Source organism: Mercenaria mercenaria, chromosome 16 (genome assembly GCF_021730395.1).
Source record: "Mercenaria mercenaria strain notata chromosome 16, MADL_Memer_1, whole genome shotgun sequence".
Lineage (NCBI taxonomy): Eukaryota > Metazoa > Mollusca > Bivalvia > Venerida > Veneridae > Mercenaria > Mercenaria mercenaria.
This window is the reverse complement of record NC_069376.1, coordinates 59,882,277-59,954,365: the sequence shown is the minus strand read 5'-3', so window position 1 is coordinate 59,954,365 and position 72,089 is coordinate 59,882,277. Positions and strand designations below refer to the sequence as shown.

At 35.2% G+C, this 72,089-nt stretch overlaps 1 protein-coding gene across 2 annotated transcripts; it reads right to left on the bottom strand.

Annotated features, from left to right (window-relative positions):
• Nucleotides 1-40,737: 40,737 nt before the first annotated feature.
• Nucleotides 40,738-71,575, bottom strand: LOC123541222 (uncharacterized). Of its 2 annotated transcripts, none has more exons than XM_053527203.1 (13): nt 71,513-71,575; nt 65,538-65,629; nt 61,781-61,823; nt 61,314-61,409; nt 59,699-59,799; nt 56,321-56,372; nt 53,805-54,039; nt 51,152-53,111; nt 49,739-49,873; nt 48,875-48,932; nt 47,825-47,927; nt 46,872-47,019; nt 40,738-45,794 (listed from the first exon to the last, which is right to left on the bottom strand). In XM_053527203.1, exons 2-13 carry the CDS (start codon nt 65,620-65,622, stop codon nt 45,670-45,672), a joined length of 3,141 nt encoding a protein of 1,046 aa, XP_053383178.1. In that variant the 5' UTR covers nt 65,623-65,629; nt 71,513-71,575; the 3' UTR covers nt 40,738-45,669. The 2 variants fall into 2 exon arrangements, with proteins under 2 accessions (XP_053383178.1, XP_045182574.2); XM_045326639.2 differs by having other exon boundaries at nt 71,449-71,564.
• Nucleotides 71,576-72,089: the final 514 nt, after the last annotated feature.

Genomic DNA, 72,089 nt, shown 5'->3' with positions numbered 1-72,089 from the left:
GCATCTTTTTGGTAAGTATCCCATTTGACAGTTAATGGTACTGTCCAAATTGAAAGAAGGACAAGTTCATTATAGGAATTTAGCATGGTAAGGGTTAAGCAAAGTTAGATATAACAGAAATGTGCCGGTATATAATCCGTCATGTGACATCAATTGCAGAATATATCCTAAAACAAGCTTCAATTTTAAAAATAGCAGGAATGGGTATGCATATAAAACACAATTATGGCGGAACATAGTTTCTATAATGAATAATTTAAGAAAAGTTCAGCTTTGCATAAGTGACAATGGCGTATGCAAAATTAAGAATGAACTAACTAAATCATATACATACATAATTATCAATTAGAAGAAACAAACCAAATATAAACAACAGTTTTTGTTGTGGGAAAAAAGTGCTGCTGTAAAACTCCTTATTGATCTCTTGCATTTCCGAACTCATCTTGAAACATTGCTTTAAAACGGCATAAACAAATCACATAGCATGGATCAAATAAACATATGCGAGTTAAGCAACGCCTATGTTTGCAATCCTGATTACCATGTGCAAATGATATTGTAAACCTAATACAAGCATACACATCATACGAAAAACAGAAATCAGTCGTATAATATCACTATCAGCTTGAACTCAAACTTAAATAAGTTTTGCTACTCATTGGTAAAAACATTATTTAAAAAGTAAATAAGCGAATGAACTTATGTTACTAATATTCTTTTTAATCTCTTGCGCGGCTAGTCAGTACCGTATAGAGTTGTCTAGCTGAGCTTGACTCATGTACGGTTAGAATTGTTGACAAACCGTACTGTAAAAAGAACTGGGGATTTTTTTCTGTCCTTGTGCAGGGCATCTCGTTTTCAATATAGGTATATCTAATGCCTGTACTGTTTGTTTAACAATGCTTACGTGAAAAACGTGTTGCGACGCAATATTATAGCAATCTTTATGACAAAGTGAACAATTAAGTTTACAGTTACAATTTCCAAGCTAATTATAACAAGTTATATTGGTCATTGTGTATTCCTTAGCTGTCAATATATAATCATAGAATAAAGTCAATCAGCCAGTTATAATCTTTTTTTTCAACCTAACCAAATATTGAGTTGATCTCTACTACAAATTCAAAACATACATTAATAATTAGATGAAACATACCAATAGCTACAAGTCATTTCGTCAGAATTATCTAGGCAGTCATTTTCTCTATCACAAACCCACGATTTTGGAATACAATGTCCATTACTACAAGTAAAATAGTTATGAGTTTTACAAAACATTGCTGCCATACGTGGTGTCGCGTGAATGATTCCACGTGTTGAGGAAGGCGTTGGATCTACTGCACGGGTGGATGGATATATCACAGGCGCGTGCGTATATGTTATAGGGGCGAATGTAGGTAAATAAGGCGCAGATGTTGATGCTTCTTTCGCACTTGCGTATGATTTTGTGCTATGTACACTGTATGGCGCTGCCGATGTTGTTTCCTTTCCATTTACGTATGATTTAGATGTGGGTGTTTGTTTTGCATTTTCGTATGAATGTTTTGCAGCATCTTCATACGGCGCATACGTGGGCTTATCTTTTACATTTCTGTATGTATCTTTAGCAGGTATTTCATATTGCGTTCTCGTCTTTGTTTGTTTACCATTTATGTCTGAATCTTTCGCAGGTACTTTATATGGCGCTGATGTGGATATTTCCCTTGAATGTACGTATGAATCAGCAACAGGTCTTTCATATTGTGCAGACTTTGGTGATTTATAGGGCGCCTTCGTCATTTTTTGTTTTTCGTTAACATATGAATCTTTCGCAAGAGCTTCATATGGTGCAGACGTCGTTGCTTGTTTATATGAAACTTTCGCAGGTACTTTATACGGCTTAGATGTCGGTGATTGTTTCCCATTTACGTACGGACCAGTCGTATGTACTTCATATGGCTCTGACGTAGTCTTTTGCTTTGCATTTACATATAAAACTGCAACAGGTTTTTCATAATGCGCAGACTTTGGTGATTCATATGGCAAAGACGTTATACCTTGCTTTGCATTTCCATATGAATCTTTCGACGGCACTTCATATTGCGCTTTCGTCTTTTCTTGTTTTCTGTTTACATACAAATCTTTCGCAGGTACATTATTTCGCGCTGATGTGGATGTTTGCTTTGAATGCACATATGAATCTGCTACAAGTTTTACAGAGTGTGCAGACTTTGGGGGTTCAGTTATGATTCTGCGTAAAATAAATTTAGCAACTGGTAATGTTAAGTAAATACCGCGAGTTCTCTTACTGAGTCATAATCATGTAACTGTTGAAGAGAGTGACGTGCCTGTTTGCATGCCCGTGCATTATTATTTCTCTGAAAAAACGCTGACAAAACCAAAGCAAAGAGTAATTAGACATAATCAAATGTTAAGATTTTAGTTATATAGTAGTCATGGTCCTCCTCATGTTATCACAGCATGTTCTTTTTCTTGTCCACATTCTATATCACTCTCATTCGCAATATATAGAAGAAAAGAAACTCATTTTAATACATATAGTTACTACATATAGTTAATATATTTGTTTTGTTTTTGCGGCGTTACGGGCCACGTCCAGTGATAAAAAATTTTGCTGGCGTGCCCGGTATTATTTAGTCAAATTGTTTTTCGGCGACGCCGTCTAAATTGGTTTTCGTTACCTATGCCACGTGACTTCAGTTTGCAAATCAAACTACTTGATAACGCATTATAGATAATTTATCAAAATGGAAGATTTATGTAACACTCTGCCTGATTGGACGAGAGTGTCAATTTCTTTCACTCTGTTGATTGTGCTACGCTGAGTGAAATGTAGACAAAGCGTTTATCCTAAACGACGCTGTTCACAGTTTTAAAGCTAACTTTGGCTCAGTATATTTAGCAAGAATATTGATATATCTCAAAATGATAAGTAAGTTTAATAAATATGATAAAAACCTGTTCAAATACCAACATATATCAAATTAAAGAAAGAGCTGAATACGGTCTGCGTATCACATGAATAAGGGTGTGATTAAGAGTCTTTTATGTAGATAAGTGCTTTTTAAAAGATTTTCCTTGTTACAATTGTCGTCTGTATATGAAAAGGTTTCTTGCTTTTGTGACTTATTCAGATTGCATATTAAAATGAGTGCTTGTTTGCTTTGATATATTTGTTATAAATTATTTAACTGATTTATTATATATGAATATTTTTCTTTGGTATGGTATGCAAATATTGAACTCAGTTGAAATCTGTTTTATTATATATATGCTATATAAAGACTGAATCTCATTACACTGAAATGAAGGTACGCTGCATACAGTTTATCTATGTGATATGACTACGGTCAAACTTTGCTTATGAAACAGAAATATTGAAATAGTTTTGCTTGACCTTCACTTTTTTATAGGTGTGACGGCATTGTCCAAAGATTCATGAATAGCGAATATGCATTTGTTAAAGCGGGATCAGTTGGCCTATTTTAGAAATAAATAAAAATAATAAATAAAAAAAACCTTTAATTGATTTTTTCTCATGTATTCTAATCAAACTTGACTTGTAGCATCTTTATTAGGCCCGCAGCCAACTTTGTTCAGCTGGGACATTTAAGGTAGTAGAAGTGTAATAGAGTACCTCCTTTTTGAAGAGTATTCAATTCCTAACATAAACCCACTTTTACTGCAATTCTCAGGGGGCGTAGGTTCAAGCCCTACTGGGACCAATTTTTTTTTCTCTTATTTTCCATTTTTTCTGGTAAGTTTTTACTTCTTTCAAGACTTATGATTGATTTATTGTACAAAAATGGAAAAAAAGTAATTTGATAAGCGATTTCTTGCTGTTCAAATTGAATTTACTACTTAAAGAGAAGGGGTAGAGTTACACATCTTTAAAAATATTGAGTTACATGTGGTAAAAGTTCTCTATTTTGCTTTCACTCTTTAGATTACATATTGTGGAAGAAATTTAGGTAGGTTTTACGTCTGTCCCAAGGTCATTTTTGAATGAAGTAAGCAAAATTCAAAACAGAAACACAGGATTCGACCTTATTTTTTCTATGTTGAAGTTAGAATTCTGTATCATTAAGTCCGTGTACTTGAGGAACCCTAGATAAAATGATATTCATATTTTTAATTTGTGTTTTATAATTGTTTACCAATAGTTTGATGATTCTTTTATTAAAATTAATGGTAAAATGAGTTCTTTGCGAACGTTTTGTAAAGTGGTCATCACTTTGAAATTTGTCTCTACTTGAGCTAGAGGAGATACCATAAGTTATACAAAATTTTGAAAAAAGGGCATGGTAAATGTTGTTAAAAAATTGCAAAGCAGTGCGAAACACGGTCATCTTTAAGAATATACCAAGCAAATGCCATTTTGTAAACATTGTTATTACACCTCTACTACCTTAACCCCTTTTGGGGGCTGCTAGAGCTAAAACTAGAAATGCCTTTATACAGCGTCTCATGAACAGCTTGGTGGATCTTTGTCATACTTTGTCTGGAGCATCATTAGGTCCTCTTCCAAATTTATTTATATAGGAACTTGGGCCCTATTAGGGACCACTATAGCTAAAAGTAGATATGCCTTTCTTCGCATTAACCACTAAAATGTAATGGATTTTTATCAAACTCGATGTGTAACAATATCGTAAGGTCTCCTGCTATTTTGTTACAAATGGGATAGGGACCAATTTAGCTAAAAATATAAACACGTTTAATGAACTCTTCTCATGAACCGCTTCATGAATCTTCATCAAACTACTGCTGTAATTATTCGTCTAAGGATAAACGAAACAAAATTGCAACCCTACGAAACCTTTGCGAAAAATTAAAAGAGAACCATTTAAATTGTTAAAGTGCGGTGTTTAGTTTTGCAATTTGAAAAATGTTAGATGAAAGATGAATGTTAGATGAAAAATTCATAGACTTCTTTCCTTATTACAATTCGCCGACCATCATTTTTAAAGATATTTCTTGTTTGAACTCTATCGATACGTTAAAGATAACATGAATACGTACTTACAGTATTACAGTAGTGCATTTTGTTGCGTTGCTGTAACCAGTTGCTTAGAAATAGAACATTAACAGTAAAACAATTTTTTGCATTAATTTCATCCATTTGTATCCTTATTTCTTAACTGTTTTGTTTTAATGAAGCAACACTGGTTATCTAAGATAATTTGAAGTCAATGACGTTTTTCTGATAAATTTTCAAAACATCTCTTGTTTGAAGACTCTTTCTTCATTGTAAAGTATAAATCCAATATTTACTAATCACCAAAAACTAGGATATAGTTCACTCGTACATTGTTTGGAATTTCCTGGAAGGTAAAATTTCTAATAGTTTGTGCTAGTTTCATTTAAACTGCACAACTTCCGCTGTTCCGATATGTTCAATTTCTGTTCTACATGCATTGTACGCGGTGCGTTTGTTTGTACATAAAAGGAAAATATAATATCAAATATTTCATTGTTGACATACCAGATATTTGCTGCACTTCAAACGAGTGTCTCGTGAATACATTAAAAGTGATCTCCATTTTTCACAGAAAGAAACCTTCGTAAGTATGCAGCATGCTAAGACACCAATGTGGTTAATAAATTAATCGATTGATAAATTGAGTTTAAACATATTTCATTACCAATATATACATATATAATTGAGTGGGGTGAATATAGTAATATCTTTCCTGTTACATATAAATCAATCATGAAATAGCTTATATTCTATCCAAAACATAAAAGGTGCTTACGCTAATGCGACATAACAAAACATGTTATTTCGTTTTGGCACGTGCGCCAATACGCCAAAACAAAATCTTCGCAAATGGTGCGCACGCCAAACGCGAAAGAAAATGCTTCGTTCTGTCGCGTTCTATATTTCACAATATCGCGTTATTTGCTGTGTTTGGTCGCGCGCCAAAACGACACACAAAACTTTCAAAATTCTATTATGGTGCGTTAGCATTTGCTACAAAAGCCGCTCGCGCCAACGTGACGTAACGAATTGTCCTAAAATAGCAGCTTTATTTTTATTCTTTTTGAGATATAGAACTAGAGATCTATCATTAACACAAATGATAATCCTAGTTGGCATTTACCCATGCACCCGTATGACATCAGTTAAAAGGAACAATGAGCTAACTGTATGGTTAAAAACTTGGAGTTTTGTTCTTGATTTTATGTATGATGTTTGATATGGTACATAAATTTCAGCTTAAAAATGGATATGAAATTTTTTCATTACACTTAAAACATTTTCTGATGTCATACAATATCCATGTATTTGACAACTATTTCACTGTCAGACAAGTTATTCCCGCAGTAATCCAATTATAATTGGGGACTAAATGATAGGTAGGACTATCTGCAAGAGAGGCTACATGGAAATTAAATAAGAAGTTTCAGACAAGTTTAAACAACCCGCTTACAATTTATCAAATTAAGACTTCAATATTATATCTAAATAGTTTGTTTATATATTTAGCGCCGTTTTCTACAGTATTTCATTTGTGCTATGGCATGTAGTTAACCTAACCAGTATATCTGCATTTTGTACTGTTCTCCGCAAGTAGCTGCCAACTTCTCAACATTAACCGGAGGTGGAGGATGAATTATTTTAGACACAATATCTTTGATCAATCGTCACGGAGAACATGCGCCTCGCCCTGAGATCAATCCTACTGAGCTAACCGGGCGGACCAATAAAACTTCAATTGAATATTAGGAAAGTTCCATAAACTTAATGATTTATTATTTTTATATACATTTTCATTAATAGCACATTAACACACATGTCATACTTCGTGAAGCAAAAAGCTCATTCTTAATATTGAATAATATGGATGGGACTTAAATAGCGCTACGAACTATGGATAAAACAACATGGAACCTTTCATCGGAATTATCTTTGCAGTCATTCTCACCATCACAAACCAAGTATTCCGAAATGCATCTGCCATTATCATATGACAAATAGCCGACTTCACAAGGTCTCGCTGAAATAGGTAATTATGTTGTTTGCAGAAGAAACAAGAGTGGCAGAATGTCACAATATACGCCCGTCATAGCAAATATGCACTAGCACCTGTATTTGCAAATGGAATTTTAATTCTGTGGTTGTGTAGTAATTATTGTAATTCTTTTGTTTTTCTAAGGCCACAAAAAAACTCCTTACCGGGTACAGATACCTTAAAATACACCTAAAATTTGAAAGTAACATCTATGTTGTACCACAGAGAAGTGGTCTTCATTTTTCCCTATGGTCAATTATAAAAAATGTTACAATAAGTTATAAATAGTAACCATTAAAGTTAATCTTCTTTAAAAAAAAAATTATTTCTAAGTCCACAAAAAAATCCTTACCAGGTAGAGATAGGTAAAAAAATACCTCACAATTGGATGTAGCATGCATGTTTTACTACAGAAAAGTGGTCTCGAATTTTCCCTACGACCAGTAATAAAAAAGTTTCAATATAAGCTATTTATAGTAACAACAAAGGGAAGTAATTCTAAATTAGGGACATGCTTCTTGCGCTTGACACTCCGTCTCATGATGGTGTACAATTGTGCCAAGTTACATCAAAATCCCTCCATGCATTCATGCATAAAGAAGAAATGCTCCGGACAAAGTCATTCTTGTATGTGACCTTAGGCCTCGAAGTGTGACCTTGACCTTAGACCTAGGGACCTGGTTCTTGTGCATGACACTCCGTCTCATAATGGTGAACAATTGTGCCAAATAACATAAAAATCCCTCCATGCATGAAGAAGAAATGCTCCGGACAAAGTTTTCATTCTTGTATCCTTTGACCTCTAAGTGTGACCTTGACCTTAGACCTAGGTACCTGGTTCTTGCACATGACACTCCGTCTCATGATGGTAAACAATTGTGCCAAGTTACATCAAAATCGCTTCATGCATGAAGAAGTTATTCTCCGGACAGTCATACTTGAATTTGACCTTTGACATCTAAGCGTGACTTTGACCTTAGACCTAGGGACCTGGTTCTTGCGCAAGACATTCCGACTCATGATGGCGAACAATTGTGCCAAGTTACATTAAAATCCCTCCATGCATGAAGAAGATATGCTCCGGACAAAGTCTGTGGACGCCGCCCGTCGGCCAGCCCGGTCGCCCGCCAGGGGCGTTTCCATAATACGTCCCGTTTTTCAAACGGGCGTATAAAAAGGTAATAAAGTTTGTTGTTGTTTTGTCTAGGGTGACGCCAGTGTGTATATGACGACCACAACTGTACTGGCGGCGACAATGTTAATGAACACGATAGAAACGACAACGTTTTTACACGATATGAACGCCGACACCGGTGATCATCTACTGAAACAGTGACACTATACCGACGAAGGCAGCACCAACAGCAACGGTGATACTGACGGCACCTCTGACTAAGTGCAAAAAATGATGACAACAGATCAAGGGAATATCTCTGAGCCAAGTCCAAGTAAGGGCGTACAAATGTCCTTATTAAGAGATAAAAGTCCTGATTAGGAGATACTTCTTACTAGTTAAGACTAAATTAATGTCTTCTGATTAGGAGTTACTAAGTCATATTCAGGAGACGCGAAACCCTAATTAGGAAAAACTAACTCCATTTCATTTCACGCATGTGTCAATAGAACTCTTCCATTCTAACATGGCGCAATTTGATTGCCAGTTAAACAAAGAATAAGTTCAACCTCTGTATATTCTGCGAAAAACAATGGTTGACGCGCAGACCGGTATGAGAGCATTATGACGTCAATTAAGATGTGAAATTGCCGCATGATGTCCGATTCATTACTACTCTGATGAATGAAGCCCACCGTAATTTTTATCTAAATATGTCAATGAACATGTAAGAATAAAAACAATTAAGGTTTTCTTGTGGTTTGTCATCTAATGTACCATTATATGCAAAGGAGGATAATAAGAACGTTTCAGACAAGCATTTCTAATGAATTCTAAATATATAATTATTAATGCAAATGTATTACAAATATAATACAACATATTTTTCCTTAGAGAGAGTATGAAAAAAAATCTAACTTGTATTAAGGTAGTTCTGCACGTTTGGATCGAAATGTTTTCTAAAATGTAGAATTTGATTAAACTCTGATTTTTCAAAACTTTGGACTGTACTAAGAGAATACATCAATAAAAAAAATTAAGGTCGTGTGCTTAATTTTTTGCTAGACTAATATGAAAAGTTCGGACCTCACGCAATTTTTTATAATGGGAGTCTACGGGAAAATCGCAACTTCAATTACATGTTCGCGAATAGAAATTTTTCTACAATGTAGATTTTGATGAAACTTCTCACAGTCGTAAATAAACATATGTACTATAATATGATGAAATAAAATGTATAGGTCCATGAGCTTATTTTTGAGATAGTTGGCCATGATTAAAGTGAACCGCCTATTTCAAGCTAATTTTAAGACATTATTTTGAATTATTTAACGTGTCAGATGTTTTAATATCATATTTTAACTTTAGAAAGATAGTAACAGTGCCATTTTAATAAATGTATTCACGGGTTGCCATTAACTGATTTTCAATCCAGGCTTCTCTTTCGTACCTCATCTGCATATGTTACACGACCATGTTGCTAACGCATCTTTATACTTGTGTAAATATTATTAATGGAGAAGAATTCATATAAGTTTTTGTAAATTTGTTTTCTAATCCATTCATGTACAAATTCATGTATATTGTTATATGTGCAGTTTTCTAAATAAATACTGTTTAAACCAATCCAGGCTTTATTCTACGTTTTCCGGATAAATGACGTAACGCCATCACTTCCGGTTTATCAAACGTGCAGAACTACCTTCAGGATGACTACCCGTAATAAGCCTCAATTTCACCAAAGGCGTACATACAACTTGATAATGTAAGCTTTGAAAATGTCAACGATAGAAATAAGGTGCATATTAACAAGTTATATAGTGACAGAAGTTCTCAAAAATTTCCTTTAGATAACCTCCCCTTATAATTTTGGTTTTTCATGAGTTATCTCCCCTGAAAATCAGAAAAATATTTTTCTCCTTTTCCCTATGGGGAATTTTAGATTTCTTTTTGATATTTGTATCAGAATCATATAATGCAGCTATCTACCACAAAATTTTCTCGAAACTCAAGCTCAGATTCTCATAATCAAAGAAATTATATATTTCCCATAGGCATCAATGTTAACTTCAATACCGATTATCTCCCCTAAAAATGATAAAATTCGAAAAATCTCTCGGTGAAACGTTTTTAATTTTGAATGTCTTTAAAGTGACCAAATTTCATTTAAATATTACCATCCAGTTACAAGATATGGAATATGGCTATTACACCATGTTATCCTTAAGCGCTAATTGAACACAAGTGGTCATATGTATGCATACAGACACGGAAACTGATATGACTGATTTAAAATTCAATAAACATTCTGCAAATAAATGGGCGACATTCCTCTTTGTGCAACACTGTACCACTATAATTATTATCATTATTATATTTTTGTTCTTATCCTCCTCCTGCCCTACATTATCATCATTATCGCCTTCGTCATCATCATCATCATCAACATCTACATCATCATTATTATTGCTGTTATTCTTATTATTATCAATAATATCACAACTATTATTTTCATAATGATAATGGTTACCTTAATTATTATTATTATTATCATTACTCTTTTTTATGATTATTACTTCTGTTGCTGTCGAAGCGCAACCTCTGCCGAGCAACATTACTTAACAGTTGTGGAACTGAAAATGTTTAATAGAGCCTGTAGGTTTGATAAAAGAAACTGATACAGTGCATAAAAATCTGTCCGAGATAATGTAAAATGGTATTGTGATCACAATGATGATGGTGATGGTGATGGTGATGATGATGATGATGATGACGATCATAATTCTTGGGACGGATGACGTGGTGAGGACGATTAAGAATTACCACATAGAATTATTATCATATCATAAAATGGTGAAACTGAAAAAAAAAACAATCTTTACCAGTGCAATTATGAAATCTACATTTACAGGTACAATGAAGAAAAAGATCATGTGCAATTCAGAAATCAGTATTTACTGATGCAATGCAAATACAATGTACCAATATTAACCTGTTATTGCTAAATCAATATTAACCTGTCAAATTCAAAAGTCAATATTTACCGGAGCAACTCAATCAGTATTTTAAACTGTTGCATTTCAAATATTAAGATATGCCGGTGTAATGAAGTATTTCGACCCCCATAGAATAATGACCCCCCGGTCATTATTCTATAGAAAAAGTGACCCTCGGTCATAGTATTATGACCTCCAGACCATAGTACTATGACTCCCCCACGTGAAGTAAACTTAACCTCACGAAGAATATTGACTCCCATAAAAATACGACCCTCGGTCATTTGGTCAAATTTAGTGATAACTCATGTATCTAAGGCCTAATTGCTGCATTTTATGCCCCCACTCGGGGGAGGGGTCATATAGATTTGCCCTTGTCCGTCCGTCCGTCCGTCCGTCCTTCCGTTTGACCATTAGCCCCAGATACCATCACTTGACACAGAAATCAGAGTATTCCGCAACGGGAAAAGGGATTCTATTTCTAGACGCTGTATCTTGGTGTATACATTTTTTCAGGAAAATAACAATTCACAATACGTTCACAAAATACACCAGTGTCAATAATCCCTGCAAACTTCGGTATGAAGTAATTCTTCAGAAGAAAACTGCACAAGAAACTGCTAGCATAGAACTTAGTATTAATAGAAGTTGCAATACTTAGCAGTGGCAGTAAAGTACGGTAGCGGCAACAATAGAAAGTAGTAGTAGTAGTAGTTGTAGTAGTAGTAGTAGTAGTAGTAGCGGCAGTGGTAGTGGCAGTTGCAGTAGCAGCAGCAGCAGCAGCAGCAGCAGAGGAATAAGTGACAGCAACAACGGCAGCAGGAGAAGAAGAGGTAGATGTACAAGACGTATCAGTGGAAGCAGGTAAAGTAGTATCAGTAGTAGCAGTTGTAGTAGTAGTAATAGAAGTAGTAGTAGTAGTAGAAGAAGAAGAAGAAGTACATGTAGTAACAGCAACAGAAGTAGCGACACCAGTAGTAGTAGTACAATCAAAATGTTAACTTTTGGCAATGGAGGGTATTAGAGTTGTAGATCTAGTAAAATTGTCCGTTAGGTTTGGTGGGGATCACTTTTTAATAGATATTATCGTCGAAAGTCTTTTTAGGAGCCGGTGTTTTACACGAAAGAGTAACTTTTTTAAATAGAATAATGTCCGGGAATCGATATTGTATGAGAGTTCGAATGTAGTAATTTCGGCAGTGAGTATTTTACATGGAAGGAGTCACTTTTTCTATAGAATAATAACCGGGGTCGTTATTCTATGAGATTCGAAGGGAATCATCTTTAGGGAGTCAGTATTTTACTTGGAAGGGTCAGTTTTTCTAAAGAATAATGACCGGGGTCGTTATTTTATGGAGTTTTCAAAGGGAGTCAGTTTTTTTATAAGGGGAGTCAATATTTTACAGGAAAGGAGTCACATTTTCTATAGGATAATGACCGGGGGCGTCGTTATTCTATGGGGGTCGAAATACTTCATTACACCGGCGCAATTCAAAAATCAGTATTTACCAGTGCAATTCACTTCGTCAGAATGGTCATGACAGTCGTTGACTCCATCACAAACCCAAAGGTCTGGGATACACTCGTTATCTTTGCACTTGAACTGGTTGCTCCAACATGTCTTAGCTGTTAAGAGAATTTTTTTTTTACCATATTGACTGCTAATTTTGATGCTTATGATGATGATGATGATGATAATAATAATAATAATAATAATAATAATAATAGACATATCCAAATATATCAAATAAATATCCAAAGGGATTGTTTTTCATAGCTTTTATTATCACTCTTTGCGACAACGTTTCGGGATCAAGTCACATGCACAAGTCTTAGATTGCATATTCTGCAATTCTTCTGGCTAACAAATACATAAGATATCTTAAAGAAAAGAATTGCAGAATATGTAATCTAAGACTTGTACATGTGACTTGATAAAGGCCTTGGGCCGAAACGTTGTCGCAAAGAGTGATAATAAAAGCTAAAATAGACATTTCATTGTCATTAAGTAAGATCGATATGAAGATTTATCCTACCAATGAATAATTTTATAGAATATACTTATCTGCCAGATAAACGTTTGCTTCGTCCTGTACTTTATATCTGGCGGACTTCTTTTAAAGTACATATGCAGCAGGCATTGTACTCACTCTGGGTTTTAAATTGAGTTAAGAGTATAAAAAATGTGATAATCTTTCAAACATTTTATCTTGCAACCACAATGACAAATGCCACGGTAAAAATGTATACTAATACACCTTAACACGGAGCGCTACGAAATTATGTGTATTGGTAGACATATTTTTCTAACATGTCTTAATCAGTCATTTTTTGCAATTGTTGATTTTAAGCCATTCATTGCGGAAAGACTTTCACTGAATTCACATGGATGTTCTGGAATTAAATTAAGTCGAAAGAGCGGGCATTTGTTTCCGACTGAAGCGTCGCTTTCGGCTGTTTCTGTTTTTGTCCTAGCCAAAGCGTCTTTACTTGTTTGGTAAATATGTGCCTATGGTTTATATCACACAGAAGTCAAACATTGAGGTAAAACAAAATTTCTCATATTTGTTAATATCTGAAACTTATCCAGTTGAATAGTATATTGAATTTATAAATTTTGAAAATTAAGCAGTTTTAAAAGTTTAATTGTAATTCAAGCCAATAAATAAATATTATTAGAAACAAGCAATGGGCATAGGAATTTACAGATTTTATTATTTGCTTTATTATAGGCAAAGACGTACACTAATTTCAGTGCACAGCATACTAGTAATGCAGTAGTAAAATAAAATTCCGATAGAAATACATTATTGTCGCTATCTCGAATTCCAATAGATCGAACATTTTACTTCGAGATAGCCGATATTGGACTTAAAATGATATATTGTACACGTGTTGTCAGGACGATACTTGAAATGTCTTCGAGACAGCCGGAATTTTGGGATAGTGAGTTTGAGAAATCGAGTTTTAACTGTATTTAACTATTATTTCATTAACACACTGACCTCATGTGATGTACGTGATGTCACGTGTACTAACTTGCATAAACATTCAAAAGATATACATATATTTTGTTTAATTTTACATGTAAGATTAAATTATCTTCATTCATGAACACCAAAATATACATTTGCACTCTTGGCAAAGCCACTCATGAAAATATTGCATCTTGGGTTAATTCGGTGAAATGTATTTCGATCTTACACTGAAACAAAAATATATTCTCCATGTATAACATTCTTCTTGCATATCATTGTGCGTAGCATATATAAAGCAAAGAAAATGATGACGTAAAACAATAAAAAATAAACGTCTTACCATGGCCCACAGACTTAGTCGTTGTTGGTACACCGTTTATGAACAAAGCAATATAGTCGGCTCCTGGCTGGTTACCTTCGTACTGAATCGTGTTCTTAAATATATCATATAACGTACCTCCGTTTGTATTTTTGCAAAACACTAAAGCAACAAGTACGAAAGAAATTACCTCCCTTTCAGACATTGGAGTTTTCTAATTATTTAACTTTATGTATTATATTAACCTGTCAGGATATTACAGTCATAAGATTTGTCTTCGATTGTGCAAATCATTTCCGCGTTAGCAGTCTTATACTGTGTGCTTCGAAAATAGGGCATAAACACGATTGAAATACAACACCCTACAAAAATGTGTTATTAACTGTAAATGACTGCCCCCTAACATGCACAACTATAACTCATGTATTAATTGACATCCACACATTTCAATTCTTAATTTAGTCAGTATTATTATACTGCAAAGGCATGATTTGTATGATTTTAATGATTTACGTTTTTTTGTATTGATGACCCATTGTTGTGTATGCATGAGTGTAGGGTTAACATTAAAAGACTGAAAATAGCATTTATGTTAAGTTGTGGTTTTATTGTGTACTGTTTATCGATGTTATGTAAAGGAGAAAAGCCGAAAACTGTCCATTATGTGAAAGAATGGACAAATCGAGGCGAAACGCGCCGAGATTGTCCATTCTTTTACATAATGGATAGTTTGAGGCTTTTCTCTGACTTAAAACACGGTCCTCACGAAAAAAATCAAGATTGTCGTGATATTATATAATGTCTCTGATATCCTCTTTGAGGCAAAGTCAATTCATTGATTTGTGTCTCTGTGCTAAATAAAAATACCAAGTCAAATGGAGTTTAAATTTGATTGCATATAAATATTTATTGCAATTAAAAGTTTTTTAAACACTAATGATATTCAGTGCTGATTCTTAGGAAAGTTTCGAACATATCTCGTTTTGTCATATTTATGAATGATTTGAAGTACCTTTACAAAAGGTAAAATTAAACTTGGCCTTATGATGTATATATTAATAGTTGCCCATGCTTTGTTCGTGCCAAGTTTGCAGTTTTATATAAATCAAGTAATTTAGTAAATGACGGGTCCAGGTGAAGACATTCTAAAATGTATGTATATGTATTTTATATCGGTTTTAGAAAACAATCGTTCTTATCTCGTAATTACGAGATATTCTTTCAATTTTATTAAAAGAAAATTACCCGTATCACAAGCTAGAGATCTTTACTCGTTATGACTCATATGTCGTTTTTACGAGAAAATATTTTGTTGTTACAATAAATAGCATCGTTACTGCAAGACAATTGTATTCAAGTTCAATTAAGATCATTACGGCCGAATTTTCTGATAATACCGAAACTTGCAGTAAAACTTTAGGGAAATTGACGTTGTTTTTGTCTTTGTAGCAGAAAGGTGAAATTGCACATTTCTGGGTAGGACTGCAACAAATGTCAGTTAAGGCACAAATTTAACCAATTTTACACGAAACTGCATGAGAAAGATAGGTCTGCAGCATTTGAAAAAGACAGGAAAATTATGTGTTTTAGCTCGACCAGTCAAAGAATAGGTGGAGCTATTGGACTCCAGTTTGTTTAATTCTGTCCACCGTTTTCTCGTTTAGGGCACAGCCATTATTTTATCTGGGGACTATACGCCGCTTTTCATGGATTTGCACTCCGTGCATCATTGAAGGTTCCATGTGCACCGTCGTATGAATACATCTGCGGATGTCTCTTAATTACATTCTGGTACTTATAACATGTGTAAATGTTGAGTTCTGCTCAACTCGGGGCTAGAGGGCGTGGACGGTAGCTTTCACTTCCACTACCGTCCATGAACAGGCTCAATCAAACCGAGCCTGTAACATTTTCGGTTATGTCGTGTTAGGCGACCTGTGGCTTTCCACTTTTTTATTTCATCCATGCGTCGATGTCCGCGTCGGCGTCCCGATTTTGTTAAGTTTTTGTATGTAAGCTAGTATCTCAGTAACCACTTGTGGGAATGGATTGAAACTTCACACACTTATTCACTGTGATAAATTGACTTACACTGCATAGGTTCCATAACTCTATTTTGTATAACTTTTTATTAAGGTTTTATATGTAAGCTGATATTTCAGTACCTACTAATGAAAATGGATTGAAACGTCACACATTTGTTCATTGTGATAATTTGACATGTAGTGCTCATGTTCCATAACTCTACTTTGCACTTTTACAAAAGTATGCCTTTTTTTTTGACTAAACAGTTGTTGGTTAAATTTTTGTATGCAAGCTGGTATCTCAGTACCCACTAATGGAAATGGATTGAAACTTGCACATTTGTCCATTGTCATGAGCTGATATGCATTGTACAGGTTCAATAACCCTTTTTGCAGTTTTACAAAATTATGCTCCCTTTTCGACTTAAATATTCATTCAGTTGACAAGGCTGTTGAATAGTCGAGCGTTGCTGTACTCCGACAGCTCTTGTTTTTACATAACGTTGCCTATTTTCATCTATTTTTGACTGAAAATGCCATACCAGGTGTATATCTGCGATACTTTTCTATTGCGGTTTAGGAGTGCACAAAGAGGACTTTATTACTTTCTAACGGTTGAAGATTTAAACTAACATTCTGTAATTACTATTGGCACATTGTTTTATTTTAATTTGACTGATAATTTGTGGGGCGATTTGGGTTAAAGTCATACGTTCCTCTTCAGTTTTATTTATTGCAGTTACAAGTTCTATAAAACGTTGCTTAGGTTAATGTACTCACACCCCTCAACGTACAAGGTTGTTACTATTCCTGTCCATTATTAACCTGTACCTGTCCATTCTTAAAGTATCCATTATTTTAAGAATGGACAGTTACATGTTAATAATGGACAGGTAAAGTAAAATAAGTAATAGAAAGAGCATTATAACTCGAGGGTAAACGATTTGTACGAGGGGACGTAGCCCCCGAGTATAAATCGTTTACCCGAGAGTTTTAATGTTCTTTCTGTTTTGTATCATAGCCATCCAAATATGGCACTGTAGGCGTTCCACATTGCCATATACAGCAGTTCAGTGAGTACTTAAAATCCTTGCTTTACAAATGTGTAAAGCCCAGGTAAAATAAACCAATGCGAGAGCAGAAAATCAATAAAGTACACTTCACTGTCTACTATTCCAAACACGCTGGCATACTTTCCTGTCCAACAGTACGGTAACTAGCGTGCGGGTATTAAATACCTGCACACTTTTAGTTACCGCACCCTGTACTCAGTGTATACGATTTACCTGCACCAAATTTGTTAAGAAAAAACACCGAGCTATGATATAATCGTGTGTATAGAACGGTGTCGGTACAATAACCTACGTAATAGACAAAACTAACAAAGGATTACATCACAACCGTGTTTTAAAGCTGTGTTAATCCATCATTTAACAAACAGAATAAAGATAGTATTATTGACATGTCATGAAATAAACTTTAATTCCTTTCAGTAACAAATACAATCTTATTTCTTTACCTAAGGTTTTATTTTGGCCATTTGATTAACCGTTCCAGTAATTTATAATCATTTCAAAATACAACATTTCCTTAAATAGAATGCAGCTATATAAATATATAAAAGGTTGCAATCAATGTAAGGTTAAAGCAACAATTACCTATTCATAACACGTTACTGCAGGGACAATAAGGAAATAATTTCAAAAGTAAGTACAAAACTGAGAAATATGCATATCATAGAATAAATAAGTTCCTACCCAGAAATCTAAGTCAATTTGCTGGCTTATTGACGAAATTGTCTCCCTTGAAATCAACTTATCGAGTGTATCGATTAGCCAGTATCGGTCAATTTACGCCTATAGAAATATAGAAGGGAAAAAACTTTAACACGTCAAATGACATCAAAAGCATTATCTGACAATATTTATTAAGTTATTGAAGTAATCTGTAATATTTGCACTTTCTTTCAATATAATTTTTAATAAAATAAAATATGATCTTCTTGCTTCCCTAAGCGTTTGAAATAAGTAACTATTTTTGATCCCGAGTCCGATTGATTTCTGTAGGAAATGACAGGTTTTAAGCTTTCCATGGTCTTTTTAAATGATATATTCTCATATTTATACTCATCTCACAACATTTATTAAGTGATTGAAGTAAACTGGAAAAGTTATTTTTTCTTTCAATGAGTTTATTTTTAAGTTATTTTTATGTCCTCTTGCTTCCCTAAATGTACGAATATCACTGATTTTACTAATTTGGAAAATTTTGCCCGTCTCAGTATACACTTGTACTGATGACACCGGATAAACAGGTGCAAGTCTCTAAATTAGATATCTAATTCCGTGTTTAATGTCATTACTTTGTGAGATTAAATAAAAAAAATGTTATTTTGAATAACATGTTTAAATATAAAATATTTTATTTCTAATCAATTTAAATACTAGTTTTCACTAACTCTACTAAAATTATTCATTGCATTAAAACGTAACATTCATAGCATGAAGCTGATTAGCATACAGAACTACATGTTCATAGTTAAACTTGAATATTGTACGTGTAAAAAGAACACATGGACATTAAAAGTAATTTTTAGTTTAAAACAAACATTTGCAGTTTACTCTTTTTTTCTAGTTACCTCTTTTTCACATACTTCATTTAAAGTAATGAGGAAATATGAAAACATATTATTCGGCAGCAGTTATTGTAATTATTGCATATCTGTACATGATAAAATCCAATCAAGCATCACTTTCGCATTGTCATAATTATAAAATGCTGACATCTCGTATTTCTATATATTACGGTAATTATAATTGGATTAGTGTCTGATAGTCTGATATGCCCCGCGGCTAGGGACAATTATCACGGCTCTTGTCTAAACGCTTTTAACTTAAAATCTAAACTATGGATATGAAGTTATGAATTTTGATAAATCATAGTACCGTTCAAAATCGAAATTTACATCAGTGTAAAGTAAAATGCATTTATGAGCCACGGATCCATGATATTAAAAAACTTTTTAAATTGAAAAAGACACTTTTTTCAAGGAGACCCGAAATACACACATATTTTGCCCTATATGAAAAATACATATTTAGAAAATACGCTGTGTAATGGGAATAACATGCTCCCCGACAATTTTTCAACAAAGAGCTATAAATTGTATTTGATACTTTTTGGTTTTAAACAAATACCACATTATCACTCAAAATCACCGTTTTGAAGAAATTTCAAATATTATGCATATCAGATATATACATGTGCGTCGATCTAATTCCGTGTTTGTAAAATTAAATAAAATTTTTTTTTTTAAATTACATGTTTGAAGGGACAATAAGGAAATAATATCAAAAGTAAGTACAAAACTGAGAAATATGCATATCATAGAATAAGTAAGTTCAGTGAATTAACATCTAGATAATCAAAACATTTAATAATGATTATTTTACTTTTAAATTAAAGGTCAATAATGCTTTAATTTTTTGTCTTAAAGAACCCAGATGAAACAGCTTTTCAAACAGATGTTATGCGCACTTGCATGACAGTACTTATTGAGTACACGAGCCCTACTGACTTTGGGGTCACCAGGTCAAAGGTCAAGGTCACCAGGTCAAAGGTCAAGGCGCTGCGGGGGCATTTGTCGCCATTAGTGATAGCTCTTGTTTACCTTTATGAGACCGTAGTATCATACTTTTTAGGGAAAACACTGAATGGTTTAATAAGTACAAGAAGAGGTACATTATTTGAAATAGATATATGTAATCAATTAATAATCCAGTATATAAATAGTAGAGTACGAATCTTATGGCAAGATACACTGAACCGCCGGTAATCGTTAATTATATCTATTAATTTTGTATGACATGTTTGTATTAATTACTATTATAAGGTTTAGTTTAGTGGACGTTGTGTCCTTCGAACATATGTGTTTGTGTGTGCGTGTGTGTATGTGTGCGTGCGTGCGTGTGTGTGTGTGTGTGATCGGGTTTAACGTCTTTTTCATCATTTTTTCAGTCATATAAACGACGGCGAACATATATGGCTATCCCTTTTAGATATTTCGTGCTGCGAAGCGAAAGAGGTCTAAATGCTATACATAAATAGGCATTTAGACATTTTCCCCATTTATCCCTCCATTTCTCTAATTCAAAACATTTTGCCAGAGAGAACTTAAAGCAGCATGCCTCAAGATTTGGCTGAAAAAAAAATCTTTCAAATTGAAGTTTGGTCTTATTTTGAACATTAGAATATGAATTTTTGTTTCTAAAATATTTTAAAAGTTCCAAATCAAGAAAAAAAGATGACCGTGACGGGAATCGAACCCCGGACCGCCGCGGCATTAAAGACATTTTCCCGTCGTCGTAACCAATAGTGCTATAGCTGAATAATGACTTCAAAATATAGATATTTATAATTGAGACAGTTTACATGGAGTAAAAGCGTGACAAACACTTTTCAATTTTCATCGTAAAAAGTAGTAAAAACAACAAATTTTCATGTGTTTCCGTTACATAAAGTTTGCCAGTAATTAAGTTTTTAAAACCTTCTTAAGAAATATAGCATTTATTTCAAGATATCTATTTTTTTTTTGTCGAACGATCTGGAGGTTTGCTGCTTTAACTTTTCGTCCGTCTTTTTTCAAGTCTCTGCCTGTGTACAGACGTGACCTCATCATTTCTTCTATAAAAATGTACAAATTTATTTCATTGAGCTATATCTAATGTCATAACTTGTATTTTTCGACATTATCTCGATAAGGACGGATGCATTATATGACATCCAACTGTTAAAAAGTCACACGTTTCACTTTTATTTTGGCGACCTAGTTAATATACAAGGGCACGAAGATGGACTTTTGTTAGTCCAACTCGTGGCGTAATTATCACTCTGATTTCATTTCAGTCTGATATCTGTGGACGGACCGTCAGGGGAGGTAACTAGAGTCACGGATTGGGACTAGATTTTTGTATGCTTCCCCGATTTTGGTAATTGACCGGCATTTTATTTAACTTTTTAAAGCTAAAAAGAAGGTCAATATGAGCAAAGTTACGGCTTAGATTTCTCTAAGTTAGGTTTTTATTATTTAGTCAGACCGTCTGCCTAGGCCGGTTTCGTTCTAAGCTTCGAAAGGATCTTTTCAAAATGTTTGTCGCATGATGACACAATCAACAAAATCGTTGTTGTTATTTGCGATGATAGTGATGGTGATTATATGGAAAAATCATCAAATCCACCATTTAACAAATGTGAATGACAGAAGACAAATCGTTTAAAATTAATTATTCAGTTCATTATTTCACTGAAAATCAACTCTATGACCTGAACGGCCATTTTTATTTCTCATGTTTATTTCCTTTTTTTGTACATCTTGCGACTTCAGCTATTACAGTATCACAGTAGTATTAAATAGCAGTCAATCATTCTTTTCAGGCTAGTCAGACAACGGTAGAAATAATAAAGTTCTGACCTTTCAAAGTAAGTGTTGCTATCTGAAACTTGGTTTTTGTTCGTAACGTTTCATATGCTATACTATATTACTATACCACTATTTTATGACCCCATTCTACATACCCCATCCCCGTTTTACCCTTATTCCCTTCCCTCATTTGTTTGTTTATCGTTTTCACATAACTGAAATATAAAAAATGCTTCCCCTCTGACTTCTCCGGTTGCTTAAACTCTGTTGATAGTTTGGAGCTTCATATCTGTGTGATTGGGCCTCATAAAGTCTTTGTTGGTGGGCTACATTCAATCTGTGTGGGTGGGCTTCATAAGTATGTTGAACGCAAATGTACTTTGATCCCATTAGTTTTAATTGGATATGAACGTTTTTAATGCTTTCGGATAATTACTGAGATATTAGTGAAAATTATTTTTTTGATAATTTCACTGTGGAAAATATTATATTTTTCACTTTACTCATTTGGGACTACTTTTAATAATTACCCTTAGGATTCCTTAATTCCAAAATTCTAGTCTCCTCCCCAACCAATCCTAGTCTCCTCCCCAGCCAATGCTAGCCTCCTCCCCAACCAATCTTAGTCTCCTCCCCAACCAATTCTAGCGTCCTCCCCAGCCAATCCTAGCCTCCTCCCCTACCAATCCTAGTATCCTCCCCAACCAATGCTAGCCTCCTCCCCAACCAATCCTATCCTTCTCCCCAAGCAATTCTAGTCTCCTCCCCAACCAATCATAGCCTCCTCCCCAACCAATGCTAGCCTCCTCCCCAACTAATCCTAGTCCCCTCCCCAACCAATTCTACCCTCCTCCCCAACCAATCCTAGTCTCCTCCCCCAACCAATCCTAGCCTCCTCCTCACCAACCAATCCTAGCCTCCTCCCTAACAAATATTAGCCTCCTCCCCAACCAATCCTAGTCTCTTTCTCAACCAATCCTAGCCTCCTCCTCAATCAATACTAGCCTCCTCCCCAACCAATACTAGCCTCCTCCCCAACCACTATTTGTTTTACCTTCACTTCATTGTCTTAATGCTGTATCTTGATATCCCTTAGGCATATGACTCACCATTTAAGTCCCTGTGTTTTTGTTTTACTTTCAGGTAAGTTTCTACCATCCCTCATCGTCCCAAAACAAATGCCCCTATCCCTCTCTCTGCCCCTGGAATTTATATATGTATTTACATTCCCACAAACACCCTCCCCCACCCCTCCTCATCCCTGCGAGTCATTTTTCATTGCCCTGTGGAGGCAGTAAACAGTTTTCTGAGCTTCTCGGCATAGAGTCGCCTACCTAACTTTCAAAACCTCACACAAAAGTCTGTAACCACACACCTGAAATAAAGATATTGCAACATTAACATCACTGTATGTCTATCGTTACAAACCATCTGCAATACATCTCTAATATCTAGTTTTCTGTTTACAAGACTGAATTTGTGCTCTCCCGGTCGCGGAAACTGATGACGAAAAAAGCTAAATTTGCCAATTTTTAAATCGCTCCCAGAAAATTCCCTGCAAATGATGCCCCAATTGCTACACTGTTCCATACTCCAGTAACACTGCAAATCTGAAATAAGCTAAAATATATGTGCCATCCGTACCGTTGTTCACTATTCCAGTTTTCCTGGGGGCCCCCTGCTAAGATGACAACCCCACTTTAAGCTAGCCAGAGGAAGCATGTTACGCTCTGCAAGTCATTACGTCATACTATAAGATCAAGGCTACTAAACTGTTTTTCTTAAATAAGTGAAAACTGAATTCAAGCCGCTGAAACTTCAATTCTAGCAATTTTTATTATTTAGAAGTTCAAATATGCACTTCATTCCGTAAATTGCCTCTTATTTGTAAATTTGACCCTGGCCAATTCGACACTAACAGCTGAAAACTGTTTACTGCCTCCTGTCCCAGTCTGCTTGCAAACGGGCGTACTGTGCCCCGTTAGGTGGAGCTCTTGTTTCAGTAAAGAAATTGTTACATTTGTCTTTGTCTCTTATAGGTGATGAAAGGAGATATGTCTATGTATCAGAAAAACTACTATCATGTAATAAAGAGCCACGCATTTTTTTTTCAATTCGTTTAAGAATTTCCCCGTGAAAAGAAACTAATTTAATATCTTCTATATATCAAATTTGTCTAATTTTTAATGATTGTTATTCAATCTTATACCATAACAGTTACAAACTAGCCTCGTAAAAACAACTTATAACTAACATAATGTTATGTACTAATTTCCAGATATACAGAAAGACAATACAAGTGTTAGATTTAAATAAATGGTTGTATAACATTTACCTTTTATAAAACAGCCGTAAAACGCACAGACAACCAGCCCAAAATATCTCACAGCCTTCATTGTATTTCATAAACTTCCAACAGAAACTTAGAAAGTGCACGTATACATGGTAAAAGATTAAAGTTGAATGAAACAGATAAAATTTCATTCCACATTTCTTTCCTACGGTGCCCCTAAAGTGACATGTTACACACTTTTTTTCCAATTAGGTAATGTGACACTTTTTTATTTCGTTTAAACGAAATGATTTAAACGAAATAAGTTATTTCGTTTAAACGAAATGATTTCGTTTAAACGAAATAAAAATGTGTCACGTTACCTAATTGGAAAAAAAGTGTGTAACATGTCACTTTAGGGGCACCGTACTTTCCCTAGTTGACGTACATTTCAATGTAATTCAGGATGGCCTTTATCGCAAATGTCCGATAATTTGACATTTACGAATTAAGTCAACGTGACGTGGACTGTGAACACCTAAGACGATCGATTTTTCAAGGGAACCGTCTTAACATGAAAATTTTTAATTTATGTGTGTAGGAAAACATTCCAATAACGTTTAGTAAGGTCTGGCTTATTATTTTACCGCACAGGATAAGATATGGATTTGTCGTCCGTCTGTCTGTTCGCCCAGAGGGGGTTTTTTGTTATGCATATCGCAAAAAAGATTTGATCTAGCGTCATAACATTTTCCCCGAAAGGTTCTTCAATTTTATAAGTTGCGAAATCTGCGACAAATTTGAAAAGATGAGCTTATCTATTCGCAATGTAAACCGTATTCCATCGTCGTCGTCGTCCGAAATGAAAATAAATCTTAACTGGGTTAGCTGGGATCAAAGTAGGTCAGCAGATAAAAACATTGTGAAAACTGTGAAAACGTAATATCTTGCGTCTCCATTTCCTTTGTTGTTATTATACGCCCGAAAAAACGGATTTTGGTGTTCGTCTGACGTCTGTCTGTCTGTGTGTCCGTTTTTAGGGGTCAAAGGTCATATAAATTTGGGTTTTGAGTGCGATGTGTAAAATCTTAAACTGCTTGGGAAAAATTTAAAAAAAACTTGGCACGAATGTTCACCACATTGAGACGACGTGCAGAGCACATAGCTCGCTTCAAGGTAAAGGTCACACTTAGAGGTTAAAGGTCACATGACTTTGTTTGTGTTTATGTTGCTTGCATTGCGGTGCTCTTGTTTTTATTTGCAGATTCTTTATTTTTGTTCACTTAGAATATTTTTTTTGAATTACTTCCGTTTATGCTACTAGAAATAGGTATTTAGTAACTGTTTTATATTAGCCGTAGGTAAAAACCGAGACCGCTTTTCTTTGGTACAACATGGATGGTACCTGCAAAGTTAAGGTGTATTTTGACACATTGTACCCGTTAATAATTTTAGTGGACTAAGAGTTTTTTCGGGGAATTTTTTCCCTTTGTTGTCCTATTCCTTAGGACTTCAACCCGTAAAGGTTTTTAAATTTTGCTCCCCTCCTCGATATTTGACTTTATCAAAAACCCTTTTTGGGGGCCCCCGTGGCCGAGTGGTTAAGGTTGCTGACTTCAAATCACTTGCCCCTCATCGATGTGGTTTCGAGCCTTACTCGGGGCGTTGAATTCTTCATGTGAGGAAGCCATCCGCTGGCTTACGGAAGGTCGGTGGTTCTACCCAGGTGCCCGCTCGTGATGAAATAATGCAGGGAAGGGCACCTGGGTTCTTCCTCCACCATTAAACCTGGAAAGTCGCCATATGACCTATCATGTGTCGGTGCGACGTTAAATCAAAAATAAAAATTAACAAAAACTTTTACCAAAAATTCTAAGTTAACAAGAGCTGTCCGTAAGACAGCACGTTCGACTTTTCTCAGTGCTTGACTCTGAATTAGAGTTTTGCCAGTAAAAATATCCAAGTTAAAAAGGGACATAACTCTGTCAAAATTATAATCAGAGTTATGGGAATTGTGTCTCCTGGTGTACACTTTGATAGTAAATAACTATTCTGAGTTTCAAGTCAAAAGCCTTAATAGTAACAGAAATATTTGACTTTTAACAAAAAATTCTAAGTTAAAAAGGGACATGATTCTGTCAAAATTCAAATCAGAGTTATGGGGACTGGTTCTTCTGGTGTAGACTTTAATGGTAAATAAGTATTTTAAGTTTCAAGTCAATAGCTTTGATAGTAACAGAGATATTTGACTTTATAAAAAAAACTTTAACCAAAAATTCTAAGTTAAAAAAGGGCATAATTCTGTCAAAATTCAAATCAGAGTTATTGGGATTGTTTCTCCTGTTGTAGACTTTGATAGTAAATAACTATTTTAAGTTTCAAGTCAATAGCTTTGATAGTAACAGAGATATTTGACTTTATCAAAAACTTTAACCAACGGCGACGCCGACGCCGACGCCGGGCGAGTACAATAGCTCTACTTTTTCTTCGAAAAGTCGAGCTAACATTAAGTTTCAAAGATATGCCTTTAAATGATAGCCATATGTACTTGCATGCAAAACTTTAACTAAGGTGTGTCGCCGATGCCGATGCCGACGCCAGGGTGAGTAGAATAGCTAGACTATTCGAAGCTAGACTATTCTTCGAATAGTCGGGCTAAAAACGTCAAAGCTTTATTTCACTATTGCAATACCAAATATTATGAAATGGATTTATCTCACTCCAGCGACGTCAAACATTTGATGAAACCTGGTATTTAATTTTCTTTACTTACATGCTCTGATCGACACGTATGGGCATTTCTTCACAAGACCTTTATCTATCAATCAATGTTTGAAGACGTAGACTGGTACTGTCTTAGGTCCGACTACGCTGCAATAACACAAGACAAACAGATTAGTTATCCGTCGTTAAAAATTTATTTTTCGAATTCCGTAACAAAAGTGTAATAGTATAGTTGTTTAATGTCAATCTTAAGACAATTGGCACTGCGTGAATTTATCGTGTGCAACTTTTCGTTTGTATGTCCCTTTCGCAAAACTAAGACCCATTCTATTGCTGGCTCAGTAGGAGAGTGTAAATTGTACTACAAGCCTGAAGGTCCAAGATTTGAACTTTGTAAGGAGCTTGATTTGACGAAGGCAATCATCTACGAAAGATTATTTGTTAAAAACTTGGGCATCTGTTACAAAAATATACCCAGCTCTGATATGAACGTGTCAAAAATCGTGTTTCTATTTATTTTTTCATCGAAGTTTAGCACAAAATGTTTACAGTTAAAAGTTCCAATCAAAGACAATCGTGGACAAAATCACAGCTTAAAAAATTTACATTTTGTTGTGTAATGAGTTACAGCATAAACATCGTGAAGAACATTTTTCATATTTTGTATGTTTTAATAGCCAAAGGGGAGTGTGTCATAAAATACGGTTTAAAGCTACATTACCTCCGCAGCTCTTGCACAACTCAGTCACAACTGGTAGCCTTGCTAGTCCTTTCCTTTCCCAATCTGTCTTTACTCGATACTGGTTAAAACCGTGACGCCATCTTTAAAGGTTCAATTAGTCTACATAAAAAACTTGTACATGACTTGTTTTATAATTTAGCGTACCATAGTATACATTTTTTAGGAATGCCTTGCCAGTCAGTAGTAAAAACTATTGCCCGATGTCCGACAGAAGACATGAAAAATTAGAGTTTTCAAATTTTGACTGTAGCCTTGTTAACGGGTCATACAGCATAAACTATGAACCGATGTATTATAGAGAAAATCATGTAATCATACATAGTTATCGCAATAATTAATTGCATAACATCTGAAATATCTCAGTATTGAGAGTGCATATCTATGGATCTCATGTTCTCCTTGGTGATTTTTTAAAGATACGTCGTGTCTGAATGTAGAAATTGGCAGTTACTTGTGCTAGTACAGATTCCAGGGACACTGGTTAGGCTACTTGTACCGAATACTGTTTAAAAACAGCTCCGAGTACATTTTTCCTCAAAGGGTTTTAAGGTTTAAACATCTTAAAATAATTTTTCAATTTTGGGATGTTTTAATAAACCAAGAGAAGTGTGTCATAAAATACGGTTTTAAAGCTACAATACCTCCGCAGCTCTTGCACAACTCATTCACAACTGGTACGCCTTGCTAGTCCTTTTCTTACCCAATCTGTCTTTACTCGATACTGGTTAAAACCGCTGACGCCATCTGAAAGGTTCAAAATTTGTCTACATAAATAACTTTACCCTGACTTTGTTTTATAAATCAAGTACCATAGTATACATTTACAGGAATGCCTTGCCAGTCAGTAGTAAAAACTATTGCCCCATGTTCGACAGAAGACATGAGAAATTAGAATTTTGACTGTAGCCTGTTAACCGGTCATATAGCATAAACTATGGACCGATGCTTTATAGAGAAAATCATGTAATCATACATAGTTACTTAATGTTTTACCGGTCAATAATTGTTTAATTGCACAACATCGGAAATATCCCAGAGACAGTGCAGATCTAAGGATCTCCTGTTCCCCGTGGTGATGTTTTAAAGATACGTCGTGTCTGAATGTAGAAATTGGCAGTTACTTGTGCTATTACAGATTCTAGGGGCACTGGTTAAGCTTTTTGTACTGAGAAACTGTTGAAAAGAGCGTCTGGAAGACAGCGCGTTCACTATTCTGCGATTTGACAGTAAAATGAATTATGTCTCAATAAAAGACCTCTACTTTTTAAAAGGAAGATACACCAAGGGACATAATTTTTTGTCAAGGAACAAATTAGAGTATTGGGATTGTTACCACACATGCAGATGATGACGATAAAGATATTTTGAGTTCAATTCATTATTTCTATAGCACCAAAAATTATGTCCAGAAAACGAAGTTTGTCAAAATTTTAGTATGAAAGGGACATAATTTTGGTCAAAAAAATCAATCAGAGTTATGGGGGTTGTTACCACACATGCAGATGATGACGATAAAGATGCATTTTAAGTTTGAAGTCTTTATCTTATGTTGTACTAAAGTAATATCCAGAAAGCGAATATTGCCAAAAAAAACATTAAGTATGAAAGGGGCATAATTCTGTCATAAATACAATACGAGTTAGGGGGATTGCAGATGATGATTATAAAGAAATAGTTTTAATTTCAAGTCATTATCTTTTAAAGTACCAAAGATATGTCTATAAACAAAGCTTTCAAAAAATAACATGAAAATAATTCCAAGTAACAACTTTGTGACCTTGACCTTGGGTATAATGGGCCCAGCTCCTGCACATACTTTGTTTGTATGTTGGACAATGTTTATGTGAACTTACAGTAAGATAAAAGCAATAGTAACGAAGATATGACAGAGAAGCAAAGGTTGCGAAAAACTTTAACCTTAAAAATAACCCAAGTATAACACATTGGTGACCTTGACCTTGGGTATAATGGGCCCAGCCTCTTCACATATTTTGTTTGTATGCTTGGCAATGTTTATATGAAGTTACAGTAAGATATAAGCCATAGTAACAACGATATGACAGAAAAACAAAGGTTGCCTAAAAACTTTAACCTTAAAAATAACCAATGTATAACACCTTGGTGACCTTGACCTTGAGTAAAATGGACGCAGCCACTCCGCATACTTTGTTTGTACGCTGGACAATGTTAATGTGAAGTTTCAGTAAGATATCAGCAAAAGTAACAAAGATATGACAGAAAAACAAAGTTTGCCAAAAGACTTTAACCTTACAAATAACTTAAGTATAACGCCTTGGTGACCTTGATCTTGGGTATAATGGGTCCAGCCCCTAAACATACTTTGTTTGTATGCTGGACAATGTTTCAAAATGTTTTGTCAGTTTCAAAATGCTTCCGAGTTTTAAAATTGCGTTAGAACACAACTAATCAGATGTTTCAGATCTTAGACTAGTTATAAAATAATCTCACATTCTGATTGGTTGTTTGAATGTACCAATAGCAATGTTGCATTCTGGGACAGGTATCTATACTCACAAGAAATACCTCGTATCTGTATCGTGTTTCTTACTGTATCAGTGTGCCCATACCACTGATTTGACGTCATTTTATGGCTAAGACGGCAAGCCAAATTCCGTCGATTCGATTCTTCAAAGTGGCGTAAGTTCTTTATTTCTTGATCAAATTTGACCAAATAAAGCGCAGGCTAAGGAAAAAATTGAGTACTTCACTCACAAGTAAACGGTTTTATCAACAGATGAACAGTTTTGGCCTGAAAACGGGAAAACTGTTTTGTTTAGAGAAAATGAGCATGGTAAGACGGCAAGCAAGGGCCCTTTTTGACAGAAAAAACGGATGATTGTACATCAGAGATGTCGCACGTATTACCGATTCACAGGAATTTAATGCCGGCTCTGTGGGAGGCCTTAATTGACAAAAATGCAGCAGAATTATTTAAAAAACTTTTAAAAAATCCAAATATGCTAAGACGGCAAGTCCGCTAAGACGGCAAGTCATTTTTATTAGATATACCTGGTTGCACCAACTTACGTAATTCAACACTTCCGTGATTAAAGGCCGTCCATCCTTCTATCAATCCGTCCGTCAGTAACATTTTTACTATGTTTCATCAATGCTTGTGAAATAAATTAGAGAAAAGTGGAAACTTTACAGATTGCCCAACACGACAAAAACGAAAATGTTGCAGGCTCGGTTTGATTGAGCCTGTTCATGGACGGTAGTGGAAATACATGCTACCGTCCGCGCCCTCCAGCCCCGGGTTGAGCAGAACTCAACATTTACCCATGCTAAAAGTACAATAAGCAGTTAAGAGACATCCGCAGATGTATTCAAACGATGGTGAACATGGAACCTTCAATGAGTTCAGTGACATTCATTGATCATCTTTCATCTCCTCCTTGAATCACTAGTGCTGGGCAAAAGAGATATGAACGGTTTATCCTCACTGTTTTCTCATTAAGGCAAATCAATTATTTTAACTTTGGACCATACACCGTTTTTGGTGGAATTACACACTATCATTGAAGCTACCATATGCATCGCCGAATGAATACATCATTGGATGTTGCTAAATTGATTTTCAGATTGAAACCACGAAGTGGTTGAGACTATAATTACCGTATTCCAGAGCTTGCAAAAATATCAGACTAACCATTTTCACACGGGCTAGTCGACAGATATTCTAATTGATGTTTTCTGAACATTGTTCTACAGTCGGTTGATATCTTCATACATATGTAAATACAATAAGGTTAAAGAATGCGTCATTTCGTATTAAAATTATGTTTTTAAGTCTGTTGATCCATCGAGCATGACTAAGTTGAAAAGCGAAGGTGTAGATTCTCTATTCCTTTAAAACAATTCAGAAAAACCGCAGACGTGACCGAAGCGCATGAAAATATGCCGTTAAAAAATAGTTCAAAACGTATAAGAAAGATTTCTCTAGTTTAGCCTTAATACATAATGCACTCGTCAGTAATGAAACAGCATATGATCTTAATCATTTGTTCTAGTTGCATAGGATATAGATCTGCATGCGATTCTTTCTACCTGTCCTGATTCGAATGACAAGGGAGATCACTGTGTAGGAGTAAGCTAAATGATAAACTGCTTTATTTAATTAAAAAATATATTTTTTCTGAATTACTTCCCTTTATTCTTACTTTATCCTTATTTTTGTACAGCTTTTATAACGACCGATTCATATTATTTATTATTTAACATTTTACTTTATCGTTTTAATATCTCTGTAAGGCTGATGCAAAACTAAGTCAAACTATTTGTTTAAAATTCTTTCTTATAAATAATTATATCTGTAGTATATTAATTGCTACAGTGTTCCACTGTTACATGGAAAGCTACACGTTACAGGTTAAAGCCCTGCTCCGCGGCTATTCAAATTATTTTGTGTGTATGCAACCCATGATTACAATAGGTAACAGTTAACGGCCACGTGCCAACCTTTAGCACGCAAAACCATAGGTATTTCATATAGAATTCATATACAATAGACTCTATTTTGACAGACGTCACTGTTCATAGTCAGGATTTTCATGCTTTTTCAGTGACAACTCAAGGTTAAAAGGTAGGACGGGAGCAGGGCTTTAAGGAAAATGGTTGTGCTGCAAGTACACGTCTGGTTAACTTACCTATTTGTCTCGATATTTAATGTAATAACCTATATTAATAATTAAAAGATAAATAATTGACATTCCTTGCAAATCCTGAATACATTTAGATGTTAGGGGTACTTTACTTTGACTTTTAACAACATTACATCAGTTCCGGATTATTATAATTGTTATTTAATTGAAAAATTTACATGAAAGTTGTCATTTTGATAAACGTTAATAAAACAGAGTAAAAGCTACAGAGTTTTTAAAATAGATTATGAAGCAAAATAGAATCAAAACAGTACATAACGAGAATTTATAGTCGGTTAAAAATCTCATCAGAGCTAATGTTACTTGTAATTTGACTTTCCGACTCAATTAATAAATCTTATCTTAATATATCAAATGTTGGTGTTTGCCTGATGTGAAGTTTCTAAGTATGTGTGCCCGATAAATGAAACTGTTTGATTTCGTTTAAGCAAAATTGAATCAAAGCATATCAACGGGGCATTTGCGTCTTCTCCCGATGACTTTCATGTGTATAGTTCCTTTTCTTATCTCAAAACTGCACGGAAGTCAAAACAGCAGGGTCTTGGGGTAGATACAGGTCTAGTTTCCAGTTTGGCGGACCCCACTGACTTCTACTGTTGTTGTAGCAGGGTCGGTCGTTTGTACAAACATTTTTAACAAGGTAGTGGAGTTTAAAGTCAACAACCCATGAATTAAAGAAGTAGGGTTGCAACATTTTTAATGTTTTGGTGTCACGATTACTTAAGTCGTGACATCAGTACATTTTATTTTATTAGGCTCGGCTAAACAAGAAGTTGATTTTGCAGAAATGTGTAGAATTATACAACCCTTTCTCCAAAAATTGTGAAAGTTGGTGTATTTGTGGGTGATTCCAATACTCCCGCTTTCATAGCCTTGGGTATTGTTTAATCACCCCTTGGATATGGTGCCTGCTTTTTAATTTTGTCTTTTGACTGTTCCTGTGATACGCAGGCTCCATTACCTCAGATCCCCTTCCTAAATTCCAGTTTGTTTAGTTCTGCCCATTGTTTTCTCGTTTGGGGCAAAGCCTTTATTTTATCTGGGGACCAAACGCCGCTCTTCATGGAATTACACGCCTCAACACGTGTATCATTGAAGGTTCCATGTTCATCATAGTTTGAATACATCTGCGGATGTCTCTAAATTGCTTTTTGTACTTTTAGCATGTGTAAATGTTGAGTTCTGCTCAACCCGGGCTAGAGGGCGTGGACGGTAGCATGCATTTCCACTACCATCCATGAACAGGCTCAATCAAACCGAGCCTGCAATATTTTCGTTTTTGGTGTGTTGAGCGACCTGTGGAGTTTCCACTATTTCTATTTTAATATGTGATATCGTGTTAAATTTTGGGGGAAAAAATAAGATTTTTCTATTCTACTCAATACTTTGAACACGTTACATAGAAATACTTTTTAAAGCATGTCTTCTTGCTTATAGACTGAGTTAAGAAGAAGATTCTTATTTGTCAAAACGTTATTCTATATATCTGAAAATTGTGTTTTTGATTTGTGGAAGTCGACAAAATGACTCTTCTTAATAAGTAGCCTTATTTTTAATACATAACGATTTGTCAAGAAAACATTCACTCAAACATTATATGTACAACAGACTTGTAAACATATAAAGTAGTATTGATTAGGTCAAAATGTGTATTATTTGTTGCCTGCTTCCAAAGACCGACACGCAGAGGTACATCCAAGATGGTATACATGTGTAGCTTTTGAATTCTTAACCTTTCTAGAACAGTTCTCACTTATATGCCAATCCTGCTAGAGCAAATCATAATTCATAATTCTCGTTTAATTTATCTATTAAGCCTCACAATTTAGCAACTGTACCAAAAAAAAAAAAAAAAACCATATAACGTACAATGTAGTTCAAAACATCATATGACTTCACTTATATAACGGTTCTTTGATGTTTTCCTATAGTTTTGACAAGAAGTAGAATGATCTACTATTGGTAAACATCCAATGACCGCTTGTAGAGAAGTGCGACTCCATAGACGATATTACTATAAAAAATGACTTGCCGTCTTAGCGGACTTGCCGTCTTAGCGTATTTTGGATTTTTAAAAAGTTTTTAAATAATCCTGCTGCATTTTTGTCAATTAAGGCCTCCAACAGAGCCGGCATTAAATTCCTGTGAATCGGTAATACGTACGACACCTCTGATGTGCACAATCATCCGTTTTTCTGTCAAAAAGGGCCCTTGCTTGCCGTCTTACCATGCTCATTTTCTCTAAACAAAACAGTTTTCCCGTTTTCAGGCCAAAACTGTTCATCTGTTGAAAAAACCGTTTACTTGTGAGTGAAGTACTCAATTTTTTCCTTAGCCTGCGCTTTATTTGGTCATATTTGATCAAGAAATAAAGAATTTACGCCACTTTGAAGAATCGAATCGACGGAATTTGGCTTGCCGTTATAACCATAAAATGACGTCAAAGTCACGTGGTATGGGCACACTGTGTATATCGTATTTCGCCTCCCCTGTCGCACAAATTTCTCACAACTCTCTCCACAATCACCACACTCGGTTGAGTGCTTAATGCTGCCCTCACTTTAGATGGTTCGAGCATATCCTTTGGAAGCATAGAACTCATGCCTTAAAAGTAATACCAGACTCGGTTTGAATGTTTCTCGGTTCTCCACAGGTTTTAAAAAGTGCTCCCCTCTTCTACGAACATTGAATGGACTCTTTGGTCTCGACTTTCGTATATAGTTTAAGCTTTTTAACATAAAAAATGCAGGACTTTGGTCTTTCTGTTTTTAATACAATGTTCCTCTGCATTTGCCTTTTACCACTGCCTGGAATTCAGCAAAAAATCATAGAACGCTTCACCTTCAAGAGGAGATGCGCATATTTTCTTCATTATCCATTAGCTAATGGAATCGGGAGTAGTGGGACAAAGTCGTTATTATCCGTTGTGTGATCGGAACTTTTCGTCTATGGACGACATGAATCGGTACTCAGTACAGTAATTAAAGCATAATTTGCATCATTTTAGTTGAAAATTAAATGACCTAGGTAAAACAACCCCAAAGAAGTTTTATTGATATTGTTATAACTGTAATTTCTCTATTACGATATACTGAGTTTCATTTTGCTTCAGCATAACGCTGAGAAAAGCCAGTTGACTTTCGTAAACACTAATAATACTTTATTGTTAAAGTTACAAAATGCCATTAGATACTTAAGGCTGATCACTACCAAATAGAATGTAAGCCTCCGCAGGTCTAGTCACAAGTAGTCCAAATATAAATAGTACTAATCTTTTTTCCTTTCCTAGTGCATTTTCTCGGCAGCAACGTGCTTACTTTTACCCTACCGCGTTTCAGTATGTATCACTTTGCATTCTAATGAAATCGGCATGTTCCTATTGGCTGCTAGATAAAAATGGCGGCGTAAGAATTTAATGTCACGAAAAGAGAAATTGAAAGAAGCGAAAAGTAGTAAAATCAGCGGGTTGTATTTAACGAACTGTAGTTTTCTTATATAAAAGTTAACACCCCCTTTTCTTTTTGTTTTTCTAAAGTAGCGATCTAGTTCTTTATGGGAATATAAGTCTCTGAAAATCTGATATGCTAGAAAATGTCGAAACACCGTTATGAAGTGAGTGGATTTTATATGAAATAAAGAACAGCCGGATTTAGTGGTGTTCAGCCTATAAGGGGCAATACATGTTATTTTCTGAAACCCCTCGAAAATGAATGGAAATGCCATTAATCTATTCTTTATGATGTAAAACGGTAACAAATGGCTGAAAACGCTTAAATTTCTTGTGTTTTTGGAATTTAGATCGAATTTTCGACCAGGTGGCACTATTTTGGTTCGTTTTAGGACCTCGTAAATGTCTTTTCTCGCATTTTAGCACTTCAGTTGTCTAAATAATATTGAAATTAGCATGTTTCTGAATGAAAATGACAAACATCGTAACGATTAAATGGGTGTTCAATGTAAATTCCACGAATAAGGTAAAATTAATTGAAATATTGCTTGCACAGGGCTAAATTTTGCATAATTTTGGGGATGGGGGTGACCTGTAATGAATTGTCATTTCTCTACATTTTCTCAATATTTTGCACCAAAACAAAACAGAATCATTGTGAAATAGGTGTACCTTGAGAATGAATGCAAATTCATGGAAAAATCAAACAAAAAAGTTCTCTTATAGGCTGATCACTACCAAATAGAATGTAAGCCTCCGCAGGTCTAGTCACAAGTAGTCCAAATATAAATAGTACTAATCTTTTTTCCTTTCCTAGTGCATTTTCTCGGCAGCAACGTGCTTACTTTTACCCTACGCGTTTCAGTATGTATCACTTTGCATTCTAATGAAATCGGCATGTTCCTATGGCTGCTAGATAAAAATGGCGGCGTAAGAATTTAATGTCACGAAAAGAGAAATTGAAAGAAGCGAAAAGTAGTAAAATCAGCGGGTTGTATTTAACGAACTGTAGTTTTCTTATATAAAAGTTAACACCCCCTTTTCTTTTTGTTTTTCTAAAGTAGCGATCTAGTTCTTTATGGGAATATAAGTCTCTGAAAATCTGATATGCTAGAAAATGTCGAAACACCGTTATGAAGTGAGTGGATTTTATATGAAATAAAGAACAGCCGGATTTAGTGGTGTTCAGCCTTAAGGTAGTAGCTGTGTAATAGAGTACCTCCTTTTTGAAGAGTATTCAATTCCTACCATAAACCCACATTTACTGCAATTCTCAGGGGGGGGGGGGGGGGGGGGGGCGTAGGTTCAAGCCCTACTGGGACCAAATTTTTTTTCCCCTTATTTTCGATTTTTTCTAGTAAGTTTTTACTTCTTTCAAGACTTATGATAGATTTATTGTATAAAAATGAAAAAAAAAAAACATTTGCTAAGCGATTTCTTGCTGTTCAAAGTGAATTTACTACTTAAACAGAAGGGGTAGAGTTACACATCTGTAAAAATATTGAGTTACATGTGGTAAAAGTTCTCTATTTTGCTTCCATTCTTTAGATTACATATTGTGGAAGAAATTTAGGTAGGTTTTACATCTGTCCCAAGGTAATTTTTGAATAAAGTAAGCAAAATTCAAAACAGAAACAAGGATTCGACCTTATTTTTTCAACGTTGAAATAAGAATTCTGTATCATTAAATCCGTTTACTTGAGGAACACTATATAAAATGATATCCACATTTTTATTTTGTGTTTAATAATTGTTTAACAATAGTTTGATGATTCTTTTATTAAAATTAATGGTAAAATGAGTTCTCTGCAAACATTTTTTATAGCGGCCATCACTTTGAAATTTTTCTCTACTTGAGCTAGAGGAGATACAACAAGTTATACAAAATTTAGAAAAAACGGCATGGTAAAAGTTGTTTAAAAATTGCAATACAGTGCAAAACACGGTCATCTTTAAGAATATACCATGCAAATGCCATTTTGTAAACATTGCTATTACACCTCTACTACCTTAATGGCTACTAGATGCAAAATGCCGTCAGATGCTTACTATGGCCAATAGATGCTTAATGCCGTTAGGTTCTTCACGACCGTCAGATACTTAATGGCTACCTCATGCAAAATTCCTTTCAATTTTCTATGGCTATCAGACCCATCATGACCATCAGATTCTTTATAGCCGTCACTTATATAATGGCTAAAATATGCTTAACACAATTAAATACTGAATGACCACCTGCCGCGAGATTCTCTATGGCCGTCAGATACTAAATGGCTCGCAGTTACTAAATGCCGTAACATACTTAATGACCACCAGTCGCAAATGAACGTCAGATTTTTTAAGGCCGGCACAAATTAAATAGCTTCCAGATACATAAGTCATTATGCAAAATGGCGTTAGATACTTAATGGCAGTCAAACTTAAAATGACCGTCATGTTTTATATTTATTGCCGTCAGTAACTATATGAATATCAGATGCAAAATTCCGTAAGATATTTAATGACCACCAGACGCAAAATGGCCGTGAGATACTTTATGGCTACCAGACGCAAAATAGTCGTCAGATTTTTTTTATGATTATAAATGCTATCAACATTGATCTGTCAACAGCTGTAAGAACCTGACACAAAGTTTCGACAGATTTTTCTCATAATTTAACAAAGTGCTTCAGGTGACTGACATTGACACTATCACTACCTTTTTAGTTAGAATGTCTGTAAAACGGGCAGGGCTTTCTGGTCAATCTCCTAGCACACGGTAGTGATTTTCGCGGCTTTGCAATCCGTGTCTTATCAGGTTCAGCGTTATTTCCGCCACATAACTTAAACAAAAAGTCAAACTGAGCTCCAAAACATACTCTAGGGACTCAGTGCCACTAAAGACGAAGAGTATGTTTACCCCTCGTGCAGTTAAATTAATTTCACAATGGTTATTATCAAGAAGGAAAGATCAACACATTGCTGACGTACGTTAATTTACACGAAAGAAGAATGCGTTGTGAAATCATGTCATGAAATAAAGTTCAATGCTCAACTATTGACACATGAATGTGTTGAGAAAACCCACAATTATTTCCGAAGTACGCATTCCGTTTATGGAGTTCGTTTATGTTAGAAAGGTCTGCTTTATCATTGCTAATCAAATTGAATTGCGCATGAAATATCATTTTGTGTGGTAAGTCTCAGCAGTGTTTATTGTGTTTGTGACTTTCGATTTGTGGTAATAATAGTCTAGCGAACAAGTTCCCAGCCTAATAAAACCCAAATATTTTGCATTGCTCTCAACGAAGCCCGTCAACTACCGGAAAGGAATAAATTACAATAAGATTCGCCTGCTGAAAAAACGATTGGTCGTAACTACCACTTTTCACTTTTCGAGAAAATCTAAGTTAAAGTTTCAACTCGCCAAATTTTTTTTTGTTATAAACTCAAAAGCAGCTATGCTTTGAGTATTTTATAAGCAACGTCTGGCCTTTTAAATTCTCTTCAGCGTTTGTTGTTCAGTCAAAATTTTGATTTAATTGTTTGTAGGTACTACATTTTCGCATAGTGAGTGTTCAGGATAACTTGGACTTACGGCATTTTATTTTCTAATGCAGAACCCAAGATTTGGACATATGACAATTTTTATGAACAGAGGAGGAAGCAGGCAAGTGCAGTCACGTTATATAGGACCTAGTTGCCATCGACAAAACCCCTCACCTACGCCCGGCACAGGGAGCGTCCACCCGTGGCCACTCAATGAGGTTCATGCCACAATACTGTAAAACACAGGTCAGGAAGGAATCATTCATCGTCATATGGAACCAGCTACCAAACTGCATTGTCACGGCACCCACCTTGGACACGTTCAAGGCGGGGATTGCGGTAACCCTTGCATAATTCAGTGTTGAATGTTTTTAACCGTTTTTAACTGCACTTAGGGACTCTCCCTCACTCATGTAAAAAGGCACCATGGTGCGAGTATACATGCCACCAGAAGAAATTTTAATTAAATAGGTATCCAATCAGTTTGGCTGTAGATTTCTTCCGAAGAAAAAGGAAATTTAGTAAGAATAATACATTGTATAAAATACAATATAGGATTAACCGAAGTTCGAACCTCGTATTACGTGATTAAAATTTGAGTGGCCTAGCACTTTCAGCCTGCCAGATTTTCACAAAATCAGTCAACGTACATTGTTGTCAATCTAACACAATGTAGCTCATATGGCGGCTTTTCTAGTTTACTGGTAAAGAAAGACACCAGGTAGGCCTCTTGACATTGTCTCAGACATGGGCTAGCACTTTGGCAGAATCATCGACAAGGATGACTTCTACGCACGTTTATTTTGTTCCTTGGGATATGTAAACAATAGAAGTTACAATAATAAACATATCGTTTCATTAGCTATGCCAACTGATATCCGACTAAAGTGAGTTCGGTAAAATTTGACCAAGAACAAACTGATAGCGTTTCCATGGCAACCATAGTGAAATACGCGCCCATGCTTATTGTACCTTGTTTGCAATAAAATACGGTTTTAAAAACCTTAACTCGAAATACAGAAATCTAGTTGTTAAAGAATAAATCTCATTGACAAGCTTGCGCAGCTTCAATGTCACATATTCTTGAATGACCCTATTTATATCTTCTACTGTTTTTTTCTCCATATAATCAGTACTTTTGCCGCTGTTTCTGGTATAACTGTACACTCGACAGCATCTCTGGCTGATGTAAATTTATGTTTTCATCAGCTACAGTGCTGATATCTACCCTATTGTTAAGTATTTTAGCACTGTTGAGAGTTTCATCTATATATACATATGACAAATATGGACCAGTAAACTTTGTTGAAAGATGGAGATACTGACCAGGCTAACATGTTGGCCTCCTGACATTCAAAATAAGTCTTCCAATATCAGTTTACATTTTTCATGTAATGTAAACAGGGCAGTAGGTATCAGAATGTTCATACTAAAACAGCTTCATTCTGTATAGTAAGATAAAACAAGCAGAAACATATGTAATTATTCTCTGTTTAATTTTCTTCAAGCATTACTGTAATAATATGAATAACATCGATAATCACTGAAGATCTCAATTTATCATCAAACACTAGTGTATAATTGTATCTAAATAATTGAATCACTGAAGTATCATACATGTGATAAGTACAGAATCCCAAAACTGGAGGTTTGCCATTTTTCAGCTGGAGTTGGGGTCTCAAAACTGGAGGTTTTTTATCGACATAAATTAAGCGTGCGGACACATAACTTAGAGACAAAAGCCAATATTTTTGGCCACACAATAATGTATACACCAGTTCTAAGAAACAATCCTCATAACTCTTGGTTTGAATTTTGACAGCGTTATGCCACTTTTTAACTTACATTTTTTTTGATTAAGTTTTATATAATGTCTAATATCTCTGTTACATTCAAAGCTATTGACTATTATGCCCCTTTACTGGCAAAGCTTTAATTGCTCCTTTTACTGGCAAAGCTTTAATTCAGAGTCAATCACTGAGAAAAGTCAAGCATGCTGTTTTACAGAAGCTCTCTTTTGTTCTAACTTTAAACTTTCTTAACAGATTAAATTTGTAGAAACAAAGTCTGAATTTAGGTCTGAAATGGTGGTGAACATGCATTAACATTATTCAACTCGAGGACTGAAAAAAAACGACTCTAAATTGGTCTGAACACAACACATAAATTATGTAATTTCCTTACCCCACCCACTTTCGTATAAAAATACTGATGATTTTGACATGAAAAATAGAGAACAGAAATGCATCAACATGTATTTACCCTTACCAAAATAATGTAGATTGATGTTATCAAATAAATGAGTGTGTATTTTCATCCAATTTTCAATGAAATAAGTCCGATTTTAGTAAGAAATTAATTTGGTAAACATTGGAAGAAAATGGCGTAACTGCAAAAGGGGAAATAACACTCCTGTTCTAAAAATAGTAATGGGTTGGTTTTTCCAACAATTATGTGATTTTATTACCGAACAAAGCTTTTCTTTGAATAATTAAAATTCATTTCAGTTGGGAATTATTTCTTATGACTAGGAGTTTTTTGCTTCAAATTGGTAAAAAATGGAGCCTAACTGGCATTGAGAATGGGCCGATATTCGGCCCCGTGAGACAGGTGGAAAAGGCCCTGCTTGTCTAATCCCTTATCAAAACAAACAATTAATAATTCACCTGTGAAAAACAACTATTTCCTCCAGCTAATGTATAATACACAGTCGGTGACACTTTGATTTACTGTGTAAACATGTTTGGCACTCCACTCCTCGGTAATTATCAACCCAGTCATAATACATTTTTTTTTTTTGAAAACCGGGAGAAATATGGTTTTGGTCGGGAGACGGGAGGCAAGGTGAAAAAATCGGGATTTTGACCCTCCCGCGCGGGAGATCACATTGCAGGAAGTATCAATCAATCAATCAATCAATTCATAAGTGGAATATAAATTTTTTAAAACTCTAAAATTCGGTGACAAAAGAATGCCTAATAGAAGTGCACTCTAGCTGTAATTTCATCAACAAAAGTTTTTCACAAAATTCTAACATTTCTAGAACTAGCATTAGTTTGCTGGCTATAAACATCATTTAGCTAAAGCAAAACTTACTACAAAATATGTAAGTGAGGCAATATCTCCTGTAACTTTACTGACAAATTTAAAATCTTGTAGAACCCTGAGGTATGTTCAATACAAATATGAGCCGTGCCATGGGAAAACCAACAAAGTGGCTTTGCGACCTGCATGGATCCAGACTAGCCTGCACACCTGCACAGCCTGGTCAGGATCCATGCTGTTCGCTAACGGTTTCTCTAATTGCAGTAGGCTTTAAAAGAGAACAGCATGGATTCTGACTAGACGGCGCGGATGCGCAGGCTGGTCTGGATCCATGCTGGTCGCAAAGCCACTATGTTGGTTTTCTCATGGCACGGCTTATATATGCACTATCTTCTATAAATAAAAAACAATGTATATGTATAGGCAGGACAGTAGTAAATAATTTTGCTATTTGGTCTATATAAAATAAACAATCTTCCGACAGCTATCACACAAAGCTAGGCCCGTTTCAAAAATAATACTAACTTTATTCTCATACATGACCTAGAAACCAAAAAAACCCCTCCGAGATCTGTTGTCTTGACAGGTCAATACTACTAAACATCTTCCAAACTGACAGTTAAAATATGTGTATGAAGACAAAGTTTGTTTATCTTCTTATAAATGCAAAATATCTCCTTGAAAATGTTACCAAAATGTCAAGTACAGGACAACCATGAAATAAAAAACAACAGAAACTGGCTTAAATCAAACGTGATAATGCCACTTGGGGCAAAATGATGATGTTTTCTCTCCATCATTATCCAGCTAACCCAGAAGTGCTGCTTGATTATCTTTTTCATACTTTTATACCTTTATGTACAAATTCTTTATTGAATATACAATTTAAATCATCAAATGATTAAGTCCTTCGACAGAAAATGCAATGTCACCCGTCCACTTTCAACTTTTAAGAAACAAAGTGCAATACCACGAGTAATATGTAATTTTCCACTATCAGCCTGATGTAATTAAGAATTCTAACACTTTTATGACTTTCTATTATATAAACAAAGAAGGATTTTACTGTTTATTTTCTTTTGATTAGAACATGTTTCACAAAATGACCTACTTTGGGCTATTTCAATTTACTCCCTCATATTTAAAACTGCCAGATTAGTATCCCTTCCTGGTGTAATTCAAACAAGTTAGAATGGAAATAGATTTTAGTTTGCATGCTTTGTTGGCAAATAAAACACATTACTGTTAACCTAGAATTGTTTTCGCGGTATTTAAATTAGCGCCTTTCGCGGGTAGTATATTTCCGTGAAATTAAATAGCCGCGAAAAACTCTGTTCTAACAAAAACGTGAAATATTCTAGCTTCAGCTTATATAGATCGCTATAAAATGGTTTTGTGCTTACACATACCTGGATATTAATAATTCATATTCTAGCACCATAACTGTATAACATGAGTGCACAAATCCATATTATTTCAATTGATTTACAATTTACTTATTTATGAAGCAACAGCATTAATTTTTCAATATCGATCCGTAAGACAAACAGGGGATAAAAACAAAAACAATATGCATCTATCGAACGACATAAACATGCAGTTTGCAGCCAATACGATATATTATTTGCAAGTAAAATATTGTGTTTATTTCTGCAAAGTGTGGATTAATCGCCTATTTAAATGGCAAACAAATGACAGTGTAATAACAGCAATTTACTGACTGTCAATAATTGGAGGTGTGAATAACCGTTGATATGGATGGGATTAGGGTGCATTTATAATTGAAGGATACAATAAAACAATGTTTTCGAGAATACTATAAATGCAACAATGCAGTGATACTTACCTTATAATACTAAATATGTTCACTTGCGACTTCATATTCGCAGGATTCGCGATGGATATGATTCCGCAAAGATTTGTATCCGCAAAAATGTTCATGTTTTGGAAACGCGAAATATAGTATCCGCGAACATTTCTAGGTTTACAGTATTTCATTCAGATGCCTCATAATAAATCACTCAGGCATTCGGCCTTTGTGATTGGATTACGCATCTGAACTCAAAACCGTGTTTTATTTGCCAAAAAAGCATGCAAAACTAAAATCTATTTCCCAAATAATATATAGCAGAACCTCAATGTTACAAGCTTGCAGAATTTATTTCATGAGGGCGTATAACCAATTCGTATTGCTGAGATATGTTAAAACATGGTTCTGCATCATGTCTTTATTTAAAATGTATGATGCCCAGTACAGTAGGTCGCTGTGATGTCAATCATAACTGTGTTTTAATATGGGAAGTAGCATGTCCCAAGATATTCATTACATGTCTTTGCTCTCCTAAGGTATAAGTTTTCACACCTATTAATCTTTACAGATGAGTAACATCATTCTGATACACCATTTCTGAAACTTCTTTTATATAACACAGTAGATCAAATATAGTAGCACTCCTATATGGCACAAAATAATACAGTAAAACCTGTCTTAAGCAGCCAGCCATGGGAGAAATAAAAAGTGGCTGCTTACAGCAGGTGGCTGTTTAATGCAGGTAATTTAAAGAATGAAAGACCAGTTTGGGAAATGAGACACTGGCTGCTTAAGACAGGTTGGCTGCTTAATAGAAGACTAAAGCAGGTTACACTGTACATCAATGTGACATCGGAAATATGCATGGATTTTTCCTGGAAGAATAATGTTTAAGGTACCAAAGGTCTGTCCTACCATCGTTTAAGCACCATACTTGAAGAATACATACATTAAATTTGTTGATAGATTTTCTTCTTTGATAAAAAAAAACATCTCAAGATGTACCTTTTCACTTTTAACAATAAAATCCACTGTTAGGTTGAAAATGCAACTTTTTCCATAGACTTCATGCAGTTTAACTCTGAATGTAACTTTCTAACAATTTAACAAGAAGATGTTTGTAACAAACCCATATTCTGCAGAAAAAATTAATGGTGCTGAATTTAATTTTAAACCAGAGAAATTAAATTGAATCTATGTTGAACATTTTAATCACACCGTTTTCAAAAATTAGTGCTATTTTCTTTAAAACTCAATCTGCAAGTGGTGAGAAAATAGTAAATACCTTAACCCATAAAACAACATAAATAACAAGAGTATAATCTAAATAAAGGTTTAACAAAAGAGCAACATTAAATAAATACCATTCAAGAACAAAATCCAGTTCTGAATATATTCACAATTATCTATATACAGGTAATAATAATTATCGATTTGGAGTGCTATGTAAAACCATACAGTGTATGCACTTACCAACTTTTATCTTATTATGAAATGAAATACTACTAAAGAAATTAGGAAAGTCAGACATAATATGAGATTAATAAGTATTTTAAGTATCATCTTCCAAAACTGAATTTTCATTTTTCGATCTGAAGCATTTATTGAGTCTTTTTCTTCTTCTGTATGTCTGTACATCAGATTCCTCTTCTAAACCAATTTCACTTTCCTTCACCACTGCAAATAAACAGAATATAGAATTCATACAGTTTACAAATTCGGAAAAAAACAAGTTAAAATGCATTTCCTTTGATGAAACTAAAATATAAATACAGCTGAATCAACATTACAGTTAGGTTATTTATATTTGTTCTATATAAGTCTATGTAAAACTTGAGCCCCACCAGGGCAGGGCCTCTTTCCACCCAAGGGTAATAATTTGAACAATTTTTGTAGAGGACTACAAGGCAATGCTACATACCAAATATCAAAAACCTAGGTCTTGTGATTGTAGACAATAAGATTTTTAAAGTTTTCTCCTATGTAAAACTTGGGACCCCTGGGGCGGGGACTCTTTTCACCCCAGGGGCACAATTTGAACATTCTTCATAGAGGACCATTAGATGATGTCATAAGCCAAATATCGAGGTTCTACGCCTTGAGGTTTTTAACAAGAAGTTTTTCCTTTCAGTTGCCATGGCAACCAGAGTTCTGCATGGAATTCAATTCTTTGAAAAATTTTGTAAGGGGGCCACCCAAGGATCATTCCTGTGAAGTTTGGTGTAATACTGCCCTGTGGTTTTCAAGATTTTTTTAGAAAATGTTGACGGACACATGACGGACATTGAGCGGTCACAAAAGCTCACAATGAGCCTTTGGCTCATGTGAGCTAAAAATCTTCCAAACAGTTTAGAAGATATGGAGCAGACACAAAGTTACGCTATTTGCTTTTTTAATATAAAGTGTGTCACCTTGATAAGGTAAAAAATTGCTGCCATTTATATGAAATTCTTATGAGCAGTCAAGACACTATGGAACGGACATGAAAGTTAAGGCATTTGGCCTTTGACCTAAGTGTAACCTTGACCTTGGACCTAGTAAACTTGGTTGTGCACTTTGCACAGTCATTGTCTTGGTAAGGCTACAAATTGATAAAAGTTCTTTACAAATCTTACCAGTGGTTACAAAGGTATGGACTTGACATGATTGTTGTGGACGCCAATATAGCCCCCATATATTTTGTATTTGGAGGTTTACGATTCTGTAAAACTAACTCTTATGGATTAAAATGTGAATGTTAACAAAATTTGCTACCTGTATCATCATTTTCCTGTGTCTCTATAAACCCAACAGACCAGAAATGAGGTGGTGTATCGGGTGGAACATACTGGGCTCGATGACGTGAACACTGGTGCATGTGCTGTTTTATCTCTTCATCTGAACGTCCTGCAGACTTGTAGTACTGAAACAGATAAACAGCTAAAATATGAGATCAAAAGTGGAACATGTTTACCACTTTGGAAATGAAACTAACAACCACTTTGGCAGGCTATTTCGTAAAGAGCAAGCGTAATAGGACCCATCAAAATCAGAAGAGTCAAAGCAGCTATCTTGTAGTATGAATCAAATACCAAGAGGTCACTGAATGCAGAATTTAGAATTTACAGATGTAGACAACAATAATTGAAACATGTGGGCTCTGAAAGCCTTGTATTTCTCACCTGATCTAGTTCTAACCCCAGATATCTTTGGCCTAGATGTCATAGGGACAAACATTTTGACCATGTTTTAATGTATATCAGTTAGATTATTAACCAAGACTTTCAAAGATTTGACCTACTGATAGTTTTTGACATCAGGTTCCCCACTTTTGGACTTGACATAGATTTCATACATTTTGACAAAGATTTATGATGATAAAGTTTATAAATAGGTCCCTAAAGTGTTGACAAAGTTTCTTTATGATTCAACCTAATGGCCTAGTTTTTCCCCCAAGTGACCCAGTTACAACTTTATACAAGATTTTAAACAGACAAACATTTTGACCAAGTCTCATGAAGAACAGACAGAAGATGTTTCCTCTAGAGTGTTAACAATGCCTTTCTATGATTTCAGTTAAAGACCTAGTTTTAGACTTGAGATAACCCAGCACGGCTTATTGAAAATACTTATGTTATAATTTATAGCACATGTATTATTCAAAACATACCACAAACAACAATTCCAAAAGCAACAATGCCATTAGATGTTAATATCATGTCTTTTACCTGTAAACATTCCTTACAGCCATGTCCCTGCAATTTCTGTCTCTCATCTCGTTTCCTAACAACAGCTACATGAGCAATGCCAGAACCTTTATTCTTAGGTAACCTGTAACATAAAAGGAAGAGTGAGAACTTGTCTTGTGATCTTAGGTTTCTAATTGATCTGTACACTTCTATCATATCCCTAATATAGCCTAAGGAATTAGCATGTTGCTCTTTAGAAGTGTGGTCCAGAACTCTGAACTGCATCCTACATTTCACTGGTAACCAATGCAGCTCTTTCAGTACAGGTGTAATATGACTGTGACAGGATGCCCTGGTGATAATGTGAGCTACTGGATTCTGGACATGTTGCAAATTTGTCTGATGTGGATCATGTGGTGTTTGGAGTACCAGTCAACACGGTGTTACAGAAATCTAATCTTGAAGTAACTAGGCAACTGACAAGGGACTACATTTTACCACAATGCAAAATAAAAATTGTTGACGGAATTCCAAGGTTATTTAGCAACTACAAGCATTTTTACATTTAAACCAACATCATTCTGCTAATATTTCAAAGTAGTAAAAAATACTGTACGTACTTCAAGAGTACTTTCTAATAACAGGTAAATATGTGAACTTGTATGAATATGTATGCATACATGATTTCATTCTCATTTTTTAGTAAGTGTTTTATGTGTCAAAATTCAGAACATCACACCATTCAAGAAGTATTACGAAAACCTAACTCCAATGTCTAAACTTGTAGTTTTACAGGTTGTAAACCACTTCATAAAATTTACCAAACAAATTAAGTAGACTTTTAATTTATGAACCAGTGATAGGATTAACTATATGTTTAAATACTGAAACTTTAACCTCATATACCATTATATCATTATATACACAGTAAAATCTGTTTTAAGAGACAACTTAAGGGAGAGCAGTCTCATAAGACACATGGTCTTTTAATACAGGTTCAATCTATATGAAATACACGATAGAGGGACGTAAAATGAATGGTCTTATAACACAGGTTTTTGCTTAATACATATAAGAAATGCTACAAACCTGTCAAAACTATCATCTATGTCTACAGCTGCTCTTTGTGGGTCAGTATTTTCAATGTCTGCAAGAGAAATGCTTAGTCAAGAGCATATCTATGATTTTTCTGAATGTACATACACACAGTAAACACAGTTCAATGAGGCCTCAAAACTCAGGCACAATCTCTTTTATTTTGAACAAGATTTGTTTGTGAAACTTACATGCCCTCTATGATGGCCTCCTGAGATTACTATGACCATTGTCCTTTGACCAACTAACTTTAAAAGCAGTAGGGGTTATCTACTGACCATAGGCTGCAATCATCCTAACAAGTTTGATTCCCGTGGGCCAAAGCATTCTTCAGTTATTGCTAGGAAACCCGTGGGGTATAAAATTGCAAAGGCATGAGTACCTGTAGAGATTTTTTATCACAAATTTCAAAGCAAAGAAAAACTAAAGATTTTTTGTTCTTACAGAAGGGTAGATTTTGAAGCATTTTCTCAGAAGTATCCCTGCTAACCAACTGAACTCTTGATATTATTAAATACTTTTAATTTTTCTAGTTTCTAACGTGAATTATTTGCACAGAAACTGTCTTCTAAAACATACATGTAAATAACAATGATGGTTACAAACAACTACTGTAAAACCTGTACAAATACACCATGCTTCAGAGACAAGAAGTGGACTTTTAGCAGCAGGTGGTCTTAATTCACAGGTTAAAATTAACAGCAAAATGTTTATTTTGCTAACAAAATAAGTCGTCTCTAAGCCAGATGCTCAATGTTCTTGTTGGACTATACTGTCCTTTGTATATATATGGATGTTATGTTTTCCTATATTCTTTGTAATGTTAATAGTTGAGATATGGCTAATACCATCAGTTACCTTTTCTTCTGGGTTTCTTGGGTAGGAATTTATAGCTGGTTGAACTACATGGTATATCCTGAGTGTCCTCAACAGCCAGTGTTGATGTCTTTGGTGGAGAATTCTCACCACTACGTAAGTCAGCCTCACAGAAATCTGAGAACATTGAAAATAACAAAATTCCACTTATAGACCCTTTAGTAGCCATGGTGATACTGTATACCGTTACCTCGATATTCAAGGGACTGTTAAAACTGCATTGACGTATCCGAAGTTCGATGTAACGATATCGACTAACTGGGACTACTTTGTACTTGTGACGAACGTCTATATTGTCATTATATGCAATGCGTTTTTCAGAGGGTTTGAAAGGGGAAAAAAATAATATAAAACGTAAATACGATTTTAATTTTCTTGACCAATAAAACATTTTAATTAGATACATACTTACATCTTTTTAATTTTTCTAAATATACATTTAAACATTAGCATTTTTATTCTTTCCCTAAACAAGTGTGAATGCAGCCGTAATGTTCCTAGTTGAGTAGTCATTTTGACTGTGCTCCGATAACGAAAATTTGCCAGTTCAATACCCATATTGTTACTCAATCCTAAATGGCAGATTTTTACTCCGTCAAACAGAAAATATTTCATGCAAATTAGTTGTTACATTGGAAAACAGCTTTCCTATTGCACGGTGTTTTATAAGACTAATTATTGGGAATTAAATGAAAACTCCGACATTTAAATTGGATTAAAGATTAAATAACAAACAAAACAAACACACTAACTAACTTGCATATGATTAATACATCGCCGGACAACAATAGGTTGATTTTCACACAGTACAAATAACATGGATATTTTTGACAAGCTGTGATATCGGCGAAACCAGGTGTAAAAACAGTACAGGTAAGTTGACGGGACTGAAAAACCGAGCTAAACAAAATATCGAGCTAATCATATCGAGGTAATGATAAAAAAATTACATTAAGATAAATAGGGAAAAATCGGGACCGACTCAAACACATCGTGCTAACCGGAGTATCAAGCTAACCGATATCGAGGTAACGATATTCAACTGTCAGATATGGAAAACTTTCTTGAAACAAACACAAAACAGACAAATTTACATTGGCTCAAACTGTAATGCAATATTTACATGTTACATGTATCTGATCTGTATGGAGAAATATCTGCATTTGAACTTATATCTCCAAAGGAGTTCCCTCTATAAGTTCCCTCACATTAGTTATACACAGACTCAGGTACTACATAATTCTAACATAGAAACATTACAGCTGGTATGTTCTACAACATTGATAGACTGTCACAATAGTTATACACAGACTCAGGTACTACATAAGTCTAACATAAAAATTAGGAACTACAATTTGGTGTAAATTGTAAAAGAATACAAAAAATGAATTTTACCTGTATCAAGAGATGGTAATGTTTCTGGATCCTTGCACCATTCCGAAAGTTCAGCTGATGGGTCCAGACTTCCATTTAACCTTCCTCCAACACCTGAATTTCCATTTTGATCTTTTAACTCCCTAAGAACACTGCATTCTTTATCTAGTTTCATTGTTTCTATTTTACTTTGTTCCCCCACTTCAGTGTTTTTCTTTTTTGACATTTTTTTTGGACTGAAAAATTTCTGTGTCAATGTGGTTTGTTGGAGACCTTTTGGTGAAGACTTTCGTGTTATACTAATAACATCTTTTCCTGGCTTCTTGAATTGATCACCATGCTGTGAAGACCTCAAACTTGTCCGTTTTGATGACAATGATAGTGAATTCTGAGAGTCACTTTTCTTCTTCCTTGATTTTGTAGATTTCCAGTCTACAATTTCCAAATCATCATCAATGTGTTCTTTATTCCTATCAGTTTTAAACATCAATGGTGACTCTGCATTTGAATTGTTATTATCACCATTACCCGAACTTCTACTACTGGAACTATTTATAGCTATAACTTCAGACCCAACAGCACTGTTCGATTTCAGATCCTGACCTAAAATCGAAGGTGACTTCAAAGTTTCATTAACATTTACAATCTGGACAGTTCGTCTCTCACAATCTAGTGGCTCATTTAGTGCTTTTGAGTTATTTGATTTTTTCATTCCTTTAACTTTCACTTGAAATTTTCTGCTTGGAACAAGGTTACCATCTTTAACAGGCATGACATTATAACAATCTATTGTCTCACTTTCACATTCTGTTTGATGATCAACACTGTGTTCTGGGGCTATAGTTAGATCATTATCCGAGTCATCAGAAACAAAACCTTCGTTATTTCTTATTTGACTTTCTCTTTTACCTTTAGGACTACTACTGCCCTGATCTAATTTGGTTCTTACTTTTGTAGGTGTTTGTGGTGGCCTGTATGTTTTAACTGGTTTGTGTTTCCTTGGTGATCGTCTCAAAATTACTTCATTTTGCACCTCTTTCTGTAGGTTTTCCTTTTTACCTTTTTTAAATAATGGTTTTCTAGTACCAGTGTCATTGGGAGCTTTTTCTGAGTTTTCATTTGTGCTGTCTTTTCTGGCAGGTGTTTCAAATAAAGCATTAACTTCTTCCATGTTTTTACAAGTGTTTCTTGTGTTTCTGTCAGTATTATCATTTCCAAGTTTACCTTTGGGCTTGGACTTTACAAATGTTTGTGAACTTGGTAAACTATCAAAGAAAGTTTCTTCATCTGAATCTTTGACAAGACTATCACAATCAAGATCCAAATCACAAGAGTCACTTTTCTTTCCTTTTTCACTGTCACTCTCTGAGCTTTCCAAAATACTTCTAAAACTTTCCGGAATCTCTACTGACTTGTGCCTTTTGGTTTTGGCTTTTGTTTCAATCAGGCTTTTCTTCAAATGTTGATCAGCAAAATCCGTTTCGACTTTGGTTTCATCATTACTTGCACATAAAGTATTAGATTCCTCACAACCTTCAGAAATATCTGTCAGTTCTGGTTCAAACTTTTCACCTGCTTTACCAAATGTTTTCCCAGAGCTATCTTCAGGTACAAACGTATCGTCCATATCTACAGCAAGTGTTTCTGGCACAACTAAAACACTTGTATCAAACTGTTTTCTTGATACAAGATCAGATTCCTTACGACCATTAGGACCTCCCGTATCAAAACCTTTCGATACAAGAGATTCATTTAGATCTGGTACACATGTATCAGATACAAGTATTTTATGACTATCTTTCTTTCTTTTTCCATTCCTTCCCTTTTCAACTGTTTTATTATTTGCTGTTTCAGAAAGTTTTGTTTCTTTATTTTGTGTGTCACTACTGTCACTACTTTGAGCTTTATGTTTATTGGCAGTTTTTACTGTTTCGGTCAGTGGTGATAACTTGCGCGGCTTCTTGTGATCTGGTGATACATCCTGTAAAGATTTTAAAGAATAAAAGCAACACCGTAATATGAAAATCCTGCAAATTTTTTGTGAAACAAAAGCTATCTAATGACAGTGCGCTTCATTATTTCAGACCCTTCCTCACTATACTAGCTCACATACACAAGCATTGCAAAAATTGAAAAAGGGGCATAATTTTGTAACATGTAGGTCAGAGATACCGAAACCTGGTTAAGAATGGTCATTTGATGATGTCGGGGACTTGAGTTTGTAAGCATTCAGCACAATATTTCCTTACATGCAAAATATTACTCAATGTTTTTAACTGAAAAAATGTGTTAAGTCTAGACAGCATTTGGCCAAGCAGTTCTTTTTTTGCTTCCATGAAAAACTAAAACATTTTTTTTCCCCATTTATAAAAGGTCAAAAGTTTGACAAAATACAAGTTAGAGTTATGTAACTGGCCTTGTCAGGTCATCTGATGATGCAAAATTTGTGTGTGAAGTTTGGAACCATTTGTCCTTATAATTTTGTAACCCAAATTACTATGACACAGATGCTTAACCAGATGCAAGAAGGATTAATTACAGAAGTTGCACTGTTTGAAAAAAAAAAATTATAGTCAAGCCGAAAATGTTATCACCTAAAGTTTAATTTTCTTTTAGGACAAGCAAATTTTTGTTATTAACACCATCCCAGCACAAAAAAAATAGAAGAATTTACCTCTGAATATCTGCTTCTTTTACTCCTTTTTCGATTTAACTTCAATTTTACAGTATCATCTGTACTTGTATCAAATACTAGTTCCTCATCTGGAGAAATAGCTGAGGTTTCCAGACGCAAGTTAAGCCTTTGTCTGGATACCTTCGGTGTTGTACATGATGTAGAATCAGGATTCTGTTCAACATGCTCCTCCGGTGAAGTTTGTGGGAAGACAAGGCTGCTTTTCACACACAATCTCAAATAAAACAAGAGGACCATGATGGTCCTGAATCGCTCACCTATCCCCACATGACCCAGTGTTGAACTGAGTATGACGTCGTTATTTCTATTATTTGACACAGTGACCTAGTTTTTGAGCACATGTGACCTAGATATCATCAAGATAAAAAATTCTGACCAATTTCCATGAAGATCCATTGAATAATATGACCTCTAGAGAGGTCACAAGGTTTTTCTATTATTTGACCTAATGACCTAGTTTTTGAAGGCACCCGACCCACTTTTGAACTTGACCTAGATATCATCAAGGTGAACATTCAGACCAATTTTCATGAAAGATCTCATGAAAAATATGGCCTCTAGAGAGGTCACAAGGTTTTTCTATTTTTCGACCTACTGACCTAGTTTTTGACCACACATGACCCAGTTACGAACTTGACCTAGATATCATCAAGGTGAACATTCTGACCAATTTTCATGAAGATCCATTGAGAAATATGGCCTCTAGAGAGGTCACAAGGTTTTTCTATTTTTAGACCTACTGATCTACTTTTTGATCACATGTGACCCAGTTTCGAACTTGACCTAGATATCATCAAGATGAACATTCTGATCAATTTTCATGAAGATCTTTTGAAAAATATGGCCTCTAGAGAGGTCACATGGTTTTTCTATTTTTAGATCTACTGACCTAGTTATTGATCGCACGTGACCCAGTTTCGAACTTGACCTAGATATCATCAAGATGAACATTCTGACTAATTTTCATAAAGATCCCATGAAAAATATGGCCTGTAGAGAGGTCACAAAGTTTTACTATTTTCAGACCTACTGACCTAGTTTTTGATCGCACGTGACCCAGTTTCAAATTTGATCTAGATATCATCAAGGTGAACATTCTGACCAATTTTCATGAGGATCCATTGAGAAATATGGCCTCTAGAGAGGTCACAAAGGTTTTTCTATTTTCAGACCTATTGACCTAGTTTTTGATCCCACGTGACCCAGTTTTGAACTTGACCTAGATATCATCAAGGTGAACATTCTGACCAATTTTCATGAAGATCCATTGAGAAATATGGCCTCTAGAGAGGTCACAAGGTTTTTCTATTTTTAGACCTACTGACCTAGTTTTTGACCCCACGTGACCCAGTTTCGAACTTGACCTAGATATCATCAAGGTGAACATTCTGACCGATTTTCATGAAGATCCATTGAGAAATATGGGCTCTAGAGAGGTCACAAGGTTTTTCTATTTTTAGACCTACTGACCTAGTTTTTGACCCCACGTGACCCAGTTTCGAACTTGACCTAGATATCATCAAGGTGAACATTCTGACCAATTTTCATGAAGATCCCATGAAAAATATGGCCTCTAGAGAGGTCACAAGGTTTTTCTATTTTTAGACCTACTGACCTAGTTTTTAACCGCACATGACCCAGTTTCGAACTTGACCAAGATATCATCAAGATGAACATTCTGACCAACTTTCATAAAGATCCCATGAAAAATGTGACCTCTAGAGTGGTCACAAGCAAAAGTTTACGCACGCACGGACGGACGACGGACGACGGACGCCAGGCGATCACAAAAGCTCACCTTGTCACTTTGTGACAGGTGAGCTAAAAAAGATAAACATTTGAAATTTTCTAATTCAAGTTGTTGTATTGTTTTATCATCAACTGGATTTAACTGGTGCCTTTTGTTTCCAATTTCAGGACAGAGTTGGATAAAACTTAAAAATATTTGGACATACTTCTAATACTTAAACAGATTAAAATATGCTTTAATTTGAATTTTAGAGATGTAATCAATATATTAAAGCATGTAAATAAAGGAAAACTTTCATCAACATTTTTGGTTTTGTTGTTATATTAAAATGACAGAAAAAGACTCAAAGTTCAATAGTATGTACTGAAAATAATAGAACAAGTACAAATCAATTTAATGTAAGTCTTATTTTCATCAACTGAATTAAGTTTGTATGTTTTTGTCAGTTTTTCAACAGTGCTTCAATTATGTAACAGCCAGTAGTTAACCTAACCAGTATTCCTGAATTTTCTACCAGTACTAACCTGTTCTCTGCAAGTAACTGCAAACTTCTGCGCATCAATCATAAGTGGGGAACTAACTGACTTCAGACTCTATGTATGTCTTTTATCAAATTGTCACAAATAATATATGCCTTGCCTGTGGATCGAACTCACTACCCAGTGATCCACAGATCAGCTCTCTCCCTAGTGATGTAAGCGACAGGCCTGAATTAAGTTCAGAAGATGTGATATACGGTACATACTGTTCAGAACTAACATTCCCTGCACTTCTTCTCAGCCTGTTCAGCTCATCCTCTGAAAAATGAAAACATAGAAAATAAATTCACGGAAAAACTTACTTTCAAACAAATGATCCTGAAGATTCATTGGTACAGTTTACTTACTAACCAAGCAACAATGTTATTAATGACTCTGATAAACTAGAGCTATCACTAAAGGTGATGAATGTACCCCCCGCATGCACTGACACAGTACATTGCAATTTGACGCACACAAGATTGCATAATTACGTGGACTGTATGTATATAGACTGTATGTATACAGTAAAGTAACAAAAAACAAAGTCCCATAACTATGCAGAATATTTATCTAAAAGAATGTAACATGCACCATGCACAACTAGGGTTGGTACTGATCACTTGTGTGAAGTTTCATTAAATTGTGTGTAAGGGTTTGGTAGATTAGGCATGCACAAGATTGCATATGCTGTCTGTACATAGTATGTTAACAAGAAACAAAGTCCCATAACTCTGCAATTTTTGTCGCTGAAAGAACCTAACATGCCCCATGCATAACTACTGTTGATACTGATCACTTGTGTGAAGTTTCATTAAATTGTGTCAAGGGGATGAGGAGAGATGGTGCGCACAAGATTGTGTCTATGTATACAGTACAGTAACAAAAAAAACAAAGTCCCATAACTCTGCAATTTTTTTTTCTGAAAGAACCTAACATGCCCCATGCACAACTACTGTTGATACTGATCACTTGTGTGAAGTTTCATTAAATTGTGTCAAGGGGATCAGGAGAGATGGTGCGCACAAGATTGTGTCTATGTATATAGTATAGTAACAAAAAAACAGTCCCATAACTCTGCAAATTTTTTTTGTAAAAGAACCTAACATGCCCCATGCACAACTACTGTTGGTACTGATCACTTGTGTGAAGTTTCATTAAATTGTGTCAAATGGGTGCGGAGAGATGGTGCGCACAAGATTGTGTCTATGTATATAGTATAGTAACAAAAAAACAAAGTCCCATAACTCTGCAAATTTTTTTTCTAAAAGAACCTAACATGCCCCATGCACAACTACTGTTGGTACTGATCACTTGTGTGAAGTTTCATTAAATTCTGTCAAGGGGATAAGGAGAGATGGAGCGCACAAGATTGCGTCTACGGACAGACAGACAGACGGACAGACAGACAACCTGAAACCAGTATACCCCCCCTTACAACTTTGTTGTCAGGGGGTACAACTATATGAGCGTTATGTTTGTTCTTGTTCACCTGGTTAGGTCAGCAGGTAGAACACAAGACTGTGAGTTCAGAGGTCTCAAGTTTGAACCTAAAGTTCTTAGTGATGATTTGACAGAGGAGAATGTTTTTAAAGTAAACTAGAAAATGCTTTTGTAAAAAAGCGCATGTCTCCCCCAATGCAAAGTCCTATAGGCAAGAAGTCAATAGGGGTCAGGAGCGAAAGTCAAAGAGACACTGATGGTTGACTGCAATAGGGATCATCTACTTGGCATGTCCAGTCATCCCGCTAAATTTCAACACTCTTGGCCTAGTGGTTCTCAAGTCACTGTTCAGGCTCCTGTGACCTTGACCTTTGATCAAGTGACCTCAAAATAAATAGGGGTCATCTACTCTGCATGTCCAATAATCCTATTAAGTTTCAACATTGTAGGTCAAGTGGTTCTCAAGTTATTTCCAAAAAATGATTTTACATTAACAGGCCCCTGTGACCTTGACCTTTAATAGACTGACCCCAAAATCAATAGGGGTCATCTGCTCTGCATGTTCAATCATCCTATAAAGTTTCAACATTCTGGGTCAAGTGGTTCTCTAGTTATTGATCAGAACTGGTTATCAATGTTTAGGCCTCTGTGACCTTGACCTTTAACAGAGTGACCCCAAAAACAATAGGGGTCATTTACTCTGCATGAACAATCATCCTATGAAGTTTCAACATTCTGGGTCACGTGGTTCTCAAGTTATTGATTGGAAATGGTTTTCCATGTTCAGGCCCCTGTGGCCTTGACCTTTAACAGAGTGACCCTAAAATCGTTAGGGGTCATCTACTCTGCATGACCAATCATCCTACGAAGTTTCATCATTCTGGGTCAAGTGGTTCTCAAGTTACTGACCGGAAATGGTTTTCAATGTTCAGGCCCCTGTGACCTTGACCTTAAACAGAGTGACCCTAAAATTGTTAGGGGTCATCTACTCTGCATGACCAATTATCCTATTAAGTTTCAACATTCTGGGTCAAGTGGTTCTCAAGTTACTGACCGGAAATGGTTTTCAATGTTCAGGCCCCTGTGACCTTGACCTTTAATGGAGTGACCCCAAAATCGATAGGGGGTCATCTACTTTGCATGTACAATCATCCTATGAAGTTTCAACATTCTGGGTCACGTGGTTCTCAAGTTATTGATCGGAAATGGTTTTCCATGTTCAGGCCCCTGTGACCTTGACCTTTGATGGAGTGACCCAAAAATTAATAGGGGTCATCTACTCTTCATGACCAATCATCCTATGAAGTTTCAACATTCTGGGTCAAGTGGTTCTCTAGTTATTGATTGGAAATGGTTTTCAATGTTCAGGCCCCTGTGACCTTGACCTTTGACAGAGTGACCCCAAAATCAATAGGGGTCATCTACTCTTCATGACCAATCATCCTATGAAGTTTCAACATTCTGGGTCACGTGGTTCTCTAGTTATTGATCGGAAATGGTTTTCAATGTTCAGGCCCCTGTGACCTTGACCTTTGACGGAGTGACCCCAAAATCAATAGGGGTCATCTACTCTTCATGGCCAATCATCCTATGAAGTTTCAACATTCTGGGTCAAGTGGTTCTCTAGTTATTGATTGGAAATCGTTTTCAATGTTCAGGCCCCTGTGACTTTGACCTTTGACTGAGTGACCCCAAAAACAATAGGGGTCATCTACTCCAGCAGCCCTACAACCCTATGAAGTTTGAAGGTTCTAGGTCAAATGGTTCTCCAGTAATTGCTCGGAAATGAAGTGTGACGTACGGACGGACGGAAGGACGGACGGACAGGGCAAAAACAATACGTCTCCTGGGGGAGACATAATAATCTACCACCTGTGATTCATGAGGGTAAGTTGTCAGTTACCTAAACAGAACAAGTCAGTACTTGTAAAAATCTATGAATACTGGTTAGGTTACATTTTTGTAAATGAACACTGCTAAGGTAACAGAAATAATGTTGTACTTAAAAATGTGTTTTATCCATCAATTGAACAATTTTTTGTTCGATTTAACATCACATGACAGAATTATAGCTTATATCTTACAACAAATTCAAAAGAAACATTAGAGATTGCAACTATTACAATTCTTTTTCAAACATCATCTCTTAACAGAAAACATACCCAGCTGATAGATTCTTGTATCTTTGTCTGCCAGCATCTGTTTGTATGATGATATAACAGTATCCAGGGACTGTCGGATAACCTCACAGCAGCTTCCATCTCTATAAACAAACAGTTTACTGTAAAAGCAGAAATTTTCGTGAGATTTTAATTTTCGCTATATTCACGAGGCCCAACATCTCGCGAAAATTAATCCTCGCGAAAATATTCGCCATTAGTATAATGCCAATTCAAGTAGGATAGCATTTTAATAACATCGCGAATATTAAACCTCGCGAACATAGTCAGAAATCCAAAATTACGAACTTTTGACCTCGCGAAAATATGTGCTTTTACAGTATTTACAGCTAGACATTTACACATGGCATGATGATTTTCAGTACCAGCACAATCACAGTTTGACATAAAATGTAATTTTACATGAAGAAATAACAACAGAAATAATGATGTTTATTTTAATAAGGCGACATATTAAGAGTATGTAGTATACATACAACTTATTTCCAAATAATTGAGTATAAATTTAATAAATGTATAAACCAAAAGGTGTTACACAGAATGTTCAGTTGTTTAACAGTTTATTACAATACCAGACCTTTTTCAAACAATTTGGAAATGCCACCAATCAAAGCTGTGTAGGAAATTGTCTTAACTGGGAAAATTGAAACTTAACATGATTTACATAATTTAATATAGATTATTATTAAATCTATATTTATAGACAATTCCATTGGTCTAGATGTAGTCACATGATCAATGATAAAAAGTCATATTGACTCAAAGGCAGAGCCAAAAACACATATTGACCTCCAGCTGTGACGTCATCACAGTATGACATCAAAACAATGCGACACTGCACACAATTTACCGCGAAAAATGACCAAAGGCTGCATATATTTGTATTTAAACTTTATACTTATGAGTAAGGATTTAATAATAAAACAATTGTTGCCTTTTAAGTTCGGTCGATATGTGGATTTATCAGGTCAATAAATCCACTTATCGACCTCACCAAAAGGCAATAATTGTATAATATTGTTGGATATTATTTGGAAATGTGGGATGTCAGCTTAATAATTCTTCAACAGGAGTTGCTGTTTGCTTACTTAAATACACGAAGTACACATCCAAAGTAACAAATCTTAGTAATCTCTGTTACTTAGCAAAAAACACCACCACCAAAATGTTGAATTTACAATTAAGAAAAATATAGTTTTCTTGCTTTGCGACTGTATTCTATTACCAGAGATAACTTTATTAGAGAAAAAAAAGCCCTGAATGTTTTTTTTTAATCCATTCCCAATAAGTATGCATTCAATATTTAAAGGTAAGATCACTAGATACAGCACACAGCTATATAAAATCAAGAAGTTACATGTTTGATTTCATATAGAATTCCTGGGCAGAGAATACATTCTCTGTGAAGTTTCAACAGAAAATTTACATAAAGTCTCCTCATTCATTCTTCACCTCTGGAGTAGTTTTAATTTGTGGAATACAAATCAGGACACAAGAACAGTGGTCAGGTTAACTGGCTGCCACTGAATACATTGGCTGATATACTGTTGAAAACAACAATTATAACTCTGACAGTCAAAAACAACTTTATACAAACCTGCCCTGTTTTGTTGTGATGGCGGTACTCAACTTTCTGTTCTCGGATTCCAGTTCATCATTGATTCTTTGTAGCTGATGGCACTTTTCTACAGTTCTGAAAAGAAAAATTTGGAAAGTTAGTATAGACAAGTCAAACTAGAAATGCATGCATAATAAAGAATTTCATCTATACCCCCTGCTCAAACTGCTTTTTTCAACATATTCCAACTGCAATAAATATCTGTACACCCATCTGTCTAAAATGTTGTTCTACATGTATTTCCAAATATCGTTCGTTTACAATTAAAAATTTGGGGTGATAAATTCAACATTATATTCTTAGTACAAAAATGATTTTACATTTATGCATAATGTTCCCAGAAGCTATATACATAAATATATTATTATTATTATGTGTGTGTTACATGATTCTGGAGGAATATAAAACAACCTCTGGACTAACTTCAAAGAGGCTTCAATACTTACTTGGTGTATGCTGCTTTGTACTTTGTCAAATTTACAGTTACTCCTGAAAAAAGTAAATTTAATGTTACTTGATTTTTTTTTCCAAAATTTATTTCAATGTTCAGGATAATACAATCAATCACCTTACAATTACATGTAAAATTTCTGCAAAAAATGGAACAGAAACGTTTTCATATATAGTGTTTCAAAGCCTATCATCTATAACACTTCAAAGAAATTTAACATCAATAGTATTACTGAAGTTAGTATTTAATTTTACTACATGTTTTTAGACAATTATCGAAATATTCAAGTAAAAGATCTGGTAAGGAACTATAAAATGGGTAAAATAAGTCAAAACATGAAATAAAAAGAAAATTTGTTTAAAAAATATCAAAATATCATTCACTTATGAACAACATATCTTACATTTTCACTCATGGCTATGCCATTTGTGAAAATATTGCATCTGGTGTTACTTGCAAAAGATATTTCAACTGAAACTAAAAGAAACAAATATTGTTATTTTACAAGAACTTGAGTTGTCAGCCAGCAAAAGAGCTTGGCACTGGAGATGAGAAATTTAACAAGAGCAAAATCTAAGAAACAGTCATATCCCCTGTGGCCATGTGCCACCCTGTTCTTTTTAAATGAACAAGGGGGAAACTGAGAAACAATAGCCAGAAAACAAGAAAATGAGATTTAGGAGAAAAAAATCATTCCCAAAGTGGGGATGGGATGAAAGACAAATGGAAATTTTTTTTAGTAAGGTGTAATGCGGGTGACTGCCAGGCAATATTTAGAAACAACACATGTGGTAGAGATAGTACCTATTTTTTCAAATCATAGGTATGGAAGCATTTGATTTAACTTTCAGCTGTGATCTGGATTGCTAAATAATGATCCATGATACTGTTTGCTTAAAATATAGAACATCTGGAACAGTCTGATAACAGCAAAGAAATGCTGTAGCAGAATGCAAATATTTAAGCTCTGACCAGTACTGGAACCCAGGACCTCTCACACCTAAGGCAGACACTCTACCAGTTCCCTATAACAGTAGTAGCTATAGCTTGGCAGTTTAAGTGCTCCCCACTAGATTATGTGAACTGGAACAATTTTGTGACAATAACATGTTCGGTGTACTCCGGATTATGGGCGTATTCACTTTGTTACCAAACGGCAATTTTTGTGTAAACAAGAGGACCATGATGGTCCTGAATCGCTCACCTCTTCCCACATGACCCAGTTTAGAGTATGACGTCATTTTTTCTATTATTTGACATAGTGACCTAGTTTTTGAGCTCATGTGACCCAGTGTTGAACTTGACCTAGATATTATCAAGATAAAAATTCTGACCAATTTACATGAAAATCCATTGAAAAATATGGTCTCTAGAGAGGTCACAAGGTTTTTCTATTATTTGACCTATTGACCTAGTTTTCGAAGGTATGTGACCCTGTTTTTAACTTTACCTAGATATCATCAAGGTGAACATTCTCACTAATTTTCATGAAAATCTCATGAAAAATATGGCCTCTAAAGAGGTCACAAGGTTTTTCTATTTTTATACCTAGTGGCCTAGTTTTTGACCGCACGTGACCCAGTTTCGAAATTGACCTAGATATCATCAAGGCGAACATTCAGATCAATTTTCATGAAGATCCATTGAAAAATATGGCCACTAGAGAGGTCAAAAGAATTTAATAATTTTAGACCTACTGACCTAGTTTTTGATCGCAGTTGACCCAGTTTCAAACTTGACCTAGATATCATCAAGATGAACATTCAGACCAACTTTCATACAGATCCCATGAAAAATATGGCCTCTAGAGAGGTCACAACGTTTTTTCATTATTTGACCTACTGACCTATTTTTTGATGGCATGTGATCCAGTTTCGAACTTGACCTAGATATCATCAAGATGAACATTCAGACCAACTTTCATACAGATCCCATGAAAAATATGGCCTCTAGAGAGGTCACAAGGTTTTCCTATTATTTGACCTACTGACCTAGTTTTTGATGGCACGTAAACCACTTTTGAACTTGATCTAGATATCATCAAGGTGAACATTCTGACCAATTTTCATACAGATCTCATGAAATATATGGCCTCTAGAGAGGTCACAAGGTTTTTCTATTTTTAGACCTACTGACCTAGTTTTTGACCGCACATGACCCAGTTTCGAACTTGACCTAGATATCATCAAGATGAACATTTAGACCACTTTCATACAGATCCCATGAAAAATATGGCCTTTAGAGAGGTCACAAGGTTTTTCTATTATTTGACCTACTGACCTAGTTTTTGATGGCACATGACCCAGTTTCGAACTTGACCTAGATATCATCAAGGTGAACGTTCTGACCAATTTTCATGAAGATCTTGTGAAATTCATGGCCTCTAGAGAGGTCACAAGGTTTTTCTATTTTTAGACCTACTGACCTAGTTTTTGGCCGAACGTGACCCAGTTTCGAAATTAACTTAGATATCATCAAGATGAACATTCTGACCAACTTTCATGAAGATCCATTGAAAATTATGCTGACCTTGTTATTGGTCACAAGTGACCCAGATTCGAACTTAACCTAGATATCATCAAGGTGAACATTCTGACCAACTTTCATGAAGATCCATTGAAAATTATGGCCTCTAGAAAGGTCACAAGGTTTTTCTATTTTTAGACCTACTGACCTACGTTTTGGCCGCACGTGACCCAGTTTCGAACTTGACCTAGAATTTACCAAGATGAACATTCTGACCCATTTTCATAAAGATCCCATGAAAACTGTGACCTCTAGAGATGTCACAGGGAAAAGTTTACGCACGGACGCACACACGGACGACGGGCGCTGCGCGATCACAAAAGCTCACGTAGTCACTCCGTGACAGGTGAGCTAAAAACAATATGATCGAAATTTTGCCATCATTTTAATTGGTCAAAACTGCCCAAATTTCTCTGACATGTGTCTTAGAGTATGAACTTAATAACTGGTAGTACCAGTGAAATATAACTTACACTGAATGTTTAATATTTGCCCCTTTTAGCAGCTGGCGAACGGCAAAGACATTGAGCTTTGTCCATTTAAGCAATCCTTTTACCAGTTTCGAGACGATTTCAATCGATGGGAAATTACAGTTACAAACTATATACCTTTCTGCAACACATGAAGTTAGTAGCATTCACTGTCAATCAGTATTATGACTAAGATCGACTGTCATTCATTCATTGCAATGATTCATAGACAGAGTCCGTTGTTTACATTTTTAATTGTAACTGGTGCACTAGTAAAAACCACTACATTTTGAAAAATCGAAGTTTGCGTACAACTGACGCCTGGGTTATATAGAGCAATATCTCCACCCCCGCCCCCTTACAGACTTTCGTCGAGAGGAGCTCAAAAACGAAAACAGCATATCCATTCTGAACAATCTAATCACAGGACTATCAGGTTTTTTTCTACCTAATTTGAGAACATAGCCTATACCCCCAAAATTTGAAATTTTGACGCGTAAATGTTCCAAATTGGGAAATATTTAGTCCCAAAGGATATAGTAAGGATGTGTATAAGCGCTTTCTCATACACTTTAACCTCTTTAACATTCTTTCATTACAAAATTGTCCATAACTTGGTCAATATTTGTGCAATTTTGATGATTTTTTTTTAGAATGTAGATTGGGAACTTTTGCAGTCATTTTGGGAAAAATACATACTTTTTGGCATTGGGAAAAACGACCGAAAAAAACCCTGACTATAATTTAGTGTCATACCTTTTATCACATCTTTATGAACAGTATAAGCTCTTTTCAAAAGTTGTTCCATTGTTCCACTAGTATGTTGATCTAAATTCTCCATGATTCACCTACAAAATATATAAACATTATAACAAGTGCTGTCTGTAAGACAGCGCGCTCCTCTATTCGGCAATTTGACAGTAAAATGAATTTATGTTTCAATAAGAGGCCTCTTCTTTAAGAGGAAGATACACCAAGATATAAAAAGACCCTACTACTCAGAGCGGTTAAAGGTCAAGTATGGAAGGGGTACTGACATTCTTTATTTTGGTGGAATTAAATTATATAAGACAAGGCAGTCTGAAAGACAGCTAAATCCCCCGCCACTGCTATGGATAGTGAAAGGGTAAACCTTTGATTTAAGCTGTGACCTTGACCTTGAACTGACATGGCTGACTCATGAATTCTGCACAACATCTTGATGAGGTGATCATTTGACCCAAGTTTCATGAAAATCCTTCAAGGGGTTTAGGAGATACAGAGCGGACACGAAATGGAAGGCTCAAACCTTTGACCTTGAGTTGTGACCTTGACCTTGAGCCGACAAGGCTGACTCATAAGTTCTGCACATCGCCTTGATGAGGTGATCGTTTGACCCAAGTTTGATGAAAATCCTTCAAGGAGTTTAGGAGATATAGAGCGGACACAAAATGGAAGGCTCAAACCTTTGACCCTAAGTTGTGACCTTGACCTTGAGCCGGCATGACTGACTCATGGGTTCTGCACATCGTCTTGATGAGGTGATCATTTGACCAAAGTCTGATAAAATTCCTTCAAGGGGTTCAGGAGATATAGAGCGGATACAAAATGGAAGGCTCAAACCTTTGACCTTGAGTTGTGACCTTGACCTTGAGCCGACAAGGCTGACCCATGGGTTCTGCAAATCGTCTTGATGAGGTGATCATTCGACCCAAGTTTCATGAAAATCCTTCAAGGAGTTTAGAAGATATAGAGCGGACACAAAATGGAAGGCTCAAAACCTTTGACCCTAAGTTGTAACCTTGACCTTGAGCCGGCATGGCTGACTCATGGGTTCTGCACATTGTCTTGATGAGGTGATCATTTGACCCAAGTTTTATAAAATTCCTTCAAGGGGTTTATGAGAAGTGGAGCGGACACAAAATGGCAGGCTCAAACCTTTGACCTTGAGTTGTGACCTTGACCTTGAATCGACAAGGCTGAGTCTGTCATTCATCAACAGAGCATAAATAATTGTCCATCTGTATTTTACTTACCCAAAATGGCGGATCGATAACACGAAATAATATGGTAGACATGAAAAACCGCTATATGTGAAACAAGTAAGTTTACAACATCATTTATACATGTCCTAACACATATATTTGATTCCTCTCAAAATACTTCCGTAATCCTAGCCTATTCTCATAGGGTTGTCTAGGAATACGGAACTTCCGTAATCCTAGAATCGGAGGCTAGGATTACAGTACCGTAACCCTAGCCACTGCCTTCAGTTAAATGTTCAACGGCCTCGCGGAAGAACACCAGCTAATGTGTCGAAAGCTTATTTTTTGAAACAGCTACAGTATTACACTTTATTATGTTTGCTTTTGTAACTACTTGTTGATTATTGTCCAAAATAAAGAATTTTTTGCATGCTAAAATGTTGAAAATCCGGGCAAGTAAGTTTTGACTGCGGACAAGTAGATTTTTAAGTCGCACTTGTCCGTGGACAAGTGAAAAATATTGGGATTTTCACACCCCTGCTCAGTCACTATTATATACTTCTGGTTTAGCCCCCTTAGAAGCATATTCTAAGTCGAAAAGGGGCCATAATTCAGTCAAAATGCTCGATAGAGTTGTCTGCTCCTGTTTACAGAATGGGGTCATGATGGTAAACAAGTATGCAAAATATGAAAGCAATATCTCAATGGACTTTGAAAATATTTGGGGTGGTAAGCAAACTTTAACATTTGTGTGACGCTCACGCTAACATGGACGCCAGTAGGATAGCTCCCATATTCTTCGAATAGTCAAGCTAAAAATGCAAGTTCAAGATATGGAGTTTCAACAGTAGATAAACCCATAGCTTGGGATGTCATCAGTATTTTATGCTTTAGTCATACAAATGATGATTGTCTACCTTTTTACTGGGAAAAATTAGCTAAAAAATTTCAGCTCAGAGATGTTTATATATGCTGTTAATGGACGCGACTATCATAAAATAAAAGCAGCGTCAGTTAAGTTATGTTAGCCAGAACTAGGGAAAAATAAGCAAAGATAACAAAAAAATTGCCTTCGATTCGTTCTAGACGTCCGGTCACCAGACGGCTAGCAAATCCTCAGGGGATTTTCTAGCCATCTGGTAATGAATTTCTTAATGAATAAGTAAAGATTTTATATAGTTTTAACTATTATTTACTTTTAAAGATATCAATTATTTATCTGTAAACAAAATATTTTGTGAATACATACCAAAGTATATTTTTCTTTGTTTCGAATAGATGACTGAATTTTCAGCTGATAAAACAGATGCGTTGATATTCTATTTTTAGAAATGATAAAACATTTATTGCCGAAGGTCCATGTTATTCTGTAAAAAAAAGATGTTTTTCTAACGACCTAAGCTTTAATTGTTAAAACAAGCAATTAATTAATTAATTTTGACTAATTATTTTGAAATAAAATGGATTAATAATGAACGCTTAACTAATTTTTTTTTCTTTTTTTTTCTAAAAGTTTTGAGCATCACACTGTCGCTATTGAAATTAAATGTCATTTAAGACAGTTATTCATTAAAAATATTTGAATCCTAAAATACGAAAATTGTATTTCAAAACTGTTTTAATTTTGAAAATCCAGTGAAAAAGTTGTTGAAAGTTAAAAATTCCGATCCAGTAAAGTCTTCGTTTTGCAACAGATTTTAATGAGTGATGCCATTTTTGATTTCGGCAAACTTTCATTTTACCAGCTGAAAAATGCAGTGATTTATTGGAATTTGGAGACGAGTAAAAGTAAATCTTTAGTATCACACAAAATTGTTTGCAGAGAAGTATAGATATCTTCAGTAAATAACAGGTATCATTACTATTATTAATTAAAAAATCTATTACTGGACAGCTAGAAAATCCCCTGAGGATTTGCTAGCCGTCCGGTAGATCGCAGGCTAGGCATCCGGTTACCACTTCCTAGTAATACGGGAAAACCGAAGGTTTTTCCGTCTATAGATAATGTGTACGTGTATATATGTCAAAGTAAACCTACATACCGTTCAACTTGGGAATATGTTCTATACCTTCACCGGTTTTGTTGTTGTTGTTCTCCCATAATTCTACCGGACCTGCTGCCGTGCTTGCACAATAAATAATTTTCAGGACGACATTTGATAAAATTAAATTTCTTATGAACGATCGAGCGCCGCATTATTAAAACAAATTATTCTATCCAGTTGAAAATTCGCGGTATCAATAGAAATCGGTGTTATTCGGGTTTTTTCATGAAACGAGTTTATGGATGATTCAAGCGGCCTGCTTTTTGTTTCCAATAATGATTTATGATGTAAGCTACATTACTGCACTGTTTAAATAACAAAACCATTGTTTATTTATTTGTTTGAATGTAGAAAAGCCAATAATTTCAAAAATGTCAATGTAAAACGAATATAGACACGCTGTCCTAACAAAATTTATTTATATACATAATTTTATCACACATTTATGTCGCAAGTCACTGTGGTCCAGTGGTTTGCGCACATATTTACCATGCGCAAGGTCCGAGTTCGAATCTCGTAAGGTGCTTGAATATTTTTATTTTTTTTTTTTAGCTTAGGCCCAATTTAATTTTTTTTTCTTTATATTTATCACACTTTTTTCAATTACTGGAACACAAATCAATAATAAGTATAGTTAACCAAGGTTCTGTCTGTAAATTTTGAACAAAATATTCGAAGGCATGGAAAAGCATATATCGATATTGCTTATCTCCCCTCCCTTCCACAATCTTTCACATACATTGCAACTACTTTCTAAAAGTCAATTCAATGACTAGGGTTTTAGTAAAATTACACTTGGAAAAAAAATGTTGGCTAAACTTGAGAGGCTCACTACGATCACTATCAAGATAAGAAATTAACCTTAATCATATTCAAAAAAAAAGGTCCCAGACTGTTAGCAGTTAGGTAAATTAAATTGAATTTCGACCCAGAGTGTTTGTGTTATATATAAAATTCTGGTCAAGAACTTTTTACAATGAATTTGAAATAAGAATTTCACAAGTAAATGGTTGTTTGTCATTCTCACATACACGAGTTTTACCATAGCTGTATTAGTGGAACACAATTTGTCCTAAAAGAGTGTCATTTGACAATAATGGCATTTAAAAGAATTAAAATAGTCCGTGTTTAGGATAGCAGGATTATGTAAGTTCCGGTATCTATACTACAAAAGAATATCAGTACAAGATGATATTGAATGTGATGTTACGCAGGCATAATGTGTAAATTGTTGTGTTTTATTTTTTGGATTGTTTTATCGCTTTTAGAAACTATTTGTTTGCAACAAATGAACTGAAAAGAATATGTGCATTTCCGGATTCAGAAATTTGTATTAGAGAAACAAATTGATAGCAAAGGCATGATCGTTGTAAACAGAAACAAAATTGGTAATATTATGTATAAATAAATGACTTGCATGTGTATATAATAAAATATTTATCCAAAACTACTGAGGAAGAGTGTGTTTTACGCATGCTCACTGACAACACATAAAGGCCTCCTGATATTGGGTCACTTTTGAATGACTATTGCACCATATATAATACTATCATGAGAAAATTTTGTAAATGACAAAGTGTTCGAATTTATCAATGTTCGTACAGCCCCCATTCTACATACTCTTTTCCGGCGCTCACTTCGTGTGAGTTAAAATTTGCTTACTAGATATAAATTTGAATTATGTAAAGTTTTCAGCAAAAGCATTATTTTGATACCAATAAATGATAACAATTTGCAGAAATAAAAAAGTGACAAGTCAAAAATCCACCGTTATCTGTCCGGGTTTATGCAACAGTTTCGTTTTGTCGTGTTGAGCGACATGTGAAGTTTCCACTTTTCTCTATTTTATCATCAGTACAATTAATGGTGCATTTTGGGACTAGATTCTGTGCACTCAAATATCACTATTATCTTTAACTCATGAACACTATTTTCCATTGTCTGTCTAGTCTGGATACATTTGAAAAAATGATTAGATCTATGTTCATTTAAACAAAACTTTTTAAAACATTTCCCCTTCTTATTTTTATAACAATAGCAAAACCATCAGGCTTACTGTCAAAACTGAAAGCCAAACAGAAAATATCAGAAAGAACAATTTAATGCAGAAAAAAAAGAAAGAATCCGTATAACTCTCACTAGGTTTTCCCGTCAGATAGGCAGCGCCTAATTTCATATTAGAAACTTAAAATAGGAGGGGGAAATGTCCGGTCTGACATACCTTATTTTGTGCATTTAGGTTACATCTGGTAGGCTAGAATGCACTTTACTGGTACGCACTTCTTGCTAGGATTGTAAAAGGTAGGATGTGCTTGTTACAATCATTTAAATGAATTGTAACAATAATCTATTCATTGAAGAAAAAAGAAAAAACAGGGGTGTGGGGGCAGTAGCCCCCATAAGAATAAATGGGGGGTGTTTATTTAATGTGCATACTGGTAAAGTGCAGGTGTCCCCATCTGGTATCAACACCTGGTTCAAAACATCCCCATACTGTCATTTATGACGCGATATAACCAGATTCCCTAAGATTTATTCTATGACGTACGTCCATGTAGACTGCCAGAGGCTTACCGAGCATCGCGAAAACTCATAAATATTGTCATTAGGTAACTACGGAAAAAAATATTGGACCAAAATGGAAATAATTAAACTTACGATGTTTCCTGTGTAGTTTTGAAACACAGCATCTCATATAAAAGATTAATTTTGCACAATTTACATTTATATAACACTCAAATTACCCGGTATTTGGCGGTTGTGTTTGATTGTTTAGAAAGTCGAGGAACAGTGTCCGGAACATGTTCTGACGTTGTATGAGGGTATAATATTGGTACATCCGGGGAAATACGGACGTACGTACAAGTACAGACACCAACTGGGGACACTGATATCATCAAATATTCTCCTTTATAAGCTTATAAAGAAAATATGCAGAACAAAGAATGACTGCCCTGTGGACGCAGTGGTCGAAAGGGCTAAGACGCTTTCCTACGGAGGTAAAGACCCCTGGTTCGAATCCTGGCTACTCCCATTGCGGTGTGTCCTTGGGCAAGGCACTTTATCACGATTGCCTTAGTCGACCCAGCTGTAAATGGGTACCAGCAGATTGCTTGGGGTAAGATATATTGGTTTTAACTGTTCTTACAGAGCTTATATTGATACATTTGACTGATCACATAAGAAATCAAACATCAAAAGGACTATATACAGGGATGATTATGTTAGATCTTCAAAAGGCTTTTGATACAGTCGACCACCAGATATTATGTCTTAAATTGAAGGCGATGGGTATTGAG

What these genes read in the sequence shown, in the direction of transcription:
- LOC123541222 (XM_053527203.1), bottom strand. Translation starts at nt 65,622, where the DNA reads ATGGAGAATTTAGATCAACATACTAGTGGAACAATGGAACAACTTTTG. An exon ending in ATCACAACAAAACAGGGCAG is followed by an intron (nt 59,800 to 61,313) that starts GTTTGTATAAAG and finishes GTTTGTTTATAG; the next exon opens with AGATGGAAGCTGCTGTGAGG. An exon ending in TACAAGAATCTATCAGCTGG is followed by an intron (nt 56,373 to 59,698) that starts GTATGTTTTCTG and finishes TTCATTTTTCAG; the next exon opens with AGGATGAGCTGAACAGGCTG.